At 40.3% G+C, this 72,089-nt stretch overlaps 1 protein-coding gene across 1 annotated transcript; it reads left to right on the plus strand.

Moving 5' to 3' along the window:
• Nucleotides 1-39,481: 39,481 nt before the first annotated feature.
• LOC140862330 (uncharacterized) lies at nucleotides 39,482-40,087 on the plus strand. The gene has a single exon (XM_073265344.1). The coding sequence runs from the start codon at nucleotides 39,482-39,484 to the stop codon at nucleotides 40,085-40,087; it is 606 nt and encodes a 201-aa protein (XP_073121445.1).
• The last annotated feature ends 32,002 nt before the right edge of the window (nucleotides 40,088-72,089 follow it).

Below are 72,089 nucleotides of genomic sequence, written 5' to 3' on the forward strand. Positions count from 1 at the left end.
CTTTCTCTCTGTCAAGACCTTCTAGTTCTTTGGGTCCCCGTGCCCAATCTTTCAAGAAGTCTGGATCTACTTCTTCTTCCTCTGGCTCTGCTGGTGTTGTCCGTTTCGGAAAGAAGGACAAGTGTGATCACTGTGGGAAGAACCATCCATCCGACAAGTTCCGTAGAGCTTCTGGAGCTTGTTTCCGTAGTGGAGAGACTGGTCTTATCCGGAGAGATTGTCCACTATCTGGGGGAGGAGGTTCTGGTTCTGGTTCAGGATCTGGTTCTCAGGCTACCGTTCAGCAGAGGTCACAGGGACAGCCTGCTGGGAGTTCGCATTTGAGGCCACGAGCTTCTGGCCAGGTGTTTGCCCTGAGACATGATCAGGCAGTGGAGGAGAATGAGAAAGTCATCGCAGGTACATTTCTGCTTTATGGTATACCTGCTCTTGTACTTATTGACACTGATGCATCTCATTCCTTCATTTCTGCACGTTTTGTTAAGAGGCATAAGTTACCATGCATTGCACTAGACGTAGTGATTTCTGTTTCTACTCCGATGGGCCAATCTGCTTTGGCTAAACGTCTAGTGATGGGTTGCTCTTTAGAGTTCGAGGGTAACATTTTGATTGCAAATCTCATGGTTCTGGCGATTGACGACTTTTATTGTATTCTGGAAATAGATATGTTGACTACCTATCGAGCTTCAATGGAATGCTATCAGAGATTAGTACGCTTTCATCTGGAGGGGAGTGAGAGCTGGTTTTTCTATGGTGAGGGAGCGCGACCCCCGATGCCTTTGGTATCAGCTTTGAGATTCGTCGAGCTCTAGAGTTTGGCAGGGAAGGCTACCTTATCTATGCAGTTGATTTGTCCACTGAGAGTATTGGGATAGAGAGCATTCCTGTTGTGGATGAATTTCCAGATGTATTTCCTGATGAGATTCCGGGTTTTTCTCCTGTTAGGGAAGTCGAGTTTGGCATAGAGTTGATGTCGGGTACTTCACCTATTTCTAGAGCACCGTATCGTCTGGCTCCGTCAGAGATGCGTGAGTTGAAGAATCAGCTACATGATCTTTTGGACAAGGGGTACATTCGTCCTAGTGTATCTCCTTGGGGAGCTCCTGTTCTCTTTGTAAAGAAGAAGGATGGCTTGATGCGGCTGTGCATTGACTATCGGCAGCTGAATCGAGTCACTGTGAAGAACAAGTATCCGTTGCCTCGTATTGATGACTTGTTTGATCAGCTGCAGGGCACGTCAGTTTACTCCACGATTGACTTGAGATCTGGGTATCATCAGTTGAAAGTCCGTGATCAGGATGTAGCCAAGACTGCATTCCGTACTTGCTATGGGCATTACGATTTCCAAGTAATGCCATTTGGTTTGACTAATGTGCCGGCTATATTCATGGATTTGATGAACCGTGTCTTCAGGGAGTATTTGGACAAGTTTGTCGTGGTCTTCATTGACGACATCTTGGTGTATTCGCGTAACATGGAAGAGCATGTTTCTCACTTGCAGTTGGTACTGCAGACTCTTCGGGATGAACAGTTGTACGCCAAGCTGAGAAAGTGTGAGTTCTAGATAGATAGAGTGGTCTTTCTTGGCCATATCATATCTAGGGAGGGGATTTCTGTTGATCCAAGCAAGATTGAAGCGGTACTTAATTGGTCGCGTCCGATGACAGTTGCTGAGATCCGTAGTTTTCTGGGTCTAGCAGGGTATTATCGTCGCTTCATTCTGAACTTCTCTCAACTAGCTCGACCTTTGACATAACTTACCCGCAAGGGTGTGGATTTCGAGTGGTCCTCCGAGTGTGAGGAGAATTTCTGTGAGCTTCGACGGCGGTTGACTTCTGCGCTGGTGTTGGCATTACCGTCAGGATCTGGAGGATATGTGGTATACACTGATGCTTCTCTTCAGGGGTTAGGTTGTGTTCTGACTCAGAAGGGGCATGTGATCGCATACGCTTCTAGACAGCTGAAGCTTCACGAGGACAACTATCCAGTCCATGATTTGGAGTTAGCAGCCATTGTGTTCGCTTTGAAGATCTGGCGTCATTATCTGTATGGCGAAAAATTTGAGATCTTCACCGACCATAAGAGTCTCAAATATTTGTTCACTCAGGAGGAGTTGAACATGAGGCAGAGAGATTGGATGGACTTGCTTAAGGACTATGATTGTGAAATTAAGTACCATCCAGGAGCTGCTAATCTCACCGCTGATGCTTTGAGTCGCAAGGTGCGACTATCCGCACTTCAGACTTGTTCGGTGTCTAGTGCGATCAGTGACTGTTGTACTTCAGGTTACACCTTCAAGCATAAGAAAGGTATGCAGAGTATCCAGATGTTTGCGATATTATCTGAGCCAGCCTTGTATTCGCGGATCCGAGATGCTCAGATGTCTGATTCGAAGACCCAGCATTTAGCTCGTCTAGCTAACGAGGGTAGCTCGTTTGGATTTCATTATCAGTCAGATGGCTTTCTGTGTTTGTCTGGTAGGCTTGTGATTCCGCAGGATGAAGAGTTGCGAGAGGAGATTTTGACTCAGGCACATCGCACTAAGTTGAGTATTTGTCCTGGGGGCAACAAGATGTACAAGGATCTACGTACTCGTTTCTGGTGGAAGGGTATGAAACGCAATGTTTATCAATTTGTTTCGAGATGTTTGGTGTGTCAACAGGTCAAGGCAGAGCACCAACGACCTGGAGGTTTGCTTCACAGTCTGCCTATTCCTTAATGGAAATGGGAGTTTATCACAATGGACTTTGTGACCCAATTGCCGGTATCCCCGAGGAACTGTGATGCTATCTGGGTTGTGGTGGACCGATTGACCAAGTCAGCGCATTTCATTGCCTATAGCCGAGAGTAATTTGTGGATCGCATGGCACGGATGTACATTCAGGAGATCATTCGACTTCATGGAGTGCCTGTGAGAATTGTCAGCGATCGGGACCCCAGGTTCACTTCTAGATTATGGGGGAGTGTTCAGTGTGCGATGGGTACTACTCTCAGTTTGAGTACTGCCTATCATCCGGAGACTGATGGTCAATCAGAGCGCACTATCCGTACTTTGGAGGATATGCTTTGAGCATGCGTCATGGATTTTGGTTCAGCCTGGCAGGAGCATTTGCCGTTGATCGAGTTCGCGTACAACAACAGCTATCATACTAGTATTGGGATGACACCTTTTGAGGCGTTGTACGGGCGACGTTGTCGTATTCCACTTTTCTGGGAAGAAGTGGGGGAGAGACAGGCTGAGGGACCAGAGCTTATCCAGCAGGCGGTAGACATTGTTGATCAGATCAAGAAACGGATTAAGACTGCACAGGATCGTCAGGCCAGCTATGCTAATATCAAGCGTAGGCCTTTGCAGTTCGATGTCGGGGAGAAAGTGTTTCTGAGAGTGTCACCTTTCCGCAAGATTCTCAGATTTGGCCTTAAGGGCAAGTTGTCTCCCAGGTTTATCGGTCCGTTTGAGATCTTGGAGAGCATTGGCGATTTGGCTTATCGACTAGCTTTGCCACCGCATCTATTCAGTATTCACGACGTGTTCCACGTATCTCTGTTGCGACGGTATGTGGCGGATGAATCTCATATTCTGCAGCGGTCTGAGGTTCAGGTGGACAAGGATTTGACTTATGTTGAGAAACCTATTCGTATCCTGGATTATAAGGATAAGGTTTTGCGGAACAAAGTCATCCCTCTGGTTTTAGTTCAGTGGCAGCGCCGAGGCACTGAGGAAGCTACTTGGGAGCTTGAGGACAGGATGCGTGAAGACCATCCTGAGTTGTTTTGATTTCATTCTTAAGTTTTATTCAGTTGCAAACTCTGTAAACGTTTGATTTGAATAAAGAATGTTTCTGATTTTTGTATTGCATTCAGTACTTAAGATCTGATTTCGAGGACGAAATATCTTAAGTGGGGGAGAATGTAGTAGCCCGTAACCAAAATCAGTAATTAAGGAATTAATCATAATTACTTGGGTAGAGTTCGGAAGCTCCGAAGGTGAGTTCGGAAGCTCCGATTAGGATCGGAAGCTCCGAACAGGATCGGAAGCTCCGATCGATATTACGTCAGGCATGACGTGTGGCAAGATCGGAAGCTCCGATCACCCCTATCCGAAGTCAACAAGTGATATTTTGACACGTGGCAGATAAGGATCTTCGGAAGCTCCGATGGCAGGATCGGATGTTCCGATCGAGGTTCGGACGTTCCGATCGAGGATCGGAAGCTCCGATCGTTGTCTATAAATAGAAGGCCGAGAATTCATTTTAATTTGCCAATTCCGAGTATTTCCCTCTCTTTTCTAGTCTATTCGAGTTGTTCTAGCCTTTCTAGGCTTGACCCGGTGGTCGGCGAGGCGTTCGGAAGTCGTAGCGGAGTTGTGCCCAAGTTCTGGAGGCATCGACATCAAAGGGCTAACTATGGATGAAGGTATAGCTTTTGCTTCCTATAAATATTTAGGAGTATGCAATAGCTTAGTTAAGGCTTTTAGATCACTATAATGATAGTAGTATCATTTGGCAGTGTAGAGCAAACTTTAGGTTTGGACCTAGAGTTGGTAGAGCTTGCACTGATTTGAGGTACGAAAGTACTGTTCGAGATATCCTGACTGAGTATGCATGTATTATGTGACTGCATGGTTTATATGTCATTGATTTATGCTGCATTCATTTGCATACTGAGCTATCTCCTTCGAGATGTCTGTTAGTAGGGTTGTACCCTATCCTGTTAGTGGTTGGATTTCCATCGATTTGGGTCCGGCATATCCACTAGTATTATGGTATGGAAGACACCTCCTGAAGCGACGGCACAACATGCTTTATACCAGGGCCCGGTTTGTCTCTGTTATCTGATCCTTGACCTCGAGTTTATAGGGAGTTCACTTTTCATGCATGTATACTCATACTCTCGTACTGAGCGTTTTATGCTCACGTCTCGTACTCTGTGTTTCTGGACACCCTATTCCATGGGGCAGGTTTGCGATTGGACGAGGCGGGTGGATCCAGGAGGGGCTAGTCAGTGGTTGACCAGCTGGAGCTTCGTCTAGGTTTTATTTCTGTTGTTTTGAGGTTGATACAGCTATTCGATTCGGTTGTATATTATTTGGATAAATTACAGATTCCTTTACTTGGGATTGTATAACGTTTATGGTTTCCGCAGTTTTATTCTAATATCTATTTAATTAAGTTAATTGCATGCCTAAGTTCTGTTAGTAGGTGATCCGGGTAAGGGTCACTACATCATCAGTCAGAGTTTCAGGTCAAAGATGATATTCTATTCGTGAATAACCGTATTGTTGTGCCCGATGTTTCTGAGTCGAGACAGCGTATTCTTCGAGAGGCGCATTGCAGTCGGTTCAGTGTTCATCCAGGAGGCCGAAAGATGTATAATGATTTGAAGACTCAGTTTTGGTGGAAACAGTTGAAAGGAGAGGTCACGAGGTTTGTATCCCGTTGTCTGAATTGTCAACAGGTGAAAGCCGAGAGGAAGAAGCCCAGAGGATTATTGCACAGTTTGCCTGTTCCGAAATGGAAGTGGGATCATATTTCCATGGATTTTGTCACGAAGCTACCGCGTTCAGTCAGAGGTTGTGATGCGATTTTGGTTGTGATTGACCGGTTGACGAAATCTTCTTGTTTCATTCCATATCGTATGACATACCATCACGATCAGATGGCGGAGTTGTATGTCAGAGAGGTTGTGAGATTGCACGGCGTGCCAAAGTCGATAGTATCAGATAGAGATCCGAGGTTCACTTCTCACTTTTGGCACAGTCTTCAGGAGGCTTTGGGTACTCGTTTGCACTTAAGCACAGCGTATCACTCTCAGACCGACGGTCAGTCCGAGCGTACGATCCAGACTTTGGAGGATATGCTTCGTGCTGTAGTGCTTGATTTTGGATTAGGTTTGCAGGAGTCCTTGCCTCTAGTGGAGTTTTCATACAATAACAGCTTCCAGGCGAGTATTGGAATGACACCTTTTGAAGCTTTGTATGGGAAGATGTGCAGATCTCCGTTATTTTGGGACGAGATTTCAGAGTCACCTGAGTTGGGTCCAGATATGATTCGGGATATGGCAGAGCAGGTGAAGTTGATCCGAGTCAGAATGAAGACGGCCCAGGACCGACAGGCCATGTATGCGAATGTCAGACGTAGACCACTGTGTTTCGAGCAAGGAGACTGTGTGTTTCTGAAGATTTCTCCATTCCGAGGTACTGTCAGATTTGGAAAGAGAGGAAAGTTGTCGCCGAGGTTCATTGGTCCGTATGAGATTCTGGAGAAGATAGGCGATCTTGCCTATAGGATTGCTCTTCCTCCGTCTCTTTCAGGCATCCACGACATGTTTCATGTTTAAATGCTTCGTAAATATCATCCGGATCAGTCCCACATTCTTCAGCCGGATGAGGCCGAGTTGGATGAGACTCTGAGTTACTTCGAACGACCGATTCAGATTCTTGACAAAAAAGAGAAGCAGCTCAGAAACAAGTCGATTCCGTTAGTGAAGATTCAGTGGAGTCGTCACGGAGTTGAAGAAGAGACTTGGAAGACCGAATCCGATATGAGGCAGAGATTTCCAGAGTTATTCGATTGAGGTGAGTTCATTTTCAGTTTGTTTCGTTCTTGTTCAGTCTGTGATCTGTCAGATTTTGAGGACGAAATCGAATCTTAGAGGGGGGAGAATTGTAATGCCCCGATTTTATTATAATTGAGTTTAATCGATATAATTAGAGTTTTTAGTATTTAAGAATCGTATTGATATTCGCAGGGGATCATTTTGCAAACTTGGAGAAATAAAGTAATGAAATGCAAAAGTTGGATTTAATATATTATCTCATGTAAGTTGACCCATCCCTCCATCACTTCACCTTCTTTCCTCTCCCTTCTCCTCTCCTTTTCGTACGTACTGTTGGAAGCCATGGGAGACGACATTTCAAGCTTCCTTTCTGTTTGATTTGCTCGATCCGACTGTTAGATTTTCATTCCGAGTTGAGATTCACGATCACCGCAATGAGGTCTTCATTTAGACGTAAGTTTTGCTACGATCTCTTGAACTTCGATTTCGTTGGGTTGTCAGAATTTGATAATATTGGAGTATGTTATTCTTGAGCTAGAATAGATCGTGTATTCGAAGTTGGTTTGGAAAAAGAACGAAGATTGGATTTTATATGATTTTTGAGGCATATTTTTGAAAATGATGATTTTGATTAAGGTTGGATTTGAGTTGTTTTGATGGATTGGGATGATGATTGAGTTATTGAGATTGTTGTTTGATGGTTTGTATTTCTGGATAGTCAGTTTATAGCCGTTATGCCGTCGAAATCGAGTTTGAGTTATCGGTTTTTGGTTCGGTTTAGTTGAATATCGAATTTGATTGAGTTTGAATTCCGAATTGATTTTGAGTCCGTATTCGATGTTTTGGCAGTTGATTGAGGATTTGGGAGTTGATCGAACTTGGAGACTTGTTTATCGATTGAATAATTGAAGACGGTATATTATTGATTGTTGTATCGACTTTGAGTTTTTTATCCTAATAGACTATGATATCGAGTTATCTCTTGTTGACAGGAATCACTTGAAGCTTCGAGAGAAGGTAAAAGTCGACAATGAAACGAATGGGAACGAATACTCGAGATCGACTTATTATCGAGTTCCTGAAAATCACATACTACATGTTTATTTGCTTGAGTGAATTTTATTGTTATTCTATTTTCACTTGCATTCCATATTGAGCCGATTTCTCGATTCGTTTTGAAATTAGACGATTTAGGGAGCTATATTGAAGTGTCTTTGGATTTCGAGTTTTTCCAACTGCCAGAATACTTCTTATAGTTTCTCTGAAGTCTAGGGGTTGAGTTGAACGACATCCACCCCGAATGGGTGTGTCGGTGAGTTGTTGTGAAGACTTGGCCCCGGGATCCTAACCAAATAACGATTGATATTTCGATTATCTGATTTGATAGTCCCGAGTTTTGAAGTCATTCATTCATTCATGCTCATTTTGATTTGTTATTGATTATTACATTTCAATCTGAGGTTTTTACTTGATATTGCATGTCTGTCTCTTTTACTTAGAAATTATATTTCTAACCAGTTTATCCGGCTGTTGTCTTTGTTTGTATGTGTACTTGGCAACAGGAGGATCAGGAGCTGGACCAAGTCGTTTGGGTTAGCTCGGGGTGTGATGATAGAAGTGAGACACCGTGTACCTTAGGGTTGTACCTTTCGGATTTGTACTGTTTTGTTTAGTCGAACGAATCCCTACCTTCAAACTTGTACTGTTAAACATCATTGTGTTGGTGTTTCAACTCCTTAGATCTCATGTATTTATGATGTTTGAACCTTGGTTTCTTGTGTTTTTGAGATTAGTCTGTTAGACTTTTATTTTGTGCCCTGGAGTTCATCAGTTCGAGAGGGCGGCCCGGGTGCGCTGTTTTTGGCGCGGGCGCGCCATTGATTCTCGAAGCGAGGGCGTGGGCGCGCTGTTGTTGGCGCGGGCGCACCGTTGATTCTCGAAGCGAGGGCGCGGGCGCGCCTGATTATGGCGCAGGCGCGCAGTGCTTTAAAAAAAATTTTTGATTCGTTTTTCGCGGCTTATTGTGTTCGATTATGTTTAATTATTCGATATTAGAGGATTAAAAACGGGTTCTCACATGCAAGTTCAATCTTAAATTCGATATCTCGAATAGGCGGCAAACCAGGAATCTCGTCTGGAATACATCAGAAAACTTGCTAACCACTGGTATCTCAGTCAACTCAGGGCTAGACCTTTGAACATCCACTGCATAAATAAAAAATCCTTCTGCTCCTCTCTATAATAAACGAGTCATGGATAACACAGAAATCAAAGGAATTTTGGATCGAGAACCCTTACCAAAAAACTTCCACTCGTCTGCCATCACAAGTCTGAATCGGACCACTTTATGAAAGAAATCTATTGTCGCTCTATACTTCGTCAGAGCATCAATCCCGACAATACATTCAAAATAAGATAGTCCAAGTACAATGCAGTTTATCTCAATCGAATTCCCCTCAGATTGTAACACACAATTTCGGACCAATCTCACCGAAACAGTTTCTCCACCCAAAGGAGAAGTAATAGAAACAACATCAGATAAGGGCTCAGCAATTAAATCATGCATCAAGAAAAATTTCTCAGAAATAAAATAGTGAGAAGCACCCATATCAATCAAAACATACGCAGGATAACCAAAAATCGAACAGTTACCTGCTATCACATCATTCGGAGCTGCATTGGCCTGATCTTCTGTCAAAGCAAACACTCTCGCCTACTGTCGAGGAGGTTGGTTCTGATTCTGATTACCTCCCTGATGAGACTGCTGCTGGGGCTGAAAAGAATGGACTGTAGAAGCTGATCTCTCGGGCTGAGCTGGCGGTCGAGAAGAACTGTCGCTCTGAGCTCTATCGGATCCCCACTGAGGACAGACTCTAGCAAAGTGACCCGGCTGCTGGCAGATATTACAACTACCAAACATGCCTCAACACTGGTTGCTTGGGTGACGGCCTCCACACTTACTGCACGATGCTCCTGAAAACCCTGAACTCTGCCCAGAACTGAACTTTCTAGAGCCACTGGAACTCGATGAACTGCTCCCAGGCTTCTTAAATTGCTTCCCTTTTGGTCTATACTGATCTCGCCTATTTCTACCATTGTTACCTCCCTCAAACCTCTGAGACTGATTCGACTGCTAAGAAGGTTGGTACTGATACTGATACTGAGACTGTTGCTGAGGCTGAAACTGAATAGGCTGATTATGAAAAGATCCCTGCTGCTGTTGAGGAGCTAACTGATTTCCTCGTTGCATCAAAAGTTCGGTTTTGGCTCCCTTTGCCTGATCCATAGCATCTGCAAATTTATTGGGTCTTCTGGTATTGACCAAGGTGAAAATATCAGGATTCAAGTCGTTAATGAAATGATCGGCCTTGGCTTCTTCGTTGTCTGCGATGTGAGGTGCAAACCTCAAGAGACTGTCAAACTTGCTTACATAATCCTCGATGCTCAAGTTCCCTTGCTTCAAATTTGCAACTTCGGCACCCTTTTCCTTTCGGTATAAGACAGGGAAGAATCGCTTATAGAACTCAGTCTTGAACAAATTCCAAGTGACCGTGGTACCTCGATTCTCATTTGCTCTCTTGGTTGTAGTCCACCAATTCTTAGCAACACCCTGTAGCTGGTGAATGACTAACCTGATTCTGCGGTCATCGGTATAGTCGAGGGAATCAAAGAGCTGATCAATGTCCTCTAGCCAACTTTCACAATCAACGGAGTTCTTGGTACTCGTCAAGGTCGGCGGTTGAAACGATCGAAATCTCTTCAATAGAGTTTCCATAGGGGTCGCTGTAGCATCCATCTGATCTACACCCGTACTACCCTGATCATTCGGAGGAGTTACTACTGGCGGCGGATTCTCATTAGAAGGATGAACCAAGGGTGGTTGATTCTTTCGCACAGATCGTCGAGGTTCCATCTGATATCAAAGGGTTAGGACACAATATCTCAGTCACAATATCAATCTCATAACTTTGGTGTGCAAAACTCTGCTCTGAGTACTCATGAATCTCGAGGATATTCAAGTACAGATGATAGCACAAATACAGTTATATATCACGTAATTCATGCTTTATAAATTAAATCACAAATCGTGTAATTCAATTAATTCAAGAATCAATAAAGCATGCTCGCACATATTTAAATAATCATTTAAATAAATCAATCACATGCGAGAATTCAATTCATGCGGACTCGATCTAGCCCGCTCACTCGAGTTCAATTCCAAGAATCTTATCGCTCTGATACCACTTAATGTCAGACCCCATTTCTTAATCGTCTAAACTCGAATAATTTATACAATCGGACACTGAGAGCAGAGGACTCGAATCAATTTTTTTTAAAAGACCCCGCGCTCGCGCGAGAGCGCGAGATATTCATCTCGCGCGCGTGCCCTTGCTCGTCAGTGCCCGGCAGAAGAACTTGCGCTCGTGCGAGATGCTCATCTCGTGCGCGCACAGGGTTCCAAATCAGAACCCTCAGGAAAGGCTTGTGCCCGCACGAGGTGTTGTTCTCGCGCGCGCGGGGGCAAAATAACCCGAGCTCCCCAGACTCCTCGCGCTCGCGCGCAGGCCACGGAGACAGAAAAGTGCAGGATACCAAAAAAAATCAAACGAAGCCAATCAAAACAATTCCAATCAACTTAAAAACTCAAACACATATACAAACCAACATCTAATCATACAATACTCTAAGTTCTGCCCAAAATACAACATAACAAGTTCGACAATAGGATTCGATCGACTAATCAAAATATACAAGTTCAAAGGCACAACCCTACGACACGGTGTCTCACTTCTATCATTCTCACCCCGAGTTAACCCAGACGACTCGGTCCGGCTCCTGATCCTCCTGTTGTCAAGTACACATACAAACAAAACAACAGCCGGATAACCCGGTTAGAAATATAATTTCCAAGTAAAAAAGACAGACATACAATAACAATTAAACATCTCATAATGAAATGCATCAATCATCAATAATCAAATTAAAGGTGGATGTATGCATGACTTCAAAACTCGGAATTATCAAGTCAGATAATCGAAATATCAATCGGTACTCGGTTGGGATCCCGGAGTCAAGTAATTACGAAAAACCCACCGACACTCTCATTTGGGGTGGATGTCGCACAACTCAAACCCCTAGACTTCAGAGCAACTATAAGAAGTATTCTAGCACTTGGAAAAACTCGAAATCCAAGGCCACTTCAATATAGCTCCCTAAATCTTCTAATTTCAAAACGAATCAAATATTTGGCTCAATATGAATGCAAGTGCAAACAAAGTAAATCAATCAAGTTCACACCAAAAATTAACATGCAGTATGTGATTTTTGGGGCTCGAGAATCAATCGAACTCGAGTGTTCATCCCCATTCGATTCAATCGTCTTTTACCTTACTCGAGGCTTCAAGTTCAAATCCTGAAAATAAAAAGGATAACTTGATTCACAATCTTTACCAAAGAAATTTCAAGTCGATAAAAACAATACTATACCATCTTTAACTCTTGAATCGGTTTAAAGCCCCCAAGTTTGTTCCAAACCCGAATCTTTCAACCAAACTCTGAAAATATGAAATACAGATTCGATATCAACTATTAACTCGAACAAACCCAGAAATCAAACCGAAACAAAATAACTGATGATCCAAAACTCGATTTCGACGGCATAATGGCTATAAACGGTCAAACCAAAAATCTGAAATCAATAATCATCATCAACACAACTCAAACTATCTTCCAATCCATCAAAAACAACCAAAACCAACCACAATCACAAACCCTATTTTCGAATTTATGCTCCAAAAATCATATAAAATCCAAACTTTGTTCTTTTTTCCGAACCGACTTCGAATACACAGTCTATACTAGCTCAAGAATGACATACTCGAGAATCATCAAATTCCAACAACCCATCAAAAACAAAGTTCAAGAGATCGTAGCAAAACTTACGGCAAAATGACGCCCTCATTGCGATGATCGTGAATCTTAACTCGAATCAGAAATCTGACGGTCGGATCGTACGAATCAGAAGAAGAAAAGGCTTGAAGAACTAGCCATGGCTTTTCCCTCTCTTTCTCGGTTGGCGTGTGGATGGGGGAGGAAGAGGATGGGAGTGGTGAGATATTATACATAATACATAATATTTTACTCCTCCTTTGACTATTCAACAGGCTTATTAGAAATTCGGTCCCTGAAATTCCAAACTCAATTAATTCAATCTCGGCTCAAATAATTCCCATCAATTCAATTTTAATAATTTAATAAATTTCGCTAATCACGAAATAATTAATTCCAGGGCTTACAGTTTGGATAGACATTGTTGTTTGTGGTTTTTCGGTTGTCCGTTATAAGCCGTTACGCCGCCGGTTTGAGTTTTGGATATCGTTTGGTTTGAATTGATTGAACCGTATTTCTATTGAGTTTTAATGTTGATTTTGATCCAATTATAATTCATTAAAGATTTGTTTGAAGGTTGTGGAGCTCGGGGTTGGCAGAATTCAAATCGTCGTCGTAGTGATTGTGAATTGGTAACTAGTTTACCTTGTCGATTTGAATTGAGGTTGGATAGATTGTGATGGTATCTTCTGTATTTGTAGCTTATTCCGAGTAGGAGCTTCGAAACCGAGAAAAGGTATAAGTCGACATTGAATCGAATAGGGATGAATACTCGAATCTGAACTGAACTTCGAGTTCCCTGAAATCACATACTTGCATGTTATTTGAATTGCTTGAATTATGTTTGAATGTATTACGATTTTCATATGCATTCATATTGAACCGAATTAATTGATTTCATTTTGAATTAGACGTCTTGGGGACTATAATCCAGTGCCTGGGTTGTTGATGTCTCCCAGAGTTTGAATACTCCTTATAGTTGCACCAGAGTCTTGAGGATTGAGTTATACATCACCCACCTCGATCGGGACAGTCGATGAGTTGTTGTGATATCTTGTCCTCGGGATCCCAACAGAAGAACCGAATACTCCTACGATTATCCGATTAGATAATCCCAAATTTTAAAGACATGCATTTCATTCTATTTCATCTATGAAATTTGTTATTGATATATCATGATAATGATATGTTTTTGATATTGCATGTTATGTTGTTTTTACTGGTAATATTATTCTCACCGGATTTATCCGACTTTTGTCTTGTTTTGTATGTGTACTTGGCAACAGGTGGGGAAGGATCGAGTCAGAGGCAGCATGGCTATATCGAGTTGTATTTGATAGAAGTGAGGACTTGGTTTAGAGTCGTTATATTTTGAACTTGATATGTATTTTGTATTGTAACAACTAGAACCGATGCATGTTCTACATTTCGAGTATTCGATCAACTTTAGACATATCATGTATGGTATTTTGCGAGTTGAATGTATTTATGCATGTTGTGTTTGAAACTTTGAGTTGAAGGTCGAGATTCCATTTTTCTGTTGTTTTAGTTTATTATCTAAGTTTTAGCAGGGCACGGACCTCGTGCATCCTCCGTGCCTGGGTCCATGTACCTCCGCATATTGTTTTATTGAATTGGCTATGAACGGACCTGAGCACGGATGTGGCACGGGGTCCGTGTAGAAAACAGAGAGTTGGTATTTTAGTGTATTGATTAGCACAGACCTTGACACGGAGGTGGCATAGGGTCCATGTACCTGGAAGCCGTTGATCCTTGGCTATAGGTTAATGCACGGACCAGAGCACAGAGGTGTGCATGGAGTTCGTGCATGTTTTAAAAAAAATTTCTTTACTTTTTGTCTTGACTCTCTATGGATGTTCGATTGATTTACTCTCGATTAGATGATTAGAACCGAGGTCCTCACACCAAACGAGTGGTAGTACCGTTTTCTATTGGTAGGTATGAATATGAGGTGTTGTGTGATGTAGTATGTAAGGCCCGAGATTATTTAATTTTAATCCGAGAATATTTAATTTGAGAATTTTTGAAGTTTAGATTTAAATTATAATGTTCTTAAATAATTTAGGATTGAAATTTAATTAAAAAGAAGTTTCAAGGGCTAGATTGCAAATAGTGAAGACTTGAGGGGCCAAGGAGCAAATTACCTTTTTGAGTGGGACACTTGACTTGTTGATATCATTTGTAATGTGTATGTATCATCTTCATTCTCTCCACAGCAGCAAGGACCGAGCTCCTCTTCCATTTCAGATTTCCAATTCTACTTTCATCTTCAAACTTTGATTTTGGAAGATCCGGCCAACCGATTTCAAATCTAAATATAGTTTTGGACTCCTTGAAACAAGAGATTCATTGTGATGTAAGTATCATCTTGATTCAGTATGTTTTGAAAATATGTTGTTGGGAGAACTTCGAATTCGATTATGGTTATGTGTTCTTGAACTTGTATGCGTGAGTGTATTGAAGTCGGATCGAAGAACGGTTATTGTCTTGATTTTATATAAATTTTCCAATAATATTTCGAAAATGTACATGGCTGATAGGATGATTTTTGATGTTTAATATGCTGTTATGAGATATATTTGAAGTGTATGTGATGATTATAATTGTTAGAAAGGAAGTTCGGTTACCGATTTTGTACCGTTACGCCGCCGGTTCACGAATTTGATTGATTTTGAATCCATGTGATTGAGATGTGATACATAAGAGTTCTTGCTGATGTTCATGGCTTTGAATATCATTCATTTCAGATTATTATTGAAGGAATATCGAATTCGGGAATCCAGCTTCGTACCGGGATAGATTTGATCAAAGTTGGTGAGTTTTAGACTTTGATACTTGAGTTTAACTTGAGCAGAATTTTGATAGAGCTTGTGTGTTTTGTAGCTTGTGGATCTAGCTAGATCCTTATCAAGAAATGTATGATACAACGATGATCAAGTTTGGGATGTTTCGTCGAGACGAGTTCACCTTCTCGATTCTCTTAAATCACACATTACTTTGATTTACATGTTTATATCTTGGTTATGCATTGCTTGAGTATATTAGCTCTCCTTTAAGCTTGGTTTAGATATCGTCGATGAGCTATAAACTTCGATATCAAGTGTATCAATGATGAGTTTGTAACATTGATATTTTGACTTCGGTGATAGCATCAGTGATGAGTTGAACCTGATGATGAGTGATGTGTTCTAGCATCTAAACCGTGTCGTATATTAAGTTTTAAACCTTCATAGCTTAGTCAATTGCCATTGCATGTTCTAATTGTGTTATATATTGGAAATGCATGAAACTTGTCATATATGTTTCATTATATGTTACCGTTGTTTTATACTAAGTTTTATACTTACCGGTTATCCAGCTGTTGCTTTGTTTTTGTGTATGCATTGCAACAGATGATTCAGGGCCGAGTCGTAGAAGGTCATGAGCGGTTGGAAGAATAGGGAAATGGTGTTCCGGGCTAAGATTGTAGAAGTTACTGTCAACAACTCAAGTTTTATGTCTATATCATGTACATGGTTGTATTTTGAATAATCTAGTAGATGCAACTTTGAAACTTAGTTTGAGTACATGTTGTAGCACCCGGTATTTTAATACGTAAATTCGCATGCATAATTAAGGAAAATAATTATTTAAAAATTTAGAAATGTGGGTTAAATGATATTTATGTGTTATTATGTGATTTATGTGCATGGTTTAAATTATTTTAGCAATTAACCCATAATTATTGAATTTTTAGATTTTTGATTAAATGATTAATTTTATCGCGTTGACGAGACCGTGGACGGACGAGATATTAGTTTTTCATCCAAAATATTTTATGAGATTTTTAGGAGCCTTAAAATATTATTTTAAGGTATTATTCATGAAAATTATAGTATTTATTAATATATATATGTATGTGCTCATTTTAACCCAAAATAAGTCATTTTAAAGACTTTTATTAATTTTTAAAATTCCTTATTATCTAATTTCGGGATTTGGTTTAAGTTTTATCATAATTATATTTTTTATTTTTAGAGTTAAATGTATTATTAAGGTAGAACAACTAATTATCTTAATTTATGTAATTATCTTAAATTATCTACCCTAAATCCCTCCCTATCTCACGTTTCTCCTTCTAGCCGCCTCCTCCATCTTCTTCCACCTTCCCCCACGTTTTTCCAGCAGAAACACAAGCCTCCATAGCCAGCTTCAAGAATTTTTATTGAGTTTTCGTAGATTCGTCGTCCCGGAGTCCGTACAAGCGTTAAAGTTTCAAATAAAAATCAGAGGCATGTTGAATTCTTTTTGTTTCAACACCATATAAGCTACATATTCTGATTTCATCACGTTTTGCATTGATAATATGATGTTCATGCGAGATCTTAATTTTATGGATGAAAAACTCATGAATATGGCTTGTTTGCATCTTATTCTCACGTTTTTCTTGCATGGGTTGAACATGGCTACTGCTCCTTGGCTGGAGACGTGTATGGGTGTTCCTTGGATCAGTTGGCTCGAGTGGTTTGAGCCAAGAGAGGGCCAGATCGAGCCATGTCAGTTGATGGCTAAGGGTGCGCGCAGATTTGGGTTCTGAGGGAGAAGGCTTTGTTCTCCTTCCTCAAGCCACGGTTTGGGCTGATTTTTGACTGGTTGGAAACCTTTATATGTTGGCTAGAATTGAGAAGTGGTTTGATGGCAAAAGGTGGCCGGAGTATGGAAAACAAAAAGTTTTGGCCGAGTCGCACACCTGCGCGCGCGAGATCAGATATGGGTTGGTGTTTGGGTTCGTTCTCCATCTATAGTGCATGGTTTGGGTTGGTTCTTAGCTTCTTGCAAAGGGGGAATCGAGTTTTGGGCTAGAGGTGGGCTGGGCCAGGGCTGGGGGTTCGGGTCGAGTCTGTCGGGTCATGGGTCATGTTAGTTGGGTCCGGGTCCGAGTTAAGTTAGTTGGGCTTGGGTATTTTTAGTTTTAAGTATTAATTAGATTAAGTTGTATTTTTGGGCTAATTCAATTGTTTAAAAATTTATTTGGGCTTCTAATTATTTTAATTATACCTTAAAATTAGTTATTTAAGTAAGCCCAATAATTTTCATGGACTTGGGAGTCCATGGGAATTATTGGGCCAGACTGTGAATTTTTTTGGTCTGTCAGTGATTAATATTGAGCTTAATTAAGTTATTGGGCTTAAATATTTTATTTGAGCCCAAATATGTTTAAGTATTTTATTTGGATCAAATTATGATGTTTGGGCTTAAATTAAGTTACTGGGCCAGTCTTAGATTTTATGGTCTTAAGTCTAGGGGACCAGCAGTCTGGACAATCCCATTAAAATAACTAAGTCGGAATATATATTAAATTTATTTTATGCATGAATTTTATTTTAAGTATAAGTATATTTATTATGAAAATTAATTAAATATATATTAAGGACATATTTAAAGTGCATGCATACATTAATTATTTTCATGATGTGTTTATGATTGAGAATTGAGAATGAAAAATATTTTTGATGGAAATTGAAGTCATGTGACAACATAAAGGTGGTTTACCACAAGCTTAGAGGTAGTTTACTACCAGCACAGAGGTGGTTTACCATCAGCACAGAGGTAGTTTACTACCAGCATAGAGATTATTATTCCTTGCCACGTACGTTGGTTCTTTAGACTGATCAGTCGGCACAGTTATTATTCTCATTCATTGATATGACCATAGACCGTTTATGATGATAACATGCTCAATTATGCTATGTATGATTAGTTATGATTTATGTATGGACTGATGATTAAAACATGTTGGGCCTCTAGGCTCACTACACTTATATGGTGCAGGTGAGCATGAGTATGATGATATAGTTGATGACACGGTTGCTTCGACCGGCGGTGAGGGCCTATGAGTTCACACGCAGACGGCACCCGTGACCGATGATATTCGTGTTTTATGTCATGATATTTTCATTAGTACTTTAAAACAAGTTTTCCGCATTTACACGTTTTTGGTGGTTGAAAATATTATTTTTTTATGAATGCATGGTTTATGAATTTTTAGTTGAGATATTAATTTATTTCTGCATGATTCGAGAATTTTATTAAATATTTGGACATCATTTATATCAAGTTTTAATTAATGTTAAATTTTAAGTTTTTATACATATATGTATTATTATTATTATTATTATTATTATTATTATTATTATTATTATTATTATTATTATTATTATTTTTATTTTATTTTTTAAAAAAAAAAAAATCTATCATTTTATTAGATCGAGTCGTTTCATTTGGTATCAAAGCACGGTCCTTAGAGGGTGACTAGTCTGCTACGTGGAGCTCAGAAGCCACACTACCGGTCTGTAAGTTTTAAGCGCTTTAAATATGTTTTATTAGGGGCATGTGTTCATGATTTAAGGTTTTATGTTAGTAATGTAGTAGCCCGTACCCAAAATTGGTGGTTAAGTGTTAATCAATCCAATTTATCATGTTAGTTTAAGAAAAACGTGATTAAGGGAACTCTTTGATATCAGAGTCTGGGAATAGACCCAGAATGATCAGAAATGGTCCGGAGGGTCAAGTGGAACGGACGCAACGTCCTAGGATCGGACGCAACGTTCGTGCCAGTAAGAATGCATCACTGCTTACGCACATGATGTGACGTTCGGAAGCAACAATGGCGAACGGACGCAACGAATGTAGAATGGACGCAACGATGGAGGAACGGACGTTCCGTTCGATGTCTATAAATAGAGGTGCCGAGATTCATTTTCATATGCACCAATCACATCTCTTCTTTCAATTCCTTAGTCTTCTAGCTTAGATCTAGGGAATTCTAGGCGTCCCATTGGGAATCCGGAAGTGGCGTAGCGATCTAGGCACCGTAGCGGAGCAGTGGCCTAGTTTTGAGGCAAGCGACAGCAACGGGCTGACGACGGACGCAGGTATAGATTTTGCTTCCTAAAAATATTTAGGAGTATGAAATAGCTTAGTTAAGCCTTTTAGAGCACTATAATGATATTAGTATCATTTGGCAGTGTAGTGCGGATTATAGGCATGGACCTAGAGCTTGTAGAGCTTGCCTAGTAATTAAGGTACGAAAGTACTGTTCGAGATATCTTGACTGAGTATTCATGTATTATGTGACTGCATGATTTATATGACATGATTATATGCTGCATACATTTGCATCTTGAGCTATCTCTTTTGAGATGTCTGTTAGTAGGGTTTTACCCTATCCTGTTAGTGGATGGACTTCCATAGTTTGGGTCCGGAGTATCCACTGGTTTTCGGTATGTGAGCCACCTCCTGAAGCGATGGCACAGCGTGCTACATATCAGGGCCCGGTCTATCTTTGTTATCTAATTCTTGGCCTCTAGTCAGTATGAGGTACACTTGCATGCATGTATACTCATACTCTCGTGCTGAGCATTTTATGCTCACGTCTCGTACTTTGTGTATCTGGACACCCTATTCCATGGGGCAGGTTTGCGATTGGATGAGGCGGGTGGATCCAAGAGGGGCTAGGCAGTGGATGCCCAGTTGGAGCTTCGCCTAGGATTTTATTGTATTGGGTTGATACAGTAATTTGATTTGGTTGTATAACTATTTTGGTATTTACAGATTCCTTTTCTTGGGATTGTATATTTTTATTTCTTCCGCAGTTTTATTCTGGTTTACTGTTTAATTAAGTTAATTGCATGCCTAATTTTCTGATTAGTAGGTGATCTCGGTAAGGGTCACTACATTTATGATATCAGAGCATGCATATTATTCTTGGGATTTAGATTCTGCATAAGGTAACCGTGAGGTAATTTTGTAGATGGCGGATCGCGATGATCAGAGTAGCCATGGTAGTGGAGGTGGACATTGGGGCGATGGTGATCGGGAGCGTCGTTGGGAACGCCATCATCGTTGTCATGATGAGAATCATTTTAGTGTGCGCCGGTTCTTACAGATGGGTCCTAAGCCCTTGGTTGGAGGCGAGACTCCGGAGGATGCGAAGAACTGGCTAGATCGCATGGAGACTTGTTTTCAGACATTTCACTGTACTGAGGAGCAGAAGATGGATGCTCTTGGTTATCTTCTGGATGGGCGAGCCCGTAAGTAGTGGAGGTTCACTTCTGCACCGTTCATTGCGGCGAGAGGAGTTGCTACTTGGGTTGAGTTCCGCACAGCTTTTCAAAAGCTGTACTTTCCTCTTGCACTCCATCAGGCGAAGGCGGGCGAGTTACTGAGTTTACGACAGGGATCTATGATGATTGACGAGTATCAGCAGAAGTTCTTCGATCTGTTATCCTATTGCTCCGAGATTGCTGACAGCTCTGAGATGAAGTACAATCTGTTCCTTCAGGATCTTAAACCGAAGATTCATGACCGTGCGGCGGTCGATGATGATATGACCTATGAGGGTTTGGTGAGCCGTTGTCACCAGGCGGAGGATAGCATTCGGCGTAATAGGTCTTTCTCTCAGTCTAGACCTGCGAGTTCTTTGGGTCCTCGTGCTTAGTTTTTCAAGAAGTCCGGATCTACTTATTCTTCCTCTGGTTCTGGTGGTGTTGTTTGTTTTGGGAAAAAAGAGAAATGCGACCATTGTGGGAAGAACCATCCGTCAGACAAATGCCGTAGAGATTCCGGGGCATGTTTCCGTTGTGGAGAGGTTAGTCATCTCCGGAGGGATTGTCCACTAGCTGGGGGAGGCGGTTCTGGTTCAGGTTCAGGATCGGGTTCTCAGGCTACCGTTCAGTAGAGGTCACAGGGAAAGTCTGCTGGGAGTTCTCATTTGAAGCCGCGGACTTCTGTCCAGGTGTTTGCCTTGAGGCATGATCAGGCAGTGGAGGAGAATGAGAAGGTCATGGCAGGTACATTTCTGTTATGTCGTATACCTGCTCTTGTACTCATTGACACTGGTGCATCTCATTCCTTCATTTTTGCATGTTTTTTTAAGAGGCATAAGTTACCATGCATTGCACTGGACGTAGTAGTTTCTATTTCTACTCCGACGGGTCAATCTTCTTTGGCTAAGAGTCTAGTGATGGGTTGCCCTTTAGAGTTTCAAGGAAACATTTTGATAGTGAATCTCATGGTTCTTGCAATGGATGAATTCGATTGTATTCTGGGGATACACATGTTGACTGCCTATCGAGTTTTAGTGGACTGATATCAGAGATTAGTACGATTTCATCCAGATGTGAGTGATAGCTGGTTTTTCAATGGTGAGGGAGCGCGACCCCCGATGTCGTTGGTACCAGCTTTGAGAGCCTATCGAGCTCTAGAGTCTGGCGGGTAAGGTTACCTCATCTATGTAGTTGATCTGTCCACTGAGAGCGTTGGGATAGAGAGTATTCCGGTTGTGAATGAATTCCCAGATGTATTTCCTGATGAGATTCCGGGTTTTCCTTCTGCTAGGGAAGTCGAGTTTGGCATAGAGTTGATGTTGGGTACTTCGCTTATTTCTCGAGCACTGTATTGTCTGGCTCCATTAGAGATGCGTGAGTTGAAGAATCAGTTACAGGATCTTTTGGACAAGGGGTACATTCGTCCTAGTGTATCTCCTTGGGGAGCTCATGTTCTCTTTGTGAAAAAGAAGGATGGGTCTATGCGGTTGTGCATTGACTATCGGCAGCTGAACCGAGTTACTGTGAAGAACAAATATCCTTTGCCTCGTATTGATGACTTGTTTGATCAGCTGCAGGGTACTTCGGTTAATTCCAAAATTGACTTGAGATCTGGGTAACATCAGATGAGAGTCCGAGATCAGGACATAGCCAAGACTGCATCTCGTACTCGCTATGGGCATTACAAGTTTCTAGTGATGCCTTTTGGTTTGAATAATGCGTCGGCTATATTTATGGATCTGATGAACCGCGTTTTCAGGGAGTTTCTGGATAAGTTTTTCGTGGTTTTCATTGACGACATTTTGGTATATTCGCGTGATGCAGACGAGCATGCTTCTCACTTTCAGTTGGTACTGCAGACTCTTTGGGATGAGAAGTTGTACGCCAAATTGAGTAAGTGTGAGTTTTGGATGGAACGAGTGGTCTTTCTTGGCCACATCATCTCCATGGAGGGGATTTCTTTTGATCCGAGCAAGATCAAGGCTATGCTTAATTGGTCGCGCCCGACGATTGTTGCTGAGATCCATAGTTTTCTTGGTCTAGCAGGATATTATCGTCGCTTCATTCTGAACTTCTTGCAGTTAGCTCGACTATTGACGCAGCTTACCCGCAAGGGTGTTGATTTCGAGTGGTCCTCAGAGTGCGAGGAAAATTTTTGTGAGCTTCAACGACGATTGACTTCTGCGCCGGTGTTGGCATTACCGTCAGGATCTGGAGGGTATGTGGTGTACACAGATGCTTCTATTCAGGGGTTAGGTTGTGTTCTAACTCAGAATGGGCATGTGATCGCATACGCTTCTAGACAGTTGAAGTTACACGAAGACAATTATCCAGTTCATGATTTGGAGTTGGCAGCTATTGTGTTTGCTTTGAAGATCTGGCGTCATTATATGTATGGCGAGAAATTTGAGATCTTCACTGACCACAAGAGTCTCAAGTATTTGTTCACTCAGGCGGAGTTGAACATGAGGCAGAGACGTTGGATGGACTTGTTTAAGGACTATGATTGCAAGATTAAGTACCATCCTGGAGATGCTAATCTCACCGCTGATGCATTGAGTCGCAAGGTGCGACTATCCGCACTTAAGACTTGTTGGATGTCTAGTGCGATCATCGAGTGTTGTTCTTCAGGGTTTACCTTCAAGCACAAGAAAGGTATGCAGAATATCCAGACGTTTGCGATATTATCTGAGTCAGCTTTGTATTCACGGATTCGGGATGCTCAGATGTCAGATTCGAAGACCCAGCGTTGGCTCGTCTAGCCAACGAGGGTAGTACGTTTGGATTTCACTATCAGTCAGATGGATTTCTGTGTTTGTCTGGTAGGCTTGTGATTCCGGAGGATGAAGAGTTACGAGAGGATATCTTGTCTCAGGCACATCGCACTAAGTTGAGTATTCATCCGGGGAGCAACAAGATGTACAAGGATCTACGTACTCGGTTTTGGTGGAACGGAATAAGACGCACCGTGTATCAGTATGTTTCGAAATGCTTGGTTTGTCAGCAGGTCAAGGCAGAACACCGATGACCTAGAGGTTTGCTTCACAGTCTGCCTATTCCTGAGTGGAAATGGGAGCTTATCACGATGGATTTTGTGACCCATTTGCCGGTATCCTCGAGGAATTGTGAAGCTATCTGGGTTGTGGTGGATCGAATCACCAAGTCAGCGCATTTCATTTCCTATAGCCAAGAGTACTCTGTGGATCGTATGGCTCAATTGTACATTCAAGAGATCGTTCGACTTCATGGTGTTCCTGTGAGCATTGTCAGCGATCGAGACCCCAGGTTTACTTCTAGGTTCTGGGGGAGTATTCAGCGTGCGATGGGCACTACTCTCAGTTTGTATACTGCCTATCATCCGGAGACAGATGGACAGTCAGAGCGTACTATCCGTACTTTGGAGGATATGATTCGAGCGTGCACTATGGACTTTGGTTCAGCCTGGCAGGATCATTTGCCATTGATTGAGTTCACGTACAACAACAGCTATCATAGTAGCATTGGGATGGCAAGGCGTTGTACGGGCAACGTTGTCGTACTCCGCTTTTCTGGGAAGAAATGTAGGAGAGATAGGCTGAGGGACTGGAATTAGTCCAGCAGACAACAGATGTTGTTGATCAGATCAAGAAACGGATTAAGACTGCACAGGATCGTCAGGCCAGCTATGCTAATATTCAGCGTAGACCTTTGCAGTTTGATGTTGGGGAGAAAGTGTTTCTGAGAGTTTCACCTTTCCGCATGATTCTCAGATTTGGCCTCAAGGGAAAGTTGTCTCCTAGATTTATCGGTCCGTTTGAGATCTTGGAGAGCATTGGCGATCTGGCTTATCATCTGGCCTTGCCACCATATCTGTTCAGTATTCACAACGTGTTCCACGTATCTCTGTTGCGACGGTATATGGCAGATCAGTCTCATATTCTGCAGCCGTCTGATGTTCAGGTTGATACGAATTTGACTTATGTAGAGAGACCTATTCGTATCCTGGATCGTAAGGATAAGGTCTTGCAGAATAAAGTATTCCTCTGGTTTTAGTTCAGTGGCAGCGCCGAGACACTGAAGAAGCCACTTGGGAGCTGGAAAGCAGGATGCGTTCAGAACATCCTGAGTTATTCTGATTGTTATTTCAGTATTGTACTAAGTTGTACCTTGTAAACGTTTAATTTGAATAAAGATGTTTCTGCATGTTGTTTTACATTCAGTACTTAAGATCTGATTTCGAGGACGAAATATCTTAAGTGGAGGAGAATGTAGTAGCCCGTACCCGAATTTGGTGATTAAGTGTTAATCAATCCAATTTATCATGTTATTTTAAGTTAAACGTGATTAAGGGAACTTTTAATGGATTAACGGAGTCCGGGAATAGACCCAAAATGATCAAAAATGGTCCGGAGGGTCAAGTGGAACGGACGCAATGTCCTAGGATTGGATGCAACGTTCATGCCAGCAAGAATGCATCACTGCTTATGCACATGATGTGACGTTTGGAAGCAACGATGGCGAACGGATGCAACGAAGGTAGAACGGACGCAACGATGGAGGAACGGATGTTCTATTCGATGTCTATAAATAAAGGTGCCGAGATTCATTTTCAGATGCACCAATCACCTCTCTTCTCTCAATTTCTTAGTTTTCTAGCTTAGATCTAGGGAATTCTAGGCGTCCTATTGGGAATTCGGAAGTGGCGTAGCGATCCAGGCGTCGTAGCGGAGCTATAGCCTAGTTTTGAGGCAAGTGACAACAATGGGCTGATGACGAACGCAGGTATAACTCTTGCTTCCTAAAAAGATTTAGGAGTATACAATAGCTTAGTTAAGGCTTTTAGAGCATTATAATGATATTAGTATCATTTGGCAGTGTAGAGCGGAATATAGGCGTGGACCTAGAGCAGGTAGAGCTTGCCTAGTAATTAAGGTATGAAAGTACTGTTCGAGATATCCTGACTGAGTACGCATGTATTATGTGAATGCATGATTTATATGACATGATTATATGCTGCATACATTTGCATCTTGAGCTATCTCTTTTGAGATGTCTGTTAGTAGGGTTTTACCCTATCCTGTTAGTTGATGGACTGCCATCGATTTGGGTCCGGAGTATCCACTGGTTTTTGGTATGTGAGCCACCTCCTGAAGCGACGGCACAACGTGCTACATACCAGGGCCCGGTCTGTCTTTGTTATCTGATTCTTGGCCTCTATTCAGTAGGAGGTACACTTGCATGCATGTATACTCATACTCTCGTGATGAGCGTTTTATGCTCACGTCTCGTACTTTGTGTATCTGGACACCCTATTCCATGGGGCAGGTTTGCGATTGGATGAGGCGGGTGGATCCAAGAGGGGCTAGGCAGTGGATGGCCAGTTGGAGCATCGCCTAGGATTTTATTGTATTGGGTTGATACAGTAATTCGATTTGGTTGTATAACTATTTGGGTATTTACAGATTCCTTTTCTTGTGATTGTATATTGTTATTGCTTCCACAGTTTTATTTTGGTTTACTTTTTAATTAAGTTAATTGCATGCCTAAGTTTTTGATTAGTAGATGATCTCGGTAAGGGTCACTACAAGTAAAGTTTTAAAATACTTAGTTATGCCTTGCGATTTACGTAAAGAATAAGTGGTGATGCGATATGCCTCGGAGAAGAGTTGTCCATAGGTGTGAAATTGGGTAATTTAAGATTTGGGTGCATCTGCTTGGAAATCTTTTGCGTGCAGAGAGGATTGTGGTTAGAGCTAACTCTATGTTTGCGTTGATAGAATCTGGAGCTATGCATTCGTTTATCTCAAAAGAGTTTATCATGCGGGTAGGTATCACACCCGAGGTTTCTACCACAGGTTATTTATCACCATGCCATCTGGAAGGATTCTCACTACTACGAGTATCATTAAAGGCCTGGAATATGAGTTACAGGGGCATACAATCTAGGTCGATCTAGTTGTATTGCCTATGACAGACTTTGATCTCATATTGGGCATGGACTGCTGACAGTCAATGGAGCTTCGATTGATTTTTGGCGGAGGACAGTATCAGTGAAACCTTCTGAGGGTGACCCGTTTATTTTCCTTGCGTCCCAGAGCAGCAGTGCTTCACATATCATCTCTTTTGTGCATGCGATAAAATTATTACGGAGGGGTTGCCAGGGGTTTATTGCCAGTGTAATTGCAGTGTCAGAACAGCCTATCAGATCTATGGCAGAGATAGAGGTCATTCGTGATTTCTCGGATGTCTTTCCAGATGACGTTGTAGGAATTCCACCAGTTAGAGAGGTGAAGTTCCGTATTGAGTTGATACCAGATACTGTGCCTGTCTCTAAGGCACCGTACCGACTTGCTCCCATTGAGATGAAAGAGCTGAAAGAAACAGATTCAGGAGCTACTGGAGAAGGGCTTCATTCGTCCTAGCTTTTCTCCTTGGGGAGTGCAAGTATTATTTGGGAAAAAGAAGGATGAAAGTATGAGACTGTGCTTTGACTAAAGAGAGCTTAACAGAGGTACAGTGAAAAATAAGTATCCACTACCAAGGATCGAGGAATTATTTGATCAGTTGCAGGGAGCTTTCGTATTCTCTAAGATCGATCTACGAGCTGAATATCATCAGTTCTGAGTCAGAGATTTTGACGTGTCCAAGACTGCTTTTCAGACACGTTATGGGCATTACGAGTTCTTAGTGATGCCATTCGGGTTGACCAATGCTCCAGCGGTCTTCATGGATCTCATGAACCATGTATTTCAGCCGTATCTCGATGAGTTCATCATAGTATTTATAAATGACATATTGATATACTCCAGGAGCATTGAGGAACATAGACAGCACTTGCAGACTCTGAGAGAGCATAGATTGTATGCATAGTTCAACAAGTGTGAGTTTTGGCTTGAGCAGGTAGCATTTCTTGGCCATATCGATTCTAGAGATGGGATAGTTGTGGATCAGTCTAAGGTTGAGACAGTGCAGAACTCGGGGACTCCAAAGAATGCATCAGAGATTTGCAGTTTCTTGGGTTTGGCAGGATACTACAGAAAGTTTATCAAGGGATTTTCCTCTATTGCAGTGCCCTTGACATCGTTGACCAAAAAGAATGTGAAGTTCGTGTGGAGTCTTGATTTTCAGAGGAGCTTAGATCAGTTTAAAGAGGCACTCACTTCTGCACCAGTGTTAGCGATTCCAGTCGCACACGAGGAGTTAGTGGTGTACACAAATGTGTCTAAGCTGGGTTTAGGGGTCGTACTTATGCAGTGTGAAAGAGTGATTGCTTATGCGTCGAGACAGTTGAAGATTCATGAGTAAAATTATCCGACGCATGATCTGGAGCTTGCAGCAGTTGTGTTTGCGTTGAAAATCTGGAGGCACTATCTGTATGGAAACAAGTGTAAGATTTTCACCGATCACTAGATCTTCAAGTACTTCTTCACCCAAAAGGAGTTAAACATGAGGCAACGCAGATGGTTAGAGCTCGTGAAGGATTATTGCTGTGACATTAGCTACCATCCGGGTAAGGCTAATGTAGTGGCCGATGATTTGAGTCGGAAGACATCAGTAGTATCTTGTTTATCGATGCAGTTGCCACTTCAGATAGAGATTCAGAGGTTTGAGCTAGAGGTTTACTCGGGCGGGCACGCACCGAGTTTATCAGCATTTACGATGCAGCCGAATCTTCGAGATCGAATTAGAGATAGACATCCTGTTGATGAGCAGTTACATCGTATGAGGCAGAGGGATGAGGCTAAGAGCAGTCTACTGTATACTGTCATAGATGGTATTGTTCAGTACCGAGGTCGGATGCGGGTACCGAACTTCGATCAGTTGAGGACAGATATCTTGACAGAGGCTCACACATGTCCGTACTCCATTCATCCCGGAAGTACGAAGATGTACAAAGATTTACAGTCTTTGTATTGGTGGCCTGGAATGATGAGAGACATCGGACTTTTTGTAGCAGAGGGCTTGACTTGTCAGCAAGTCAAGGCAGAGCATCAGCGTCCCGCAGGTTTTCTTAGACCTCTCCTCAATCCAGATTGGAAGTGGGAGAACATCACAATGGATTTTGTGGTGGGTCTTCTGACGAGTGCCAGATGTAGTACGACGATTTGGGTAATTTTTGATCGACTCACCAAACCAACTCATTTCTTACCGGTGAGGACTACTTTTACTTTGACTCAGTATGCAGAGCTTTATATCAGAGATATTGTTAGACTGAATGGCATGCCTATGTCTATTGTGTCAGACAGAGATCCAAGATTCACATATGCAATTTTGGAAAAGTCTGTACATAGCTTTGGGGACTAAATTACTATTCAGCACCGCTTTTCAGCCAAGACATATGGTCGGTCTGAGAGGGTGATTCAGGTCCTTGAGGATTTATTGAGGGCTCGTGTCATCGATTTCATGGGCTCTTGGGAATCGAGACTACCGCTAGTGGAGTTCACCTATAACAACAGTTACCAGGTGTCTATAGGTATGGCTCCTTGCGCGTCTCTTTACAGGAGGAGATGAAAATCTCCAGTGCACTGGGATGAGGTTGAAGAGAGAGTTCTACTTGGTACGGAGATAGTGCAGCAGGCTGCAAAAGTTGTGACTCAGATTCGGGATCGTATGAGGACTGCTCAAAGTCGTCAGAAGAGTTATGCTGACACACAACGACGAGATCTTGAGTTCTCTGTTGGTGACCACGTGTATCTGAAGGTGTCACCTATGAAGGGTGTGATGCGCTTTGGTTGGAGAGGCAAGCTCAATCCGAGATATATTGGCCCATTCGATATTTTGGAGAGGGTTGGCACGTTGGCCTACCGTTTGGCGCTAACACCAGATCTTGCGACAGTTCACAAAGTGTTCCATGTGTCCATGCTTCGAAGATACATCTCGAATTCGTCGCATGTGCTGGATTACGAGCCTCTACGGTTGACGCCAGAGCTAGCTTTTGAAGAGAGACCAGTGCGGATTGTGGCTAGGGAGGAGCGCAGGCTTTGGACGTGAGTCATACCGATGGTCAAGGTCCAGTGGCTGAATCTCTGAGGAGGAAGCTACCTGGGAGACCGAGGCAGAAATGAGCACTCGCTATCCGGAATTGTTCGGGTAAGTACCTTAATTTCGAGGACGAAATTTATTTTAAGGGGGGGAGGGAGAGAATTGTAGCACCCGATATTTTAATACGTAAATTCGCATGCATAATTAATGAAAATAATTATTTAAAAATTTAGAAATATGAGTTAAATGATATTTATGTTTTATTATGTGATTTATGTGCATGGTTTAAATTATTTTAGCAATTAACCCATAATTATTGAATTTTTAGATTTTGTAGTAAATGATTAATTTAATCGCGTTGGCGGGACCGTGGACGGACGAGATATTAGTTTTTCATCAAAAATATTTTATGAGATTTTTAGTAGCCTTAAAATATTATTTTAAGGTACTATTTCATGAAAATTATAGTATTTATTATTATATATATATATATATATATGTTCCCATTTTTACCCAAAATAAGTCATTTAAATGACTTTTATTAACTTTTAAAAATTCCTTATTATGTAATTTCGGGATTCGGGTTAAGTTTTATTAGAATTATATTTTTTTTATTTTTAGTGTTAAATGTTTTATTAAGGTAGAACAACTAATTATCTTAATTTATGTAATTATCTTAAATTATCTACCCTAAATCCCTCTCTATCTCACGTTTCTCCTTCTAGCCGCCTCCTCCATCTTCTTCCACCTTCCCCCACGTTTTTCCAGCACAAACACAAGCCTCCAAAGCCGACTGCAAAAAATTTTATTAAGTTTTCGTAGATCCGTCGTCACGGAGTCTGTACACGCGTTAAAGCTTCAAATAAAAATCAAAGGCATGTTGAATTCTTTTCGTTTCAACACCATATAAGCTACATATTCTGATTTCATCACGTTTTGCAATGATAATATGATGTTCATGCGAGATCTTTATTTTATGGATGAAAAACTCATGAATATGGCTTGTTTTCATATTATTCTCACGTTTTTCTTGCATGGGTTGAACATGGCTGCTGCTTCATGGCTGGAGACGTGTATGGGTGTCACTATGGTCTGTTGGATTGAGTCGTTCAAGCCAATATAGGGCTAGGTCGAGCCATGTTAGTTGATGACTAAGGGTGCGCGTAGATTTGGGTTCTGAGGGAGAAGGCTTCGTTCTCCTTCCTCATGCCACGGTTTGGGCTGATTTTTGACTGGTTGGAAACATCTAGATGTTGGCTAGAATTTAAAAGTGTTTTGATGGAAAAAATTGGCTGGAGTAGGGAGAACGAACGGTTTTGGCCGAGTCGCTCACCTGCGCACACGAGATCAGATATGGGCTGGTGTTTGGGTTCGTTCTCCACCTATAGTGCATGGTTTGGGTTGGTTCTTAGCTTTTTGGAAAGGTCTCAAAGTGGTCTAGCCAATGGCGGTGGTGCTCCGGCCAGAGGCGGCCGGAGTATGGCGGCAGCAACCATGGATTGGCTACTGCTCGCGGCCAAGAAGGGAAGAGGGAGAGGGATCGGGTTTTGGGCTAGAGGCGGGCTGGGCCAGGGCTGGGGGTCCGAGTCGGGTCTGTCGGGTCATGGGTCATGTTAGTTGGGTTCGGGTCCGGTTAGTTGGGCTTGGGTATTTTTAGTTTTAAGTATTAATTATATTAAGTGGAATTTTTGGGCTAATTCAATTGTTTAAAAATTTATTTGGCTTCTAATTATTTTAATTTGGCCTTAAAATTAGTTATTTAAGTAATCACAATAATTTCATGGGCTTGGGATTCCATGGGAATTATTGGGCCAGACTGTGAATTTTTGGGTCTGTCAGTAATTAATATTGGGCTTAATTAAGTTATTGGGCTTAAATATTTTATTTGAGCCCAATTATGTTTAAGTATTTTATTTTGGTCAAATTATGATGTTTGGGCTTAAATTAAGTTATTGGGTTAGTCTTAGATTTTATGGGCTTAAGTCTAGGGGACCAGCAGTTTGGACAATCCCATGAAAAATAACTAAGTCGAAATATATTTAATTTATTTTATGCATGAAGTTTATTTTAAGTATAAGTATATTTATTATGAAAATTAATTAAATATATATTACGGACATATTTAAAGTGCATGCATACATGAAATATTTTTATGATGTGTTTATGATATGAATCTTGCTGTGTAAGATTAGCAAACACAATAACAATTTGAATCGCACCCTCTAATCAATAAACAAAAGATCCAAAGCCCAATCTTTGAAACAAGTAAAATTGATAGGATTTTGGATTTCCATCTTTAATCGACGGTACGATTAACAACGGAAATCACGACAATTGAAACCCAAAAAAACCTTCAGATAACTTGTATCTGACAATATTCAGTGAGAAACAATCGACAAACGCTTCCAAGTAATTAAAGTGAGAAAGTTTGATTTGAAAAGCCAAAGCAAAGCTTTGTATAAAATTCTAGGTAGAATTTCAATAATTTGTGTATAAACTGAATCTGAACTATATTAATAAAATAAACAAAAGTATTTATAGTTTACAATCAAAAATAAAATATAACGCAAAATATTCCCTAAAGATATCAAAGATATCATCTAGAAAGTTTCCTAGTATAGTTAAAACTCTCAAAAAATAAGAAAATAACATCGAAATATCAAAATACCGAACACACACACAACACACCAAGTGTGTGTAAATTTCCAAAAAATCACGCTCGCTCGAGCGAGCATAACTCGCTCTCGAGCGAGAAGCTCTCTGGTCTCGAAAAATCCCAAGCTTCGTGCTCGCTCGAGTGAGAAGTCCTCTGCCCGAAATTGATTATGCAGCTCGCTCAAGCGAGACTGGGTTGCGCTCGAGCGAGACCTCTTCTGCCTCACTTTGATTTTCTTCACTCCTTTCTACTCCCAACACTTCAAGGACGCATATGCAACTCCCAAATTGATCCTCAAGTGCTCCAACCCCATCTTGGTAATTGAGCATCAGCTTTTGAAGTGCCTTCTTGAATTTGTTAGCTCGGCTCCTCGTTATTGGCCCTTGTGGCAACTCCAAAGGATCTCGAACTCCACTTTCCACTCGATCCACTTGCGAGATATCTATGATCGCATCATCCTCCCCTTCTTGAAAGTGATTTGTCCTCAAATCTCGTTCGTCTCCTACATCAAACAAAGATAAGTCAGAAACATTAAATGTAGTACTCACGTTATACTCACCTGAAAAATCTAGTTTGTAGGCATTGTCGTTGATTCTCTCCATGACTTGAAAAGGACCATCCCCTCGAGGTAACAACTTTGAACGCCTCTTCTCTAGAAAACTCTCTTTTCTCAGATGCAACTAAACCCAATCACCGGGTTCAAATACAACCTTCTACCTTCCCTTGTTCGCTCGCTTGGTATACTGCAAATTCTTTTTCTCAATATTCTCACATACTTTTTCATGCAAGATCCTCATAAATTCAGCTTTCTTCTTGCCATCCCTATTAATCCTCACTCATAGGTAACACATCAAATCCAACGGAGTCAATGGGTTAAAACCATACACAATTTCAAAAGGTGAATAATTCGTAGTAGAATGTACACTACGATTATAAGCAAATTCAATAAATGACAAACAATCCTCCCAATTTTTCAAGTTCTTTTTAATGATAGAGCGCAAAAATGTCCCTAAAGTTCTATTAACTACCTCAGTCTGTCCATCAGTTTGTGGATAACAACTAGTAGAAAACAACAACTTATTTCCAAGTTTACACCACAATGTTTTTCAAAAGTAACTCAAAAATCGAGTATCCCTATCGGAAACAATACTTCTAGGCATGTCATGCAATCTCACAATCTCATTAAAGAACAAATCTGCAACATGCGAAGCATCATCTGATTTGTGACATGCAATAAAATGTGCCATTTTTTAAAACCTATCAACCACAAAATAAATAGAATCCCTCCCCTTCTTAGAACTAGGTAATCCAAGAACAAAATCCATAGAAATATCTACCCACGGTTCATTAGGTACTGGAAGTGGAGTATATAACAACCCATGTGGCTGTGATCTAGATTTTGCTTTCTTACAAGTCACACACCGCTCACACATTCTCTCAACATCATGCTTCATATACGGCCAATAAAAATGTTCATGCAAAATATTATATGTCTTAGCCACACCAAAATGCCCCATTAAACCATCACTATGCGACTCCCTAATAAGTAACTCCCTAATTGAAATCTTAGGAATGCACAATTTATCCTCTTTAAACAAATAGCCATCATGCAAGTAACCTTTGGACCACGCATACATGACGCATAAATCTCACCAAATTCAACATCACTCACATACAACTCTTTCACATGCTCAAACCCCAAAAATTTAGAATCTAAAGTAGTTAAGAGCACGTACCTTCTTGACAATGCGTCCGCCACTACATTCTCCTTACCTTGCTTTTACTTGATTACATAAGGAAAAGTCTCCACGAACACTATCCATTTGACATGTCTTTTAATCAACTTCTGCTGCCCCTTGACAAAATGATATGAATCTTGACCAATCGATGCAGGTGTTGGCCAATCTCGAATGGCACTTACCTTCTCTTCATCAACCCTCACACCTAGTGCACTCACAACAAGTCCAAGAAACACGAGTTCGTTTGTATAAAACACACATTTCTTCAGGTTAGCATATAAATGTTCAGCATGCAATGTGATTAAAACAACTCTCAAGTGTTCCACATGATCATCTAAGTTTTTGCTATATACCAATATATCGTCAAAACAGACAACCACAAACTTCCCAATATATGCACGCAAAACATGATTCATTAAACGCATGAAAGTACTAGGTGCATTAGTCAAACCAAAAGGCATAACCATCCATTCATACAACCCATACTTTGTTTTAAATGCAGTTTTCCACTCATCTCCCTCTCTCATCCTAATTTGATGATAGTCACTTTTAAGATCAATTTTGCTAAACAAACAAGCACCATGCAATTCATCTAACATATCATCTAGTCTAGGAATATGATGCCTATACTTGATGGTAATGTTATTTATAGCTCTACAATCAACACACATACGCCAAGATCCATACTTTTTAGGTACTAACAACACAGGTACAACACATGGTGACATCGACACACGCACAAAACTTTTATCTAAAAGCTCACTTACATGTCGTTGCAACTCCTTAGTTTCCTCCGGATTGCTTCTATAAGCTGGACGATTCAGCAATGCACTCCCGGGTACCAAGTCGATTTGGTGTTCAATTTCCCTCAAAGGTGGTAATCCTTGAGGTAGCTCCTCCGGAAATAAATCATCAAATTCCTGTAATAGAGAAACAACAACGCTCGGAAGATCTCTGGCTATATCACTTGTGTTAAGGAGTACCTCCTTATAAATCATCAACACAAGTGGAATTTGAGAATTCATAACATCTCTCAACTCACTCTTTTGGGCTATATATATATATATATATATATATATATATATATATATATATATATATATATATATATATATATATATATCATTCTTTTTTTCTAAGGTCATCTCACTTTTTTGTTCACTCTTTTTTTCGGCCTCATCTCTTTTTTTTTTTTAATTTGATCATCTAACACTTGCTTTGGAGTCATAGGCAACAATACAATGGACTTTTTTTCATTACAAACGAATATTTATTTTTAAAGTCATCATGAACCACTCTCCTATCAAACTGTCATGGTCTACCCAATAAAATATAACATACTTGCATAGGGACCACATCACACTAAACCTCATCAACATATTTGCAAATAGAAAATGGCACCACAACTCGCCTATTAACTCTCACCTCCGCATAGTCATTGAACCATTGCAACATATATGGTTGAGGATGCTTCAAAAGAGACAACCCCAATTTTTCCACAAGTTCACAACTCGCTACATTGGTGCAACTACCCACATCAATGATAAGACTGCATACTTTCCCTTTACAAAACAACGAGTATGGAAAATATTTTTCCTCTGGCTCTCTTCTTCCTCTCTAGGTTGTGCATGTAACACTCTCCTACTCACCAATAACTTACCAACAACAGCCTCAAACCCATCCTCATCATCAAGATCTACCAACGCAGGAATTCCATCATAATTTTCCTCCTTACTCTCTGACTCCACATCACCACAAGCATCAATAATCATCAATTTCTTATTTGGGCATTGGCTAGAAATATGGCCAATACCTTGACACCTAAAACATTTAATATCTCTAGATCGAGTATTAGAAGTTTCAGATGTACCTTTAACCACTTGCTTTGGTGCCTCCGATTTGGTGTCAGATTTGGTTTGAACACCGGCTTGTTGTCCTCCCGTTTTGCAACGTTTGGACGCCAAGATGTTGACGATACTTCGACTGAAGGAAATCGGCCAGCTCCTCTTATCTTGAGCTGTTGCTCCACCTTCATGGCCGTCTGCACCATCTCATCCAAATCAAAACAGTGGCGAAGCTCCACTTGGTCTTGGATTTCTCTATTCAAACCACACATAAATCTGGCCATTGTAGCTTCATTATCCTCCTCAAAGTTGGTTCGGATCATCGTGGTCTCCAACTCCTTGTAGAAATCCTCCACGCTCATTGGACCCTGCCTCAAAGTCTGTATATGCCTGTACATTTCACGATAATATTGGTTAGGAACAAAACGCTTCTTCATGACACGCTTCATTTCTTCCCACATCTCGATAGGCGGATCTTCACACCTCCTTCTAGTGGTCACTAATTGATCCCACCAGATTAATGCATAATCTATAAACTCAACCACTGCTAACCTCACCTTCTTAAGGTCAGAATAATGATGGCAATCGAATACAAACTCCACACGCTTCTCCCATTCCAGATAAGCCTCCGGATCAAATTTTCCATGAAATGCTGGAATTTTCATCTTAATGCTAATAATATTCCCATCCTCCTTACTGCCCTCCGTAAATTTTCCACGTACCGCTTCTTGCCTATGCCTACCCCCATGTATTCTTCTCTCCTCATCCCAATTCTCATCAAAACTTTCCTCATCGTCTTCAAAATCATTCCCCTTCCCATTTTTATTTTTTTTTCAACTACCACTACTCTCCTCCAACTTAATCATCCTCTCATGAAGAGTCTCTAACTCCGATCTCATCACCCTAGTCAACTGCCCCATCAACGCATCCATTTGAACCTTGGAAATTCCTTGGTTCATACTCTTACTAAGATCTTTATTGGGATTCATGGTACCTGCAAGAAAATCGTTAGTAAGAAACTTCCTCACACAAATTCTCACAGTTCACTCCAAACGAATCACTCAATCACTCCTTTTTTTTCACTCAAATTTATGGAGAGGCTTTGCTTTGTAGAATAAAATTCAAACCTTCAAGTTTAAAACTTTTAGACGCTTGAAAATTGACCCACAAAGATTGTACAAACACAAGTAGGGAATTTTATGGACAACTTGACTCTAACTCGCTTCAAGGATGAATAAAGAGAAAGGAATTGGCCACAAGCTACTTTTCGTCACTTTTTTTTTCAATTTATAACTTGTAGCACAAATCACGAGACTTGGATAACAATTTTGAAAGAAACGACACAAAAATTTGATATGAGATAGATGAAGAACGAAGAACGACGAACACGAAGAAAACAAAGAACAGATGAAGATAAGATACTTACTTGATTCAAAACCTTGGCTTTGATACCAAATGATATGAATCTTGATGTGTAAGATTAGAAAACACGATTACAATTTGAATCGCACCCTCTAATCAATAAACAAAAGATCCAAAGTTTTGCCCAATCTTTAAAACAAGTAAAATTGATAGGATTTTTGATTTTCACCTTTAATCGACGGTACGATTAACAATAGAAATCACGACAATTGAAACCAAAGAAAACCTTCAGATAACTTGTATCTGAAAATCTTTAGTGAGAAACAATCGACAAACGCTTCCAAGTAATTAAACTAAGAAAGTTTGATTTGAAAAGCCAAAGCAAAGCTTTGTATAAAATTCTAGAGATAATTTCAATAATTTGTGTATAAACTGAATCTGAATTATATTAATGAAATAAACAAAAGTATTTATAGTTTACAATCAAAAATAAAAGATAACGCAAAATATTCCCTAAATATATCAAAGATATCATCTATAAAGTTTTCTAGTATATTTAAAACTCTCAAAAAAATAGTAAAATAACATCAAAATATCAAAATCTCGAACACACACACAACATGCCAAAGTGTGTGTAAATTTTTGGAAAATCACGCTCGCTCGAGCGAGCATAACTCGCGCTCGAGCGAGAAGCTCTCTGGTCTCGAAAATTCCCAAGCTCGCTCGAGCGAGCATGAAGTGCGCTCGAGCGAGAATTCCTCTGCCCGAAATTGATTATGCAGCTCGCTCAAGCGAGACTGGATTGCGCTCGAGCGAGACCTCTTCTGCCTCACTTTTATTTTCTTCACTCCTTTCTACTCCAAACACTTCAAGGACGCATATGCAACTCCCAAATTGATCCTCAAGTGCTCCAACCCCATCTTGGTAATTGATCATCAGCTTTTGAAGTGTCTACTTGAATTTGTTAGCTCGGCTCCTCGTTATTGGCCCTTGTGGCAACTCCAAAGGATCTCGAACTCCACTTGTCACTCGATCCACTTGCGAGCTATCTATGATTGCATCAGTTTATGATTGAGAATTGAGCATGAAAAATATTTTTGATGGAAATTGAAGTGATGTGACAACACAAAGGTGGTTTACCACCAGCATAGAGGTAGTTTACTACCAGCACAGAGGTGGTTTACTACTAACACAGAGGTAGTTTACTACCAGCATAGAGGTGATTATTCACCGTCACGTACGTTGGTTCTTTAGACTGATTAGTCGGCACAGTTATTAGTCACATTCATGGATATGACCATAGACCGTTTATGATGATGGCAAGCTCAATTATTCTATTATGATTAGTTATGATTTATGTATGTACTAATGATGATAGATGTTTATGATGCATTATTTTTAAGATCATGCATGCATGTTCATGTAAGTTATATGTATTAGTATGATTATGTGCTTATGTGTGATTTTTAAACCTTGTTATTATGAGATAAAACATGTTGTACCTCTAGGCTCACTACGCTTATATGGTGCAGGTGAGCATTAGTATGATGATATAGTTGATGACACGGTTGCTCCGACCGGCGGTGAGGGCCTATGAGTTCACACGCAGACGGCATCCGTGACCTATGTTATTCGTGTTTTATGTCATTATATTTTTATCAGTATTTTAAAACTAGTTTTCCGCATTTACACATTTTTGGTGGTTGAAAATATTAATTTTTTTATATGGATGCATGATTTATGGATTTTTTGTTGAGATATTAATTTATTTCTGCATGATTTGAGAATTTTATTAAATATTTGGACATCATTTATATCAAGTTTTAATTAATGTTAAATTTTATGTTTTTATACATATTTGTATGGGCATATATGTAGTATTAGTATTATTATTATTATTATTATTATTATTATTATTATTATTATTATTATTATTATTATTATTTTAAAAAATAAAAAAAATTCTTGCATTTTATTAGATCGAGTCGTTTCATTTGTTATCAAAGCACGGTCCTTGGAGGATGACTAGTCTGCTACGTGGAGCTCAGAAGCCACACTACCGGTCTGTAAGTTTTAAGTGCTTTAAATATGTTTTATTAGGAGCATGTGTTCATGATTTAAGGTTTTATGTTAGTAAAGTTTTAAAATACTTAATTATGCCTTGAGATTTACGTAAAGAATAAGTGGTGATGCGATATGCCTCGGAGAAGAGTAGTCCATAGGTGTGAAATTGGGTAATTTAAGATTTGGGTGCATCTGCTTGGAAATCTTTTGCGTGCAGAGAGGATTCTAGTTAGAGGTAACTCTACGTTTGCGTTGCTAGAATCTGGAGCTACGCATTCGTTTATCTCAAAAGAGTTTATCATGCACGTAGGTATCACACCCGAGGTTGCTACCACAGGTTATGTTATCACCGTGCCATCTGGAAGGATTCTCACTACTACGAGTGTCATCAGAGGCCTGGAATATGAGTTGCAGGGGAACACAATCAAGGTCGATCTAGTTGTATTGCCTATGACAGACTTTGATCACATATTGGGCATGGACTGGCTGACAGTCAATGGAGCTTCGATTGATTTTTGGCAAAGGACAGTATCAGTGAAACCTTTTGAGGGTGACCTGTTTATTTTCCTTGCGTCCCAGAGCAGCAGTGCTTCGCATATCATCTCTTTTGTGTGTGCGAGAAAATTATTACAGAGGGGTTGCCAGGGGTTTATTGCCAGTGTATTTGCAGTGTCAGAACAGCCTATCAGATCTATGGCAGAGATAGAGGTTGTTCGTGATTTCCCGGATGTCTTTCTGGATGACGCTGTAGGAATTCCACTAGCTAGAGAGGTGAAGTTCGGTATTGAGTTGATACCAGATATTGTGACTGTCTCTAAGGTACCGTACCAACTTGCTCCCACTGAGATGAAAGAGCTGAAAGAAATAGATTCAGGAGCTACTGGAGAAGGGCTTCATTCATCTTAGCTTTTCTCTTTGGGGAGTGCCAGTATTATTTGTGAAAGAGAAGAATGACAGTATGAGACTGTGCTTTGACTAAATAGAGCTTAACAGAGGTACAATGAAAAATAAGTATCCACTACCAAGGATCGAGGACTTATTTGATTAGTTGCAGGGAGCTTCCGTATTCTCTAAGATCGATCTACGAGCTGAATATCATCAGTTGTGAGTCAGAGATTTTGACGTGTCCAAGACTGCTTTTCGGACACGTTATGGGCATTACGAGTTCTTAGTGATGCCATTCGGGTTGACCAATGCTCCAGCGACCTTCATGGATCTCATGAACCGTGTATTTCATCCGTATCTCGATGAGTTCATCATAGTATTTATTGATGACATATTGATCTACTCCAGAAGCATTGAGGAGCATAGACAACACTTGCAGACAGCTTTGCAGACTCTGAGAGAGCATAGATTGTTGATAAGTGCATTTTGTATGCATTATTTTATGTCTATTTTGCATGTATTCGTATGGTTTCATATTTTTTTATGTGTGTTTTTATGTGATTTATTTCTTATATGTGCATTTCACTCTCCGGGTTAATTTTATTGGAAAATGAATTTATGAAGAATGAATTACGGAGCAGCCATGATATAAAAATCATACTTTATTTTAGAAAGCTCCAAAACCAATCTCCACTGTTCAAAATAAATTTCAAGACGTTTTTAAGCTGCTGTCCAAATTTTAGGTCAATCCGATGGCTAGAAGTCAAGATATGAATTTTTCAAAATCGTTGCGCGCAGTAGAAAATTGATCTCACTCGAGCGAGAATCTGGTGCTCGCTCTAGCGAGCGAGACGGGCCAAAATTCCTTTGGAGCAGAAAGTTGCTCGCTCGAGCGAGACTTGTTCTCGCTCGAGCGAGCGGAGCATACAAAATTTATATTTTTGGAAACTCTTGCTCGGGAAGGATACTATCTTTTGAAGACCCTTGGGCATATAAATACGAATCTATTCATCAGATTAAGGGTTCCGAACGCAGACAACACAAGGAAGGCGACTTCAAAGCTTGGGAGAAGATTTCTACACTTTTTCTTCTTATGTTCTTCTTTATTTTTATTTTTGAATTATAATTTCAATTATTGAGTAGTTTTTTTTCAACCAAGACAGCGTGATTGAGTCTAACAAATTTATGTAGAAAACTTGGATGTCTGTTTGGGATTTTTCAGACTTGATTTTGTTTTATTGATTATCATATTTATATTTGTCTTGTGAATAGTCTGATCAACTGTTTTCTTGCATGTTAATCGATTCCAAGTCGACAGATGAGGTATTGATTTCGATCACTTTGATAATCAACATATTGTAAAATCGACTAGAAATAAAATTCGGTTTCAGTGTGCGGTTTTAGGTGAAAACGGAATTCTCACAGTTCTTCATGGATTTGAATTAGATTAGAATTACGAAAGATTAATCCATCAATATTTGAGTAGGTTTGATTGTTCTAGAAATAGACATTTGAACAAGTTAGGAGAATTCCCGTAATCTAAGATTAAATCTGAGTCCTGAATCGGCTACATGTTACATGATTTGTTCGGTATCTACGTGTGTCTTGGTTGTCTCGTTTTAATTAAATTTTCTTTTCAACTATTTTAATTCTTATTTCTTCAAAAGTTTTTAATATAAATTCTTATTTTATTTAAATCATCTTAATCCTTTTATGATTTTGTCTAGATTAAGTAAAATAATTAATTCTTGAGAATTGACAACAGTCCTTGTGGGATCGATACTTGGACTCTTTATCCACATTACTATTGCTTGACCTAGTGCACTTTCTAGTAGACACCAAATTAAGTGGTCAATTGTATGCAAAGTTCAGCAAGTGTGAGTTTTGGCTTGAGCAGGTGGCATTTCTTGGCCATATCGTTTCTAGAGATGGGATAGCTGTGGATCAGTCTAAGGTTGAGGCAGTGCATAAATGGGGGACTCCGAAGAATGCATTAGAGATTCGCAGTTTCTTGGGTTTGGAAGGATACTACAAAAATTTTATCAAGGGATTTTCCTCAACTGCAGTGCCCTTGACATCGTTGACCAAAAAGAATGCGAAGTTTGTGTGGAGTCCTGATTGTCAGAGGAGCTTCGATCAGTTGAAAGAGGCACTCACTTCTGCACCAGTGTTAGCGATGCAAGTTGCACACGAGGAGTTAGTGGTGTACACAGATGTGTCTAAGCTTGGTTTAGGCATCATACTTATGCAGTGTGACAGAGTGATTGCTTATGCGTTTAGACAGCTGAAGATTCATGAGCAGAATTATCCGACGCATGATCAGGAGCTTGCAGCAGTTGTGTTTGCGTTGAAAATATGGAGGAACTATCTGTATGGCAAGAAGTGTAATATTTTCACCGATCAAAAGAGCCTCAAGTACTTCTTCACCCAGAAGGAGTTAAACATGAGGCAACACAGATGGTTAAAGCTCGTGAAGGATTACGACTGTGACATTAGCTACCATCCGGGTAAGGCTAATGTAGTGGCCGATGATTTGAGTTGAAAGACATCAGTAGTATCTTTTTTATCGATGCAGTTGCCACTTCAAATAGAGATTCAGAGGTTCAAGCTAGAGGTTTACTCGGGCGGGCACACACCGAGTTTATCAACATTGACAATGCAAGCGACTTGGTATCGCTTAGTCGTATCACGCCCAAATTAGCCCAACTCAGATTAACTAAATAAACATGTAGTAACGAGAGTAGGGATCGTTTCCACGAGGAAAGTGAAATTTATTTGTGTTATTAAAAATACTTGAAATAAATAAAAGGGGATTAGGAAATTTTAGAATTAACTACTATGCAAGAATTAAAATAAGGAAGATCAATAAATTAACGAGACTTGGTATCGGTCGACTACACCCTTGAAATCATTCACTCGATCATCGATTCTCTAAAAATAATTAATTCACATCGAATATTCATCATTGGAAATCAAATTCATGTTTCACCTTAATTTTAGTTAATTGGAAAACAACATTCTAAATTAATCCTTACCAATAAATTAACCCGATAACAGCAATCTAGATTTAAATCCACGGTAGCATTCATATGAGTGAAACTGATGAATCTAGACAACACATGCACCAGTGGATGTATTTAGCCTAGTCAATTGTTGTTCCTACGAATTAATAAATTCAATAGCAGAAAATATCAAACGTAGGTTCTTCACAAATTAGATGGTCCAAACAATTACTGATTTGAATTCTAATTTAACAGTAGATTGTATAGCGAAATCACAGGAGATCGGATTATTGACTTTTATAAAATTAAATATGATCGGATTTGGACAACTGCTTCAAAACATCTTGAACATTATTCTGGACGGTGGAGATCGGATTTTGACTTTTATAAAATTAAATATGATTTTCTGATCATTGCTGCTCTGTAATTCATTCTTGCGCAATAGCTTTTTCCATATTTTCCTCGACAAAATGCTACGTCCTATACAATAAACACGGGAGCGTGTAATGTAGACACGATGTATGAAAAACCAACAAAAACTTAATTAAAACAAATGAATGCACGCGCAAATGACAATAAAATGATAATAAAATATGCAACTTAATCCTTGCTCGCCCTCGAGCAAGTATGCAAAAACAAAATGAAACAGAACAAACACATAAGCAAGGACGAATCACGCATATCATAGCCTCAGAGAAAACCACTTTCATCTAAAAATAAGTTCATAGCGTCTCTCAATCATCAATGATACACTTTCAGTCGAATTCGAACGTGTGTGTGTGCCATGTTACCCCAGTTACATGCAACTTCAAAAGAACAAAGTTTCAAGACTGTTCGCCGACCTATAACAATTCAGTGCAAGCCTCACCATCAAGAACTCTCCTCTCAACAATCCTTCAACACAACACAACTTCCTTGAGAAAAATTACGCACCTCCGAATTTTGCACCCGTTATTGCTTTAGCCCCAATAATTACCCGCATACTTAGCTATAACTAAGACAGGATTAGAATTTCAATCCCCTCGTCTATAGCACGGATGGAGCATCAACCCCATTTTATCCGCATACTTAGCCTTGAATTTGATCTTTTAGGATTAGGATTTCAATCCTTTTCAGGCCCGGATGGAGTTGTAAAAATTTTTTTTTTTTTTTTTAGGTGCGCCCAAGATCGTTTATGCCATATCAAAGAAATCATCAAGATTCAAACACTATCAAGTTTCACAAACACCTATTGTCGTGCAATGGTCCAACAGACTTCCACGATATCTAATACATCGCTACACTTCACTGGTTAAACATGCGTGCTTAAGAATATTCAACAAACAACCTACGGTTTCTCAAATCCAATCAAGTGTTAAATTTTTTTCAAAAATCCATTTTTTAACTACCTCATCATAAGCTAGAAATCATCATCTACTTATGCACACAAAACACACATGAAACAAATCATGAACTATATGAAAATACGAAACAAAAACAAATGCAAGACAAAATACCAAATACTGAATGCACCCCCCACAATTATCTAAAGCATTGCCCTCAATGTTCTAGCATTAAAAACACAACACACAACACAAATAAAAAAATGATAACGAGATGCAAAATTAAAACAGAACTCCCCTGGTTCAAGTGTTGGCGTTGTCATCCTCTTTGGCCTCAGGCTGAATAATGGAAGACTCCTATTGAAAATTGGACGGCAGATGGGGCGGCTAGGCTCCTGAAAACAAAGAAAATAAAACGAAAAAAAACAAAACAAAACAAAAATGAAATAAAGAAAAAATACACTGGGTTGCCTCCCAGCCAGCGCTGGATTTTCAGTCTTCAGCTTGACTCTCAGAAGCACTGCTCAAAGAGTGGCTGACGCCCAAAATAAGTGTCATATGACACCACGAAAGGGTCTTGGTTCCATAAGCCCTCAAGCTTGGCCAGATATAAACAGTTAAAACTCGTCACCGGAACAACACTCCAAAGTAGCTGATAAACATGGGAAGAGAACGTCTCGGTGGGCTCTTGGAAGCTAACATATTTTGAGACTGGTACGAATGGAAAGGAAGGATCTTGGGGATATGTGTATGATAATACTATCGATGCGCTCATATCGATAGACTCTTGAACTCCGTCATCCTCAAACTCAAGTGGTAACATATTTCCATCGTACGAAATTTTTTCCAGAACATGTTCCGACTGAGGTCCAATAAGAAGAGACGACTCAAACACCTCTAAATCTTCAGTAGGAATTGATTCCCACTCCCAATTCTGGTTCTCTGAGTCATCATCATTAAACCAAATTGGGTTGGTCAATGCTTGAGTATCTTGCTTCACTTCATGTTCTTGGTATTCATGGACGAGTGATCTCTTGATATTCTCTATGTGCTCCACAAGGTGATATCTAGAATTTTTTAGATCTTCTACAGTTTCCACAGTTGATGCCACAAGCTTGCTCATGATATCTTCTAGCGGATGTAAGATCAACTTCGAACAACTTCCCTCCTCCTTTTGAAGCTCAAATGATTGGTCTGTAAAATCCGGGTATTGAGAGTGTGAATACCAGTAATAGTCAAACTCGGCCATATCATCCAACAGGTGTCTCATGGTATCATCATCTCGGAAAAATATTGAAATACCGGCTGTGAAAGCTCCATCAATTACCCATTTTCTTGTCACTGCATCCAAACCATTAAGAAAATATGTAAGGAGAGAATAGTTAGAAAACTCATGATACCGGAAGATGGTTTCCAAATCTTTGAATCTCTTCCATGCTGCGTAGAATGGCTCTCCGTGTTGCTGGATAAAACTTGCTAATACTTGTCGATTTGACATCTCAAAGTATTACACCGCAAGAATCCCCCTTCGCCTAAGCAAAATTCTTTCTATCTCTGGGTCGTATGAAAATTCTTCTTCTTTCGAAGATTCACCTGCACGCACGAACAAACCAGAGTAGCACTAGGAGGAATAATAATAATAAAAAAAAAACAAAAACACAAATAAATGAAACGCCTTTCCCCGGCAACGGCGCCAAAATTTGGTAGCGCTTAGTCGTATCACGCCCAAATTAACCCAATTCAGATTAACTAAATAAACATGTAGTAGCGAGAGTAGGGATCGTTCCCACGAGGAAAGTGAAATTTATTTGTGTTATTAAAAATACTGGAAATAAATAAAAGGGGATTTGGAAATTTTAGAATTAACTACTATGCAAGAATTAAAATAAGGAAGATCAATAAATTAACGAGACTTGATATCGGTCGACTACACCCTTGAAATCATTCACTCGATCATCGATTCTCTAAAAATAATTAATTCACATCGAATATTCATCATTGGAAATCAAATTCCTGTTTCACCTTAATTTTAGTTAATTAGAAAACTGCATTCTAAATTAACCCTTCCCAATAAATTAACCCAATAACAGCAATCTAGATTTAAATCCACAGTAGCATTCATATGAGTGAAACTGATGAATCTAGATAACACATGCACCAGCGGATATATTTAGCCTAGTCAATTGTTGTTCCTACGAATTAATAAATTCAACAGGAGAAAATATCAAATGTAGTTGCTTCACAAATTAGATGGTTCAAACAATTACGGATTTAAATTCTAATTTAGCAGTAGATTGTATAGCGAAATCACAGGCCTATAATCTCACATACAAGCATGAAATAAATCAGAACAACTCTTGATACTCAAATTGAATTAAACAATGAAAATCTGAATTTCACAAGATAAATAAATTCAAGGGTTCGTCTTTCTCAACCAAGAATAAAAACAAGAAGAATTAAAATCTAAGAACAAGAAAGATAAAATCTAGCCGCCAGATGAATTCTCTGTATGTAGCCATCTAAAGATCTTCAGAATTCATCAAAAGATAGTAATTTGGGAGTTATATGATGTATTTAAAGACTAGAGTCCTTCCCAAGAAAGTTTCCTAATTAAAACAGATTTCTCGAAAAAGTCGATGCGATCGAGCGCACCGTGTTCGTCCGATCGATCGCTCAATAATATGCAATTCTCTGTTTTTCAACTTCTTGGCCGCTCGATTTCTCCGAGTATGTCCGCTCGAGCGCGCAGCTTTTTTCCCAGCGAGCAGCAATTTTGCAAAATTTATATACGAAGATCTAGCCGTTGGATTGAACTGAAATTTGGACAGCTGCTTCAAAACATCTTCAAATTTATTCTGGACGGTAGACATTGGATTTTGATTTTTATAATATTAAATATGATTTTCTGATCATTGATGCTCCGTAATTCATTCTCGCGCAATAGCTTTTCCATCTTTTCCTCGACAAAATGCTACGTCCTATACAATAAACACGGGAGAGTGTAATGTAGACACGATGTATGAAAAACCAACAAAAACTTAATTAAAACCAATGAATGCACGCACAAATGACAATAAAATGATAATAAAATATGCAACACAAACATGCCCATCATGACTCTTTGAGATCGAATCAGAGATCGGCAGCCTGCTGATGAGCAGTTACAGCGTATGAGGCAGAGGGATGAGGCTAAGGGCAGTCTTCTGTATACTATCGTAGATGGTATTGTTCAGTACCGAGGTCGGATGTGGGTACCGAACTTCGATTAGTTGAGGACAGATATCTTGACAGAGGCTCACGCATCTCCGTACTCCATTCATCCCGCAAGTACAAAGATGTACCAAGATTTACAGTCTTTGTATTGGTGGCCTGGAATGAAGAGATACATCGGATGTTTTGTAGCAGAGGCTTGACTTGTCAGCAAGTCAAGGCAGAGCATCAGCATCCCGTAGGTTTGCTTAGACCTCTCCCCAATCCGGAATGAAAGTGGGAGAACATCACAATGGATTTTGTGGTGGGTCTTCCGAGGAGTGACAAAGGTATTACGGCGATTTGTGTCATTTTTTATCGACTCACCAAATCAGCTCATTTCTTACCCGTGAGGACTTCTTTCACTTTGACTCAGTATGCACAGCTTTATATCAGAGAGATTGTTAGACTGAATGGCATACCTGTGTCTATTGTGTCAGATAGATATCCGAGATTCACATATGCAATTTTGGAAAAATCTGTACATAGCTTTGGGGACTAAGTTACTATTCAGCACCGCTTTTCATCCCAGACATATGGTTAGTCTGAGAGGGTGATTCAGGTCCTTGAGGATTTATTGATGGCTTGTGTCATCGATTTCTTGGGCTCTTGGGAATCGAGACTACCGCTAGCGAAGTTCACCTATAAAAATAGTTACCAGGTGTCTATAGATATGGATCCTTACGCGGCTCTTTACAGGAGGAGATGTAGATCTCCAGTGCACTGGGAAGAGGTTGGAGAGAGAGTTCTACTTGGTCCCGAGATAGTGCAGCAGACTGCAGATGTTGTGACTCGGATTCGGGATCGTATAAGGACTGCTCAGAGCCTTCAGAAGAGTTATGCTGACACACAACGACGAGATCTTGAGTTCGTTGTTGGTGACCACGTGCTTCTGAAGGTGTCACCTATGAAGGGTGTGGTGCGCTTTGGTCGGAAAGTCAAGCTCAATCCGAGATATATTGGCCCATTCGATATTTTGGAGAGGGTTGGCACGTTTTCCTACCATTTGGCGTTATCACCAGATCTTGCGGCAGTGCACAACGTGTCATGTGTTCATGCTTCGGAGATACATCTCGAATTTGTCGCATGTGCTGGATTACGAGCCTCAAAGGTTGACGCCAGAGCTAGCTTTTGAGGAGAGACCAGTGCGGATTGTGGCTAGGGAGGAGCGGAGGCTTAAGACGCAAGTCATACCGATGGTCAAGGTCCAGTGGCTGAATCTCTGAGGAGGAAGCTACTTGGGAGACCGAGGCAGACATGAGGACTCGCTATCAGAAATTTTTCGGGTAAGTACCTTAATTTTGAGGACGAAATTTATTTTAAGGGAGGGAGAATTGTAGCACCCGATATTTTAATACGTAAATTCTCATGCATAATTAAGGAAAATAATTATTTAAAAATTTAGAAATGTGGGTTAAAATGATATTTATGTGTTATTATGTGATTTATGTGCATGGTTTAAATTATTTTAGAAATTAACCCATAATTATTGAATTTTTAGATTTTTGAGTAAATGATTAATTTTATCGCGTTGACGGGACCGTGGACGGACGAGATATTAGCTTTTCAACAAAAATATTTTATTAGATTTTTAGGAGCCTTAAAATATTATTTTAAGGTATTATTTCATGAAAATTATTGTATTTATTATATATATATATATATATATATATATATATATGTGTGCCCAATTTTACCCAAAATAAGTCATTTTAATGGCTTTTATTAACTTTTAAAAATTCCTTATTATGTAATTTTGGGATTTGGGTTAAGTTATATCAAAATTATATTTTTTATTTTTAGTGTTAAATGTATTATTAAGTTAGAACAACTAATTATCTTAATTTATGTAATTATCTTAAATTATCTACCCTAAATCCCTCCCTATCTCATGTTTCTCCTTCTAGATGCTTCCTCCATCTTCTTCCACTTTCCCCCACGTTTTTCTAGCAGAAAAACAAGCCTCCATAGCCGACTTCAAGAATTTTTATTGAGTTTTCATAGATCCGTCATCCCAGAGTTTGTACACGCGTTAAAGCTTCAAATAAAAATCAAAGGCATGTTAAATTCTTTTCTAATATGAATTCTTAATGTATGGAAGATAAACACGACTATATTAAAATCGTATCCTCAATCCAATAACAAAATAAATCAAGAAATTGCCCAATCTTGAAAACAAGTAAATATTTTGGATTATTCACCTCTAGTTTACTTGGAACTAGCAATAAACAATCACGAATAAAAACAATTGATCACAATGGGACCTTCAAAAAACCTGTTTCTGACAATCCACAAGGATAATCAATCGACAAACGCCACAAAGTATGAACTTTGATAAGTTTGATTTTGAACAAAGCACAAATCTTCAATAAAAATTCTAGAGAGAATTTTATGTATACAAATCTGAAATCTTAATTGTTATTCAATAATGAATGTTTGTTGTATTTATAATACAACTACAAAATAATAAAAGATATCGCAAAATATATCTAAAGATATAATAATATCTCCTAAAAGTTTCCTAGTAGGAATAAAAGACCTAAAATTAGCAAAATAATACCAAAATAATAATATTCCCGAACACACACACAAACACCTTCGGTGTATGTAAAAGACGTCGGGGCGGGCGCGCTAGGGCATGGCGCGGGCGCACCAAAGTTTCGCAAAAACTTCTTCAATTTCGCATCCAGACGTGCGGGCGCACGTTCAGAAGGCGCGGGTGCGCTGTAGCTTCGAGCTTGGTCTTCAATTTCTTCACTTTCTTGACCTCCTTTGACCTTAATAAGATTATAACATCCCCCAAACTGAATATTAAGAAATCCAACGCCCTCTTATGACTTCAACATCAAGGATTGAAGTGCTTCCTTGAACTTCTTAACTCGGCCTCTCGTAACTGGTCCTTGTGGTATCTCCAACGGATCCTTAGCCACTTGATCAGCATGCGAGCCATCCATGATTGCATCATTTTTGTTTCAACACCATATAAGCTACATATTCATATTTCATCACGTTTTGCATTGATAATATGATGTTCATGCGGGATCTTTATTTTATGGATAAAAAACTCATGAATATGGATTGTTTGCATCTTATTCTCACGTTTTTCTTGCATGGGTTGAACATGGCTGCTGCTCCTTGGCTGGAGACGTGTATTGGTGTCCCTAGGGTCAGTTGGATCGAGTGGTTTGAGCCAAGAGAGGGCTAGTCGAGCCATGTCAGTTGATGGCTAAGGGTGCATGAAGATTTGGGCTATGAGGGAGAAGGCTTCGTTCTCCTTCCTCAGGCCACATTTTGGGCTGATTTTTGATTGGTTGGAAACCTCTAGATGTTGGCTAGAAGTGAAAAGTGGTTTGATGGAAAAAAGTGGCCGGAGTAGGGAGAACGAACGGTTTTGGCCGAGTCGCTCACCTGCGCGCGCGATATCAGATATGGGCTGGTGTTTGGGTTCATTCTCCACCTATAGTGCATGGTTTGGGTTGCTTCTTTGCTTTTTGAAAAGGTCTCAAAGTGGGCTAGCCAGTGGTGGTGGTGCTCCGACCAGAGACGGCCGGAGTATGGCTGCAGCAACCATGGATTGGCTGCTGCTCGCGACCAAGAAGGGAAGAGGGAGGGGGATCGGGTTTTGGGCTGGAGGCGGGCTGGGCCAGGGCTGGGGAGTCCGGGTTGGGTTTGTCGGGTCATGGGTCATGTTAGTTGGATCCGGGTCCGGGTTAAGTTAGTTGGGCTCGGGTATTTTTAGTTTTAAGTATTAATTAGATTAAGTGGTATTTTTGGGCTAATTCAATTGTTTAAAAATTTATTTGGGCTTCTAATTATTTTAATTAGGCCTTAAAATTAGTTATTTAAGTAAGCCCAATAATTTTCATGGACTTGGGAGTCCATGGAAATTATTGGGCCAGGCTGTGAATTTTTGGGTCTGTCAGTGATTAATACTGGGCTTAATTAAGTTATTGGGCTTAAATATTTTATTTGAGCCCAATTATGTTTAAGTATTTTATTTGGTTCAAAGTATGATGTTTGGGCTTAAATTAAGTTATTGGGCCAGTATTAGATTTTACGAGCTTAAGTCTAGGGGACCAGCAGTCTGGACAATCCCATGAAAAATAACTAAGTCGGAATATATATTTAATTTATTTTATGCATGAAGTTTATTTTAAGTATAAGTATATTTATTATGAAAATTAATTATATATATTACGGACATATTTGAAGTGCATGCATACATAATTATTTTTATGTTGTGTTTATGATTGAGAATTGAGCATGAAAAATATTTTTGATGGAAATTGAAGTGATGTGATAGCACAGAGGTGGTTTACCACCAGCATAGAGGTAGTTTACTACCAGCACAGAGGTGGTTTACCACTAGCACAGAGGTAGTTTACTACCAGCATAGAGGTGATTATTCACCGCCACGTATGTTGGTTCTTTAGACTGATCAATCGGCACAGTTATTATTCACATTCATGGATATGACCATAGACCGTTTATGATTATGACATGCTCAATTATGCTATGTATGATTAGTTATGATTTACGTATGGACTGATGATGACAGATGTTTATGATGCATTATTTTTAAGATCATGCATGCATGTTCATGTAATTTATATGTATTAGTATGATTATGTGCTTATGTGTGATTTTTAAACCTTGTTATTATGAGATAAAACATGTTGGACCTCTAGGCTCACTACGCTTATATGGTGCAGGTGAGCATGAGTATGATGATATAGTTGATGACACGGTTTCTCCGACCGGCGGTGAGGGCCTATGAGTTCACACGTAGACGGCACTCGTGACCGATGATATTTGTGTTTATTGTCATGATATTTTTATTAGTACTTTAGAACAAGTTTTCCGTATTTACACGTTTTTTGTGGTTGAAAATATTATTTTTTTTATGGATGCATGTTTTATGGATTTTTAGTTGAGATATTAATTTATTTCTGCATGATTCGAGAATTTTATTAAATATTTGGACAACATTTATATCAAGTTTTAATTAATGTTAAATTTTATGTTTTTATACATATATGTATGGGCATATATGTATTATTATTATTATTATTATTATTATTATTATTATTATTATTATTATTATTATTTTAAAAAATAATTCTAGCATTTTATTAGATCGAGTCGTTTCACATGTAGTATCTTGTATGCTTGAATATGGAATAACGTTGTTAACTTTCATGTACCTCTTGTTCTTGTATGCCTAGCATTACTCACCTTGAGTTTATATTGAAAGATGGCAAGAATATAGCAAAGGACAACACAAGTGAATTTCTAAAATTTTCGAGCAGAGTTTTCTCGCTCGATCGGTGGAGTTTGACCGATCGAGCAAGGCTAATTTTTAAGAAAACAGTGTTTAGGCCACTCTTTGCTTGCTCGATCGGCGGAGTTTGACCGATCGAGCGAGACTCAGACTTTTAAAAAAAAATTTATTTGGTTTACTTGTACTTAGTTCCAATGCCTATTAATGAGTCGTGAGATTATAGTAGACGAGCCTGAGCGGGGTAGATTTAGTCGCATATATTCTTTGTGCATGAGTTTAATGTAGTGGTTGATTATTTGAATTTTATGCGAGCCTGTTCTACTCTTTGAAATCATATGTTATATGCTAGCATGTTCAACTATTGCAAGTATGTGCTTATATGAGTTAATTGCTTAACATGTGATATAAAAGTGTTGTGTGATGGGAATAAGGCATACTAATGAGATTAAAGAGTATGAGATATTGGAACTGAGATATGATGTTGTTATTTGCTGAATTGTTGTCTACTCTCAGTCTATCAGTTATGCCTTCCCGAGTTATGCCTCTTCGCAGTGGTCGCAATATTCCACAGCCACCACCGATTGAGCAAGTGCTTCCCCCAGAAGTCCGTAATATTTCACCGGTACCTCCGACTGAGCAAGGAAGTACTACTGTTAATCCGATGGATACGACTGCTAATCCGATGGAGGTGTTGCTGAAGCGATTCCAGTCATTTAAACCACTGAGTCTGAAAGGTATAGAGGATTCTGTAGCATGTGAAAGTTGGCTTGATGATATTGAGCAACTGTTTGAATCCATTTATTACTCTGATGACCGACAAGTTCGATTGGTTATACATCAGTTACATGATGTGGCTAAAGGTTGGTGGATCATGACCAAGAAAGCTTTGGAAAACCGAGGTAATGTTATTACCTGGACAGTGTTTAAAGCTGAGTTTTTTAGGCGTTTCTTTCCTCCATCATATAGAAAGGACAAGGGAGCGGATTTTGCTAATTTGCAACAGGATAATATGTGTATTGAAGATTATGTTGTGAAGTTTTCCATTTTACTCCGTTTTGCACCTCATATTGCTGATAATGAGGAAGCAACGGCCGATCAATTCATCAACGGTCTTAATCCCGATGTCTTCAAGTTGGTTAATGCGGGGCGACCTAATAATCTTGCTGATTCCCTCGATAAAGCCAAAGGTGCAGAAGCCGGTATGAATAGACAGAAAAAGGAACTACGTTTATGCCTCAATCTTCTCAACAATCACAGTCACAATCTGTGCAACCTCAATCATCCTTTCCTCAGCAACAAAGCAGGTATGAATGAGGTGGTAGTAGTGGTAATAGAAAAGATTTCTTTAAGCCCAAAGGTAAATAGTTCAAGAGACTTGGTAGCAGTTCTTCAAGTTCTAGTAGTTCAAGACAAGCTGGTTCAGCCCAGAGTTCAGGGTATTCTGGCTGGTTTTGCAATAAATGCGGAGGAAGACATTCCAGCGATGATTGCAAGGGGGTTACAGGTAGTTGCAAGCTATGTAATACGCCAGGACATTATGCTAGAGTATGTCCTACACGTAATACTGGACCTTCACCAGGTGGAGGTACGTCAAGATTTTCAAATTCTGCTGATAGACAAGCTCCTTCTGAGCATTCCTTTCGACCTTCAAGTAGACCAGCACAGAGCAGACAGGGAGAGAGCCAGAGTGTAGGACAACCTCCAAGGCATCAAGCTAGAGTTTTTGCATTAACAGAGGATCAGACTCAGGGCACCGGACAATGTGATTACAGGTAATTGTGTTATTTCTGGTTATCCTGCTTATGTGTTGATTGACACTAATGCATCACATACATTCATAGCTGAAAGATTTGTAGCATTGCATGCCTTTCCTGCTGAGCATTTATCTTCTGTATTTGTTATCTCATCGCCTATGGGAAAAGATAAGACATCTGTGAGTGTAGTCAGAGGTTGTGAGTTACATTTTGATGGCAATGCGATTGAAATTGACTGTATAGTACTTGGTATGTCTGATTTTGATTGTATTATTGGCATCGATGCACTAACAAAGTACAGGGCCACAGTTGAATGTTTTCATAAGGTGGTCAGATTTAGACCGGATATGGCTGATGATTGGAAATTTTTTGGTAAGGGCTCTCGAGCTAAAATTCCTATGATTTCTAGCTTATCTATGTCACAGTTATTGCAGCAAGGTGCTGAGGGGTTTCTAGTTTATGCATTGGATGTGTTGAAATTTTGTTCCTATATTGGCAGACATTCCTGTTGTGTGTGAGTTTGCAGATATTTTTTCGGATGAAATTCCAGGATTGCCTCCAATGCGTGAGATTGATTTCAGTATTGAGTTGGTACCAGGTACATTGCCTATATCTAAAGCTCCTTACATGATGGAACCACTTGAACTAAAAGAATTAAAAGAACAGCTTGAAGACTTACTGAATAAAGGTTACATTAGGCCAAGCATGTCACCTTGGGGTGCTCCGGTTCTATTTGTAAGAAAGAAGGATGGATCTATGAGATTATGCATCGACTATCGCAGATTGAATCAGGCCACGGTAAAGAATAAGTATCCATTACCTCGAATAGACGATTTGTTTGATCAATTGCAGGGTTCCTCCGTCTATTCAAAGATTGATTTGAGGTCTGGTTATCACCAGTTGGGAGTAAGAGAAGCAGATGTGCCTAAAACTGCGTTTCGAACAAGGTATGACCACTATGAGTTTATAGTAATGCCATTCGGTTTAAAAAATGCTCCTGCAGTCTTTATAGGCTTAAAGAATAGAATATTTCAGAAGTATTTAGATGAATTTGTCATTATATTTATCGATGATATTCTGATCTATTCTAAAAATAAGAATGAGCATGCAGAGCATTTGAGAATTGTCTTGCAGATTTTACGAACTAAGCAATTGTATGCTAAGTTGTCCAAATGTGAGTTTTGGCTAGATAGGGTTGTTTTTCTCGGCCATGTTATTTCAGGAGATGGTATATCAGTTGATCCTAGCAAGGTAGAGGAAGTTATTAACTGGCCTAGACCTACATATGTGCCTGAAATTCGTAGTTTCATGGGCTTAGTCGGGTATTATCGCCGATTTATTGCAGGATTTTCTAGCATTGCGAAGCCGATTACCCAGTTAACCCAAAAGAATGCTCCATATGCTTGGACAAATGATTGTGAAGCTAGCTTTATTGAGTTGAAGAGACTTTTTGAATTCTCATATAATAACAGGTATCAGTCAAGTATTGGAATGGCTCCATTTGAAGCACTGTATGGTAGAAAATGCAGATCTCCGTTGTTTTGGGATGATTTTTCTGAAGCACCTATTACAGGGCTAGACATTATTAGAGAGATGTCTGATAAAGTGAAGTTGATACAGACCAGAATGAGAACAGCGCAAGATCGGCAAGCAAAATATGCGAACGTAAGGCGTAGACCTTTGAGTTTTGCACAGGGTGATCGAGTATTTCTGAAAATATCTCATTTTTGTGGCACAGTTCGATTTGGAAAGAGAGGAAAACTATCACCAAGGTTTATGGACCCTACGAAATTCTTGATAAAGTTGGTGATCTTGCCTATCGACTAGCATTACCTCCAGCACTATTAGATATTCATGACGTGTTCCACGTGTCTATGCTAAGGAAGTACGAGTCCGATGCTTCCCATGTTCTTCATCCAGATGAGGCCGAGTTGGATGAAACATTGAGTTATTTTGAACGTCCTATAAAAATCCTTGATCAAAAGGAGAAGCAGCTCCAAAACAAATCCATTTCACTTGTCAAAGTGCAGTGGAATAGACACGGTATTGAAGAAGCAACCTGGGAGGTAGAACAGGATATGAGACAGCGTTATCCAGAGCTATTTCACTGATGTGAGTTCTTATTCAGTATCTCTGTTATTTCTTATCTTATGTGTGTACAGATTTCTTATGATTTCGAGGACGAAATCAGTTTTTAGAGGGGGAGAATTGTAAGGCTCGAGATTATTTAATTTTAATCCGAGAATATTTGAGAATTTTTGGAGTTTAGATTTAAATTCTAATATTCTTAAATTATTTAGGATTGAAATTAAATTAAAAAAAAGTTTCAAGGGCTAGATTGCAAATAGTGAAGACTTGAGGGGCCAAGGTGCAAATTACCTTTTTGAGTGGGACACTTGGCTTGTTGATATCATTTGTAATGTGTATGTATCATCTTCATTCTCTCCACAGCAGCAAGGACCGAGCTCCTCTTCCATTTCAGATTTCCAATTCTACTTTCATCTTCAAACTTTGATTTTGGAAGATCCGGCCAACCGATTTCAAATCTGATTATAGTTTTGGACTCCTTGAAACAAGAGCTTCATTGTGATGTAAGTATCATCTTGATTCAGTATATTTCGAAAATATGTTGTTGGGAGAACTTCGAATTCGATTATGGTTATGTGTTCTTGAACTTGTATGCATGAGTGTATTTAAATTGGATCGAAGAACGGTTATTGTCTTGATTCGATATAAATTTTCCAGCAATATTTCAAAAATGGACATGGCTGATAGGATGATGTTTGATGGTTACTATGCTGTTATGAGATATATTTGACGTGTATGTGATGATTAGAATTGCTAGAAAGGAAGTTCTGTTACCGATTTTGTACCGTTACGCCGTCGGTTCACGAATTTGATAGATTTTGAATCCATGTGATTGAGCTGTGATATATATGAGTTCTTTCTGATCTTCATGGCTTTGAATATCATTCATTTCAGATTAGTATTGAAGGAATATCGAATTCGGGAATCCAGCTTCGAACCGGGATAGATTTGATCAAAGTTGGTGAGTTTTAGACTTTGATACTTGAGTTTAACTTGAGCAGAATTGTGATAGAGCTTGTGTGTTTTGTAGCTTGTGGATCTAGCTAGCTCCTTATCAAGAAAGGTATGATACGGCGATTATCAAGTTGAGGATGTTTCATCGAGATGAGTTCACCTTCTCAATTCCCTTAAATCACACATTACTTTTCTTTACATGTTTATATCTTGGTTATGCATTGCTTGAGTATATTAGCTCTCCTTTAAGCCTGGTTTCGATATCTTCGATGAGCTATAAACTTCGATATCAAGTGTATCAATGATGAGTTTGTAACATTGATATTTCAAATTCGGTGATAGCATCAGTGATTAGTTGAACCTGATGATGAGTGATGTGTTCTAGCATATAAACCGTGTCGTATATTAAGTTTTAAAACTTTATAGCTTAGTCAATTGCCATTGCATGTTCTAATTTTGTTATATATGTTGGAGAACGCGGCGATCAGATCAATTATGATTGATACCCGGTGCAGCGGAAGTTTAAAATTTTGTATGGAACGATTCCATAATGGGTATCAACCTTACGATTAAATTGTGTGTGTGTAAAAATTAAATAACAATTATAAAATTTTTACCTTTAATCTCGAATCGAGATTTTGGACACCAACAGATTTCTCTGCTCTTGTTGTATATCCCTGGAACTGATGGACGAACTGTTCTTCAATCAGGTCCACGAACAGAGATTTAATCCCTCTGATAGATTGCACTAGAAAATCTATCAAAAGTTTCTACGAAGAGATTAACGAATTTGATCCGTTAAACCAGACTGCAATTCAAAATTCACAGACTGGATTTTACCGAGCAGAGGGGAGAGGGGGTCGGCCACTTCAGAGAGAAAAATAGGGTTTTTTCGAAAATTGTGACCTTGTTGTGTGTAATTTCTGTACTGCAATAACTTATTTATAATGTAGGCCACTAACAGCTTAGGGCCCATTAGTCATAAGTTCAAGCCCGACAAGCAAAGCCCGCATGTTCAGAAATTAATATAAAATTCATCGTGACTCCGATTGATAAACCGATTTCACCAATGTGCACAGAAACCATTTCTGCACCTTTTAAAGTCAAGATAAATTTTTCTGAATCCGAATTCAGTGATTTCCAAAAATGGTCATCCCTATGTCATTTTAGGAAATCTTACTCCTCTATTCTTAAATAAGAAGTCCAACTCCTTCGTTCATTAAATTTAACTCTTTAAATTTAACTATCTCAACGGGGATTAAAAATCCATTACACTGTGTGACCCTCAATGGTTCAGGGATACAGCTAGCCGTGGGCTCACAACTCCTTGTGACTCGGAACAACAATTTCCGACTTGCCCATCGAATCATGGTATGAGCGCCTAGCAACATCGCCCCATGATTTCCTAGGTATCACTGATAGTGCCTACAAGAACCAGTAGATTTTGGTTAGCGTACAGTACGGTCCCTTCATCCATATATCCCGATCGAATCAACAACCATTGGTATATCGAGAGTCGCTCGAGATTCGATAACTATGCAATGCATCTTGAAGATCAAATAGTGACATCGCATGTGCTACTAAGAAACCATTTCTTAAATCACATCATGTACTCTGGCCAGAGATTCGTCACACTAATATCTCCTCAGATCGCATAGGATATCCACACTCGCAAGTATGTGGTGAATCCTTGACAACAAAGCATCGACTCCTACATGTGTTGTAACTGTACCCAATCCCGACACCTGATGACCCCAATAGAGTCGATAAACGAGTCAAAGCACAGTACTAGCATATAGAGTCTCAATTAGGTTTCAAGTAGTAAGGACTAATGGTGTACAACCAAAACCGCGGACTTTATCCACTCGATAAGTGATAACCACTTGGAAAGTCCGGATAGGGTAGTTCGATCATTCATCATATGAATATCCATTTGCATGCTTCGAACATCTCTATGTTCCCTACCAATGAAACGTGGTACTCTGCATCGCAAATTCTAGTCTCAAACTCGAGCGATCCTTATCCTTATTATCGGACGGCTCAATCGACTAGGAACAGTTTAGAATATACAGTGACTATAAGATGTGTTTCATGATAGACATCTCCATGTTCTACCACATCTTACATACACTATAGTATATTCAAGGTCTTTATCAAAACAACAATAGTATATCACAATATAACAATATGAAGAAAGATAAAGTCATTGCCATTAATAAAAGTGTAAATTATATTAAACAAAAGATTGTTTATACAAAGAGTCATCAAAGCCCTTAGCCACAAGTTGGCTCACTGGGCACCCACTCTTTCAATATATTGGAAATTCATGAAACTTGTCATAAATGTTTCATTATATGTTACCGTTGTTTTATACTAAGTTTTATACTTATCGGTTATCTGACTGTTGCTTTGTTTTTGTGTGTGCATTGCAACAGATGATTTAGGGCCGAGTCGTAGAAGGTCATGAGCGGTTGGAAGAATAGGGAAATGGTGTTCCGGGCTAAGATTGTAGAAGTTACTGTCAACAACTCAAGTTTTATGTCTATAGCATGCACATGGTTGTATTTTGAATAATCTAGTAGATGAAACTTTGAAACTTAGTTTGAGTACATGTAGTATCTTGTATGCTTGAATATGGAATAACGTTGTTAACTTTCATGTACCTCTTGTTCTTGTATGCCTAGCATTACTCACCTTGAGTTTATATTGAAAGATGGCAAGAAAATAGCAAAGGACATCACAAGTGAACTTCTGAAATTTTCGAGCAGAGTTTTCTCGCTCGATCGGTGGAGTTTGACCGATCGAGCGATGCTCATTTTTAAGAAAACAGTGTTTGGGCCACTCTTTTCTCGCTCAATCGGCGGAGTTTGACCAATCGAGTGAGACTCAGACTTTTAAAAAAAAAATTATTTGGTTTACTTGTACTTAGTTCCAATGCCTATTAATGAGTCGTGAGATTATAGTAGACGAGCCCGGGGACGCCACATAGTACCTATGCAAGCCTGTCATATCTTGCAAGGTAGACCGTGTAAATTTTATAGGAAAGTGTTACATGATGGGTTTAAAAATCGATACTCTTTTACTATGAAGAAAGAATTTGTTTTATTGTTGACAATGACTCCAAAGAAAGTGTTGGAGGATCATTTGAAAAAAAAAAAAGATAGAAAAGGCCGAAAAAAAAGAGTGATAAAAAAAGTGAGATGACCTTAGAAAAAAAGATTGAGAGAAAAAAAAATGAGAAACAAATTGAAAGAAAAGAGGCCGACAAAAAAAAAATGGCCCAAAAGAGTGAGTTGCGAGAGATTTTGCATACACATATTCTACTTGTGTTGATTTTCTATAAGGAAATTCTCCTAAACACATGTAATATAGCCGGAAATCTTTCGAGTAATGCTGTCTCTCTTTTGCAGGAATTTGAAGACTTATTCCCGGAGGATTTACCTCAAGGATTACCACCTTTGAGGGGGATCGAGCATCAAATTGATTTTGTGCCCGAAAGTGCGTTTCCAAATCGTCCAGCTTATAGGAGCAACCCGGAGGAGACTAAAGAGTTACAACGATAGGTAAGTGAGTTTTTAGAAAAAGGATTTGTGCATGAGTCTATGCCACCATGTGTTGTGCCTTTTTGTTAGTGTTGAATCCTGACTTTTGGTGATAACAAAACAATACTTTGTTGTTTAGTCGGCCGCCAGTTATTTGTATAAGTAAGCTACGTCAACCGAACAAAGACATATCTACCGACGACAGCCAAAGCATGCAAAGCAGCTACGTCAACCGAACAAAGACATATCTACCGACGTCAGCTAAAGCTTATCAACCAACGAAAGATGCAAAACAGTTGTATGTCAAACATATCTACCGACTGAGATATCTACCAAACTTCAAATACAAAAAGCTATACACTACAGTTCGAAGTTATAGTTTCCCAGATCTCGGAAAGTGATAAGACAACTGAAAAGCTAAAGGACAAAGCATTTAAGGATTTATCTGATAAAGTGAGAAAGCCTTAAATAGCATTTAATGTGAGCGACACATTGAATAGACAATTAAAGGTGCTCCCAGTACGAAATATTAACAGCCTTATCCGATCTTCGAAGAGATCCTTTTCAAGGGTTGCTCAAATCCAGATATCGTTTGAAAGACGCTACCTGATACAAGGATTTGAGAAGTCTTAAGTACTCGAGAGACTAAGACAATCATCATCACCATCTGAAGAAAAATTTGATAAGAGTTTTAAATCTTATCACTGTGAATCTAGGAGTTCCATATTAGGCGTTGGATAAGTCCTAACTTGGATCGGGTGTATTGCAAGATGTTGTAATAACCAAAGTCTTCTAGTGAATCCTTCTGAGGTGGAAGAAGGGGTGACGTAGGAGATTGAGCTCCGAACATCCAAGAAACATATCTGTGTCTAATTACGTTATTGCATTGCATCATTCTATGGATATCATCTAGCATGCTGAGAGCTATTTCCGCACTAATCATAGTTGCTCTTATATTTCTAGCAGGCTAAAAGAAAACCGGTCGAGTGAACTAACATTTACTCAACCATATTGCATTAGATTTTAAAGACTATCAATATTGTGTATTCACCCCCCCCCCCCTCTACACACTATATCGATCCCCAACAAGTGGTATCAGAGAGGGTTTTTCTATTTAGCTACTGATATTCATCATGACTTTTTTAAATAAAATTCCTATGTTCTCTAAAGAAGATTATGATGACTGGAAAATTCGTATGCAGACACATCTTTCTGCTCAAGATGATGATATGTGGTACGTTATCACTGACGGACCCATGAAGATTCTCAAATTCAACAATGTTGTAGCCATAACTGGAGGAGAATCACAGATGGTCGAGAAACCCAGAATGGAATGGACTAATGAGGATAAAAAGAAAGCAAATCTTGATAACGTAGCCAAAGATATGTTGTACAAGATGATGGACAAAAATATGTTTAGCAAAATCAAGGCGTGCTCAACTGCCAAAGAAATTTGGGAGAAACTCACTCAATTGTGCGAAGGGAATGACCAAACCAAAGAAAACAAACTCACTGTAGCAATACAGATGTTTGACAACGTCAAGATGAAACCAGGAGAAACAATGACTGAGTTTGACGAAAGATTTAGCAATATTATTTGTGAATTAATTGCTCTTGGAAAGATATACACTAATCGTGAAATTGCTTTGAAGGTTATGCGAGCAGTACTACCCAGAGAATGGGATGTCAAGACCATAGCCATGAGGGAATCAAAAGATCTGATCAATCTAGAGCTTCATGATCTGTTTGCGGATCTCAAAGCATATGAGTTTGAACTTGGAATTCGAACAGAGGAAGAACCATCAGCGTCAAACCCCACCAAGGCACTAACGACAACTATCCTATCTCAACCGATCGAGGACAGCTGAACAAATGAGTGGAGAAGCTATGTCTCTTTTTATCAAAAGGTTTTGAAAGTTTATGCGTAATAATAAAAAATTTAAACCTTACTACAAACAAGACCATACAGAGGATGGTCCCGCAAGCTTTAACTGTGGCAAGCAAGGCCATTTTATTGCAAATTGTACTAAACCCAAGAATGAAAAAAGAAAGCAGCACTATGAGAAGAAGAAAGGCAAAGAAGGAAGAAGAACATATCGAAAGAAGAAGGAGCAAAAGGTACTAGTTGCAGACAAAGGGAAAAGCAAATGGGCTGAAACAGAATCTGAATCAACCGATACAGATAGCTCATCCGAGGAAAGCGAGGAAGATCGAGTTCAATGTCTCATGGCTAACTCCATACATGAAGAAGATGACACTGAGGTATTTGACTTCAACTCATCTGACTTTACACAAAGAGGAACTCATTCAGGCACTGAATGAGATGGTCACTGAGTATAAGAAGCTTTCTATATCATTCGAGGAAACAAAAATAGAAAAAGCATGTATCATTGATAAATCAAGAGAATCTAGCTGTTTACAGCAAAAAGAACTTGATGGTCTAAGGACTAAGCTAAATCTATTAGCTACTGAGAATGATAATATGAAACGAGTATTCCAAGCTACTTTATTTGAAAATCAAAAGTTGCTTAAAACAATCAATGCTTGGAATAAGGCTTTGACTCTTTGGATAAGATACATGAGAACCAGAAACAAGCAGGTGATAAAACCGGTCTTAGATATGGATCAAATGAATGTACTGGCTCAAAAGAAAATACTCAACCGTACTCTAGTGGGAACAATCCCAATGAAATGAGATTTGTTCGATCTACTACGATATATGAACACGCTGAACCAGATATAGATGTTAAACAGCCAAGTCGCTATGGTAAAGGCAAGCACAAAGGACTAGGGTATGTGAAACCTAAGATCCCAAGGAAAGAAAAGACATTGAATAAACCAAGATTAAATGAACAAAGAATGGGAAACCAAACTAAGTTCAAACAATCAAAGTTTGAACCAAGTCAACTCAAGTACAGGAATCATCAGGTGACACATAACCAACACTTCAATTGTAAGCCTATTCAAAAATGATATAGACTGAATAACACAGATCAGAGGTTCAAACAGTACACTGTAAAGCATAGACCACACACAAATTCACATCGTGTACCTCGATCAACTCACTTTGTAAACACTCACACGGGTAAAACCGTTTGAGTAATTCAGGTGTGGGTTCCAAAAGGTCTAATCCAATTTGGACCCAAATAGATAAGGGTACCATGGTTGTACTGTAGTGACCCTTACCCGGATCACCCACTAAACAGAACTTATGCATGCAATTAACTTAATTAAACAGATATCAGAATAAAACTGCGGAATCCAAATAACAATATACAATCCCAAGTAAAGGAATCTGTAATTATCCAATAATATACAACCAAATCGAATAGCTGTATAAACCCAAACAACAGTAATAAAACCTAAGCGAAGCTCCAGCCGGCCAACCGCTGACTAGCCCCTCCTGGATCCACCCTCCTCGTCCAATCGCAAACCTGCCCCATGGAATAGGGTGTCCAGAAAATACAGAGTACGAGACGTGAGCATAAAACGCTCAGTGCGAGAGTATGAGTATACATGCATGCAAAGTGAACTCCCTATAGACTCGAGGTCAAGGATCAGATAACAGAGACAGACCGGGCCCTGGTATGTAGCACGCTGTGCCGTCGCTTCAGGAGGTGGCTCTCATACCGAGATAACTGTGGATACGACGGACCCAAATCGATGGAAGTCCATCCACTAACAGGATAGGGTACAACCCTACTAACAGACATCTCGAAGGAGATACAGCAAGATGCAAATGAATGCAGCATAATATCATGGCATATAAATCATGCAGTCATATAATACATGCATACTTAGTCAGGATATCTCGAACAGTACTTTCGTACCTCAAAACAGTGAAAGCTCTACCAACTCTAGGTCCACGCCTATAGTCTGCTCTACACTGCCAAATGATACTACTATCATTAAAGTGCTCTAAAAGCCTTAACTAAGCTATTGCATACTCCTAAATATTTATAGGGAGCAAAGCTATACCTTCGTCCGTCGTTAGCCCTTTGATGTCGATGCCTCCAGAACTTGGGCACAACTCCGCTACGACTACCGAACGCCTCTCCGACCTCCGGACCAAGCCTAAGAAGACTAGAACAGCTCCAAAAGGACTAGAAAGGAAAGGAGAACTCGGAATTGGCAAATGAAAGTGAAGTCTCGGCCTTCTATTTATAGACAACGATCGGAACTTCCGATCCTTGATCGGAACATCCGAACCCCGATCGGAACGTCCGATCCTGCCATCGGAGCTTCCAAAGATCCTGATCTGCCACGTGTCAAAATATCACTTGTTGACTTCGGATAGGGGTGATCGGAGCTTCCGGTCCTGATCGGAGCTTCCGATCCAACCACACGTCATGCCTGACGTAATAACATCGGTGCCTCCGATCGCTCATCGGAGCTTCCGATCCTGTTCGGAGCTTCCGTGCCTTCGGAGCTTCCGATCCGTCAGATACCTAATTCAATTAATTAACATTAATCCTTTAATTACTCAATTAGGGCACGGGCTACTACATTCTCCCCCACTTAAGATATTTCGTCTTCGAAATCAGATCTTAAGTACCGAATGCAAAAACAGAAATCAGAAACATTCTTTATTCAAATCAAACGTTTACAGAGTTTGCAACTGAATACAACTTAAAGAATGAAATCAAAACAACTCAGGATGGTCTTTACGCATCCTGTCCTCAAGCTCCCAAGTAGCTTCCTCAGTGCCTCTGCGCTGCCACTGAACTAAAACCAAAGGAATGACTTTGTTCCGCAAAACCTTATCCTTATAATCCAGGATACGAAGAGGTTTCTCAACATAAGTCAAATCCTTGTCTACCTGAACCTCAGATCGCTGCAGAATATGAGATTCATCTGCCACATACCGTCGCAACAAAGATACATGGAACACGTCGTGAATACTGGACAGATGCGGTGGCAAAGCTAGTCGATAAGCCAAATCGCCAATGCTCTCCAAGATCTCAAACGGACCGATAAATCTGGGAGACAACTTGCCCTTAAGGCCAAATCTGAGAATCTTGCGGAAAGGTGACACTCTCAGAAACACTTTCTCCCCGACCTCGAACTGCAACGGCCTACGCTTGATATTAGCATAGCTGGCCTGACGATCCTGTGCAGTCTTAATCCGTTTCTTGATCTGATCAACAATGTCTATCGCCTGCTGGATAAACTCCGGTCCTTCAGCCTGTCTCTCCCCCACTTCTTCCCAGAAGAGTGGAGTACGACAACGTCGCCCATACAACGCTTCAAAAGGTGCCATCCCAATACTAGTATGATAGCTGTTGTTGTAAGCGAACTCGATCAACGGTAAATGATCCTGCCAGGCTGAACCAAAATCCATGACGCACGCTCTAAGCATATCCTCTAACGTACGGATAGTGCGCTCTGACTGACCATCAGTCTCCGGATGATAGGCTATACTCAAACTGAGAGTAGTACCCATCGCACGCTGAACACTCCCCCAGAATCTAGAAGTAAACCTGGGGTCCCGATCACTAACAATGCTCACAGGCACTCCATGAAGTCGGACGATCTCCTGAATGTACATCCGTGCCATGCGATCCACAGAGTACTCTCGGCTATAGGCAATGAAATGCGCTGACTTGGTGAGTCGGTCCACCACCACCCAGATAGCATCACAGTTCCTCGGGGATACCGGCAAATGGGTCACAAAGTCCATAGTGATAAACTCCCATTTCCATTCAGGAATAGGCAGACTGTGAAGAAATCCTCCAGGTCGTCGGTGCTCTGCCTTGACCTGTTGACACACCAAACATCTCGAAACAAACTGATAAACACTGCGTTTCATTCCCTTCCACCAGAAACGAGTACGTAGATCCTTGTACATCTTGTTGCTCCCAGGATGAATACTCAACTTAGTGCGATGTGCCTGAGATAAAATCTCCTCTCGCAACTCTTCATCCTGTGGAATCACAAGCCTACCAGACAAACACAGAAAGCCATCTGACTGATAATGAAATCCAGACGAGCTACCCTCGTTAGCTAGACGAGCTAAACGCTGGGTCTTTGAATCAGACATCTGAGCATCTCGGATCCGCGAATACAAGGCTGGCTCAGATAATATCGCAAACATCTGGATACTCTGCATACCTTTCTTATGCTTGAAGGTAAAACCTGAAGTACAACAGTCACTGATCGCACTAGACATCGAACAAGTCTGAAGTGCGGATAGTCGCACCTTGCGACTCAAAGCATCAGCGGTGAGATTAGCAGCTCCCAGATGGTACTTAATCTCGCAATCATAGTCCTTAAGCAAGTCCATCCAACGTCTCTGTCTCATGTTCAATTCTGCCTGAGTGAACAAATACTTGAGACTCTTATGGTCGGTGAAGATCTCAAATTTCTCGCCATAAAGATAATGACGCCAGATCTTCAAAGCGAACACAATGGCTGCTAACTCCAAATCATGGACTGAATAGTTGTCCTCGTGAAGCTTCAGCTGTCTAGAAGCGTATGCGATCACATGCCCATTCTGAGTCAGGACACAACCTAACCCCTGAAGAGAAGCATCCGTGTAAACTACATACCCTCCAGATCCTGACGGTAATGCTAACACCGGCGCAGAAGTCAACCGCCGTCGAAGCTCACGGAAATTCTCCTCACACTCGGAGGACCACTCAAAATCCACACCCTTACGGGTAAGCTGCGTCAACGGTCGAGCTAACTGAGAGAAGTTCAGAATGAAGTGACGATAATACCCTGCTAGACCCAGAAAACTACGGATCTCAGCAACTGTCGTCGGACGCGACCAATTAAGTACCGCTTCAATCTTGCTTGGATCAACAGAAATCCCCTCCCTGGATATGATATGGCCAAGAAAAACCACTCTATCCATCCAGAACTCACACTTGCTCAGCTTGGCGTACAATTGCTCATCTCGAAGAGTCTGCAGTACCAACCGCAAGTGAGAAACATGCTCTTCCGTATTACGCGAATAAACCAGGATGTCGTCAATGAAGACCACGACAAACTTGTCCAAATACTCCCTGAAGACACGGTTCATCAGATCCATGAATATAGCCGGCGCATTAGTCAAACCAAATGGCATCACTAGGAACTCGTAATGACCATAGCGAGTACGGAATGCAGTCTTGGCTACGTCCTGATCACAGACTCTCAACTGATGATACCCAGATCTCAAGTCAATCTTGGAGAAAATTGATGTGCCCTGCAGCTAGTCAAACAAGTCATCAACACGAGGCAACGGATACTTGTTCTTCACAGTCACTCGATTCAGCTGCCGATAGTCAATGCACAGCCGCATCGACCCATCCTTCTTCTTCACGAAGAGAACAGGAGCTCCCCAAGGAGATACACTAGGACGAATGTACCCCTTGTCCAAAAGATCCTGTAGCTGATTCTTCAACTCACGCATCTCTGACGGAGCCAGACGATACGGTGCTCTAGAAATAGGCGAAGTACCCGGCATCAACTCTATGCCAAACTCGACTTCCCTAGCAGGAGGAAAACCCGGAATCTCATCAGGAAATACATCTGGAAATTCATCCACAACAGGAATGCTTTCTATCCCAAAACTCTCAGCGGACAAATCAACTGCATAGATAAGGTAGCCTTCCCCGCCAGACTCCAGAGCTCGACAGGCTCTCAAAGCTGATACCAAAGGCATCGGGGGTCGTGCTCCCTCACCATAGAAAAACCAACTCTCACTCCCTTCCGGATGAAAGCGTACTAATCTCTGATAGCAGTCCACTGAAGCTCGATAGGTAGTCAGCACATCTATTCCCAGAATGCAATCAAAGTCGTCCATCGCCAGGACCATGAGATTCGCCAACAGAACGTTCCCTTCGAACTCTAAAGGGCAACCCATCACTAGACGCTTAGTCAAAGCAGATTGGCCCGTCGGAGTAAAAACAGACATCACTACGTCTAGTGCAATGCATGGTAACTTATGCCTCTTAACAAAACGCGCAGAAATGAAGGAATGAGATGCACCAGTGTCAATAAGTACAAGAGCAGGTATACCATAAAGCATAAATGTACCTGCGATGACTTTCTCATTCTCCTCCACAGCCTGATCATGTCTCAGGGCAAACACCTGGCCAGAAGCTCGTGGCCTCAAATGAGAACTCCCAGCAGACTGTCCCTGCGACCTCTGCTGTACGGTATCCTGAGAACCCGATCCTGAACCAGAACCAGAACCGCCTCCCCCAGACTGTGGACAATCCCTCCGGATATGACCAGTCTCTCCACAACGGAAACAAGCTCCAGAAGCCCTGCGGCACTTGTCGGATGGATGGTTCTTCCCACAGTGATCACACTTGTCCTTCTTACCGAAACGGACAACACCTCCAGAACCAGAGGAAGAAGAAGATCCAGACTTCTTGAAAGTTTGGGCACGGGGACCCAAAGAACTAGCAGGCCTCGACTGAGGGAAAGACCTGTTCCGCTGAATGCTGTCCTCTGCCTGATGACAACGGCTCACCAAACCCTCGTAGGACATGTCGTCGCCAACCGCCACACGGTCATGGATCTCAGGGTTAAGGCCCTGAAGAAACAGATTATACTTCATCTCTGAGCTATCAGCAATCTCGGGGCAATAGGATAGCAGATCAAAGAACCTCTGCTGATACTCATCGATAGACATGGCTCCCTGTCGCAGACTCAGTAGCTCGCCTGCTTTCGACTGACGGAGTGCAGGAGGAAAATACCGCTTTTGGAAAGCTGTGCGAAACTCGGCCCAGGTGGCCACTCCTCTCGCCGTAACAAAAGGTGCAGAAGTAAACCTCCACCACCTGCGCGCACGCCCATCCAGAAGATAGCCAAGGGTTTCCACCTTCTGCTCATCGGTGCATTGGAAAGTCTGAAAAGTCGTCTCCATGCGGTCTAACCAGTTCTCCGCATCCTTCGGAGACTCACCTCCAACTAAGGGCTTAGGACCCATAGCTAAGAATCGACGCACAGTGAAACGCTCGTCGTCATGATGACGATGACGCCGTTCTCGACGAGGCTCCCGGTCGGCTTCACCCCAACGCCCACCAACACTGCCATGAGAACTCTGGTCGTCACGATTTGACATCTACAAAAATACCTCAAGATAAGACTAAATCCCAAGAAATCTTTTGCATGCTTTGATACCATAAATGTAGTGACCCTTACCCGGATCACCTACTAAACAGAACTTATGCATGCAATTAACTTAATTAAAAAGATATCAGAATAAAACTGCGGAATCCAAATAACAATATACAATCCCAAGTAAAGGAATCTGTAATTATCCAATAATATACAACCAAATCGAATAGCTGTATAAACCCAAACAACAGTAATAAAACCTAAGCGAAGCTCCAGCCGGCCAACCGCTGACTAACCCCTCCTGGATCCACCCTCCTCGTCCAATCGCAAACCTGCCCCATGGAATAGGGTGTCCAGAAAATACAGAGTACGAGACGTGAGCATAAAACGCTCAGTGCGAGAGTATGAGTATACATGCATGCAAAGTGAACTCCCTATAGACTCGAGGTCAAGGATCAGATAACAGAGACAGACCGGGCCCTGGTATGTAGCACGCTGTGCCGTCGCTTCAGGAGGTGGCTCCCATACCGAGATAACTGTGGATACAACGGACCCAAATCGATGGAAGTCCATCCACTAACAGGATAGGGTACAACCCTACTAACAGACATCTCGAAGGAGATACAGCAAGATGCAAATGAATGCAGCATAATATCATGGCATATAAATCATGCAGTCATATAATACATGCATACTTAGTCAGGATATCTCGAACAGTACTTTCGTACCTCAAAACAGTGAAAGCTCTACCAACTCTAGGTCCACGCCTATAGTCTGCTCTACACTGCCAAATGATACTACTATCATTAAAGTGCTCTAAAAGCCTTAACTAAGCTATTGCATACTCCTAAATATTTATAGGGAGCAAAGCTATACCTTCGTCCGTCGTTAGCCCTTTGATGTCGATGCCTCCAGAACTTGGGCACAACTCCGCTACAACTACCGAACGCCTCTCCGACCTCCGGACCAAGCCTAAGAAGACTAGAACAGCTCCAAAAGGACTAGAAAGGAAAGGAGAACTCGGAATTGGCAAATGAAAGTGAAGTCTCGGCCTTCTATTTATAGACAACGATCGGAACTTCCGATCCTTGATCGGAACGTCCGAACCCCGATCGGAACGTCCGATCCTGCCATCGGAGCTTCCGAAGATCCTGATCTGCCACGTGTCAAAATATCACTTGTTGACTTCGGATAGGGGTGATCGGAGCTTCCGGTCCTGATCGGAGCTTCCGATCCAACCACACGTCATGCCTGACATAATAACATCGGTGCCTCCGATCGCTCATCGGAGCTTCCGATCCTGTTCGGAGCTTCCGATCGTGCCTTCGGAGCTTCCGATCCGTCCGATACCTAATTCAATTAATTAACATTAATCCTTTAATTACTCAATTAGGGCACGGGCTACTACATTCTCCCCCACTTAAGATATTTCGTCCTCGAAATCAGATCTTAAGTACCGAATGCAAAAACAGAAATCAGAAACATTCTTTATTCAAATCAAACGTTTACAGAGTTTGCAACTGAATACAACTTAAAGAATGAAATCAAAACAACTCAGGATGGTCTTTACGCATCCTGTCCTCAAGCTCCCAAGTAGCTTCCTCAGTGCCTCTGCGCTGCCACTGAACTAAAACCAAAGGAATGACTTTGTTCCGCAAAACCTTATCCTTATAATCCAGGATACGAAGAGGTTTCTCAACATAAGTCAAATCCTTGTCTACCTGAACCTCAGATCGCTGCAGAATATGAGATTCATCCGCCACATACCGTCGCAACA

This window comes from Henckelia pumila, chromosome 4, assembly GCF_033568475.1.
Source record: "Henckelia pumila isolate YLH828 chromosome 4, ASM3356847v2, whole genome shotgun sequence".
In the NCBI taxonomy this organism is placed as follows: Eukaryota; Viridiplantae; Streptophyta; class Magnoliopsida; order Lamiales; family Gesneriaceae; genus Henckelia; species Henckelia pumila.

Excerpts from the sequence above, each read along its gene's own strand:
- LOC140862330 (XM_073265344.1), top strand. The coding sequence starts at position 39,482 with ATGCACGTAGGTATCACACCCGAGGTTGCTACCACAGGTTATGTTATC.